Genomic DNA, 72,089 nt, shown 5'->3' with positions numbered 1-72,089 from the left:
ATTTCCGCAATTTTGCTGTTATCAGTTCCCTAAGGGGACTTGATTTGTTTGTTTATTTCAAAAGAATCCTATTTTTCTAGCATCCCTTACACCTCCAGCAACCTTTAGAATTTCTTATCTACCATTGCAGTTTTCCCTCTGCTGGTGACAGTAATCTTATTATAATCTATTCCAGCCTGCAGAGAATTCTAATGAAATCTCTTCAGTGTGCCTCAGCACACTTGTAATAAAGGCAGGGTGACTCACACACTGAAGTTTCCAAGCAGTGGTTGAGGAGGGAGAGAACTGGATAATTCAGAGAACTGGGAAGGTTATCATGACAACTATTTCAGTTTCAAACCTGTTGAGAAGGAATCAGACTGCTGTGGGTTGCTCACTATTTGTTGGATAACGTGAGATTCTATCCCTGCATTTGCGGAGTATTTTCATCCAAGAATTTCAAAACTTAATATGCGTGTTCAGCCACAGGGAACAGAAAGAAACACGCCAGAACTGAGAGGAAAATATACTGAGAAGATCTTTGTAACAGGCTGAAATCAAGGACTGTGATGTGGTGTTGTGTCAAGCCAGCAACAAATTTGTATTTCTTGATCTTACGCTGCTGACTAATTAGGCTTAATATGTCCAGTGTGCTTTGAATGAGGTATTAAGTGCACTGCAGAATATGTTTCAGCTCTAATAACCAGTAGGAATAATCCTGTTAAGGTGATTGGGCCAATTCCCTGGGTGGCATGCATAATGCTGGCAGTAATTCCAGTATGCTGAATTACATTTCCTTCATACACAGGCATGGCCTTATTTTTGTAAACCTAATGTGGAACAAAATGAGCAAGGCATCACCTAGAAGAAGATCCTGCTTGTTTCATATTACTATATTTTCATAATTGAAATAATATCTACTAAACTATATTAATAAATTAAATCAAGCTTAGTAATGTTCCTAAGGGGAATAACATTTAGCTAATATTCACCAGACACTTATTTAGCCAATTTGTTGGCTTATGTCCCTGTGTCTTCTAACATTCAGAGTATTAGTAATTTCTTTTGCTGTTTAAATTTGATTACCTTATTCTATTTTAAATTTCTGTAATAAAATAAAATACCCATAGCTCAAAACTATCAAGTTGCAGAAAATACTTTTTACTTTCTCAAGTCTTATCAATGCTGAATGAGGAGCATTTTCCTAACTAATTAGGTGCTTAGGAATATAAAAACAGGGATTATATTTTCTTAGAGAGAAATACAGCCACATCTATCTAGCTGTCTAATCTATCTTATTTTATATAAAGCTATATTTACAGATCTATAGAGATCTTCTGTAGCAGAACAAGCTGTTCTCCCCATGCCCCAAACCAGTGAGGACAGTATAGAAATCTACAATAGATGTGACACCAAGCAGGTTCTTGCTAAGTTAAAAAAATTTCGTCATTGAATGTTGGCAAGGAATGAGCTGATTTAACTTCAATAATACAGCTAATTTAACCTTCTTTTCCCATCTTCTGGTCCCACTACTGCATTGATGATACTGGTTCCATGCAAAAACCTTCCCAGTCATCTACTGGTCTCAATCACTGTCCTTTCACTGACCTACAGGTAACTTTAAAACCTCCCATTGACCCAGGATTGTCTCCAAATCATTTTACATTACTTCTGAAACAACAGGTTTGCATAAATTTAGATATGGGCAATAGAAATTTTGTTTTGCCGTGGTTGTGTAAATGAGAGGCAGCTTTTCATTTTTCTGGAGGGAAAAGTCAGCTTGGATGACCCTGAGAGCAAGTACATTCTCAGCATCCCAGCATGCTTGTAATGGTTAATCCCCGCTCATAGGACTTACAAAAATATAAATAAAGTGTAGGTATTTCCTCCTCCAGCACTTCTGTGGCAGTGTGTGTGGCATGAGCTTATAATTTCAAAAGCCTCTTAAGCCTATTGCCCATTGGGAATCTGTTAGTAACTTTAGGAGTAACCAGGGCACATTCTTGCCCCAAGTTACCATCAAATATTATTAAACTTGGAAGTTTTTCCAGCCAGCCCTTTTCTCCTCACACCACATCTGACTTCATCCCAGGTCAATCGAGTTATGAGATCAATGTCTTTGGTAGAGACTTCTAGCACCTTTCTTGTTTTCTCTTAGTTTACTCTTGTTTCTTTCTGTGGAGGTAATTTCTAATTTTTGTCATTACCCATCTATAAAAATGTCTCACGTTTTACATGTTTTACGATTGCACACTTGTAAAATGAAGACTGCATAATCACCATAAAAGACTAGAACCAACTTAACTGGAGATATTAATGTCGGTCTTAGGGGCCTGATTACAAGCTTGCTTAGATCTAAAGCTATTTAATTGCTTCACTTCTGCAAAACATCTTTATGTTCTAAATACGTTTTGTGCTGCTGTAGCTTATGTTTGCAGAACATCCCTCACTCTTTTGACAGTGACATGTGGGCAAAATTGGATCCATTTCCAGATCCAAATCTTGCTAATTTCTAAACTGAACTTCCTAATAGTTTTGCATTTAGATACGGAGTTTGAAGTTTCATCCTTAAACTACAAACTATTCAGAGTATGGGACAGTATTTTGTTAAACTGAGCTACTCCCAGTTTAACAAAATACTAAGAGCTGCCATTTACAAATAATTCAGGCTTAACCAGATGTTTGGCATGAAGGACATTACCAGGAGTCTGGATAGCAGGAACAAAGCAATTGTTCCTGATGGCACCACTTGCCTTTGTAGTAACTGGCAAACTTATGATAGTTTTAAAATAGAGAGATAACATTAGAATCACATTTTCAGCACAGAGAAGGGCCTCCAAAATATTCTTGGTAGCTCAGTGAGAGACCATGTCTTGCAGTTGTGCTCTGCACTCAACTATCCTCACAGATGACTGTATTTTGCCTTTTAAGTCTTGATTATGATGTGGTTAAGTCCAATACAAAGCAGGGACTTTACTGAACAAAAGTATTTTTGTATTTTTCATTCCAGTCAGAGGACCCTGTGTTGTCTCAAGAAAGGCTATAACTGCTGGTGACCAGCATTTGAAATGCAGTAACTAATTTTGGTACATTTCTTCAGTGTTTTGTTTTTTTTTTTTTTTTTTGTTTTTTTTTTTGTTTTTTTTTTTGTTTTTTTAACTCAGTGGAAAAAAATCCCATGTCACCATAAAGCTCCAGTCCCTGCAGTTCAGATCACAGAAACAGTCAATGTTCCCTGTTTTTGCAAATGGAAGGGATTGAATTTTGATTGTCCTCACAGCCTTGTCTCTTCTGCTCATGCCATCATAAATCTTCTCTTTAGAAGTATTTCATTATGTATTGTGACAGTTGTGCTTCTAGAAATGTTTTAAGTCATCTTTACAACCATTCTGCAAAGCAGACTGGAGATAAGTTTTTCCCCTTGTACCTTTTCTTCTACCTACAAGAAACTGGAAATGTTTTACTGCTATTGTTCATTTAGAGACCTCCTTGGGTACTGTCTTCTTTATTTAATAGACCCTTTCTTGTTCTCTGCTCTATTTTTAGTTTAGTTATTCCTATTTTTAGCTGTCCTTTATAAAACAAAGATCAGCCTCTTCATTTTTAATATTGAGGCTTAAATAGTCTGATTATAGTTAAAAATTACAATAGCTGGTTTTTGACTATATAGATTTTATTTCTGGTCCTGTCAGTATCTGTCATTTTCATGAGATTCTTTTAGACTATGGGAGGCTTCCTTGCAAATCTGAATCTGGGTCTGACTTTTCCCTTCACAGTGATGCACTCTTTGAAGCTAAAGGCACCACACAGGACTGCCTGAGGTTTAGTGCAGCACAGCTGGGTTTCCCTCCTTTCCTTGCTTGTTACTGTTTCAAATTAGGTAAGTTTAGTTGAACTTTATGCCAAGTGTCTGGTGGGTGAATGAGAAGAAGAGAAGTACTTTCTACACTGATCTGTTCCTTGAAATTTTTAAAATGCAACCTATCTAAGTCTTGAATAGCAGAACATACAAAATTCCTTCACAAAAAAAAGGGAAACACTTATACATCATATTTTCACTTTGGGTGGTATCTCCGGCAGTGTCTGTATCACAAACCATATGGATGGCATGTTTTTCCGCCTGTTGTAATAGATGTAACACTACAGCCTTACAAACATACCAGGTGCTTAGTGTGATTTTCTTCTCCATTTTGTTCAGATCATCTACTCTTTTGGTTGGTTTTTTTTAAATGATTTTCTTTTAGGAGATGATAATTGCAGCAATTTCGGAGCCTTTCATTCTATAGTTCATTACAAAGCTAGGTGTGGAATTATACATTATTTTACATTGACTGGTAATTGTTCTAAAATCCTCTATCAAAAAAAGAAGCAAAAGCAGTTGTTGACATGTTAGATGCTGTAGGCTCTGCTGTACAGAACATGTCAGATCTACGAGGAAAAATGGAATGGAAAATATAAAGTGCTACAATTGGTAGAAGAAGTTAAATTATAATACATAACATCAATTGAGATGTCTTTGAATATCACTGGTAATCATCCAACATTAACTGTTGTTTCTCAAACTCTACAGTGTATTTTATGAGGTATTTTTACCAATTCAAGCACACATGAATAACCTTTTGTGTTATTTCTTCCTCCAGACTTGTGCTGTTTAATCATTCACCCAACAGACAAGCACTATAAATCATTTCAGTCATTCAGCCCTGCCACCCTTTCTGCAGTAGCTTTCAAAGAATGAAGAAGTCACAGCAGGAGACTTCCTCAAGTGCACTTTAAATCATGTGTGGCAGGCACCAGTAAAGATACCCTCCTAAATGTAAACATGGTGTGCCTAGGCCAGCAAACAGACCATTATTTTAGACTGTGTAAGCATCACTGGGCCTCATGGTTTGCCCTTGAGTGCCAGAAGTTTCTATGTGTTTATCAAAGGTTATAAAGTATTGAAGAAATAGCATATGTTCACACAAAGTTTCTCCTAAAACATAAAATGCCCTCATGGTCCCAGTAAAAATTTTTGCTTACGGAAAGACTTTTCATTTGATCCTTATGTCTCCTTGCTTATCAAGGTCTTGATATTCTTAATTTTTAGCAATAAAATCTGGTGTTGGCCAAAGTGACTCTTTCAGAGTTCTTGGGCACCAAGCACTGGATTGTGCTGCCCCTGACTGTTTGGTCCCTTGAGTTGCACCAACGCTTCCAGGGCTGAATCAGGGCATTGTTCAAGGTTTAAAGGATGAGAAGAATAGGCATTCTCCCAAATATCAAACCATTATTGCATTCAATAATGGTTGAATTCATTCAATAATATTTTATGCCTTTTAAGTAAGATGGTGCTGTTCAAGACAGTTGTCTTACAGTGCATGTCTTTAAAACTATTCCATCAGCTTGTCCAACTACAACAACAATTCTGACTGAAAGATGAGGATCTAATTAAAGCAAGTTAAGTTTTTCCTGGCTTGTAAAGATTTAATCTTAAAGGCACTGAACCATCTGGTACCAGATGGCACCATTTCCTTCACTGTCCAACTCAGTAGGTGCAGGAAGGCATGAACCAGCCTCTGAGTGACTCTGCTCTGTGGCAACACCAGTTTGCTTTCTTCAAGCTGATCTTTCCAATACCTGAAGCTTTTGGGAGGAAAGGGGATTCAGACACTCCCTTAGAATCAGGCAAGTCCCATTTCTTCCACAGGCCCCAAACCTGACCCTTGACTGTCAGTGAAGGGACCAAGACAGACTCCTGCTGAGATTTCACTGTCAGCACTAGGGACCGTAGAGGCTGGTGATAGCAGTCTGTTTGGAGGGAGACAGTGGAGGGAGGGACCATTTCATGATGGTTGCTGCCCCTGGGTTTGCTGTCTGGCACACTCCTGAGCAGGAGGCAGTGGTGCTTTCACTACTCTGAGCTCCCCCAGTACCTGCTCACAAGAGTCGAGATGTGGTGGCCTCGCCCATCCCTCCTGACATCAGCACCAACGAAAAGCCAGGGCTTCTCCTCATCACAAGCAAAGGTTTGATGAAACATTCTGTGTTTCATGACTCCTGCTACATTTGCCTCAGCAGGAACCCCATCACCTCCAAAAAAGGGGCTTTTTCCTGGGTGAGGCACAGCTTTGAGCCTCCAGTTCCTGCTGAGCTTGCTTTTCAAGTGAGTCTCCAGTGCTGCTTCTCCTGCATTCAAAATCCTACTGAGAATTGCATAAGAAAATGCCTTTTCATGAGAAAAAACCTTTTTGTTCTTTTTTCAAGATCCAATCTCCATTGAAAGCATTCAATTATGTTTTTTTCTTAGGCAATTTATTTAACTACAACAAAAAAGATTTAATACTTGATGACTCGTTACAGGATTTAGGGATATATCCAGAGCTCATTCAGCTTCCACTCTTGAATGTCTTCAGTGCAAGGTGCATCAATCTTTTAGTCCTGGAGCTGCCTGTGCTCTTCAGAATTTATATTTTTTTGTTCATCTCTGCTCTTCAAAATTATTTCGATGGGAATAAAGATGAAAACTGAGTAGATAGCCAGAGTCACATACTATGGTCCAGGGATTCTCTTTGATGCAAGAAGCTTTCTCTCTGCAAGATCTTTTCTAGCAAAAGATGTGTGGATTGTGACCTTGATATCTGATCTCTACAAGAGGAATGAACTTCTTTTCTTATCCTATTTTTTGCAATATCTTTTGGCATTAGTTTTATATATTATGTTCCATTCACCTTAGATTTTCTCTTAGAAGGGAGACATTTTGAGATCTCCAGAAGTTTCATTTCAGTTTGAAAATGCACAAAATTTGTTTTTTAGAATGAAAACATGAAGTATTAATAGAACTCCAAATGAAGTCTCAGGAGATCACTCTCCTTTTGATAGTGAGATTCAAAGTCACCACCACATGCTCCCACAAGCACATCAGTTCATAAAAGCTGATTTCTTATTTCTATGGGGCCTGAGCTCCCAAGTGTGTGCATGAGCATTCTGAAAACAAGATTTCAGACTAGCAGATACAAAGGGGCAAGGAGGGATTATTACAATTTCAAGACAAGAGAAACAGGATGCAAGGGGAAAGAAGAATAGGGATGCTTTCAGTTTAAGTGAATGTAACTGATACATGCAGATTTTCTAGTGGGAGATGAACACATTGGGCCAGGTGCTGCCAGGAGCCCAGGAGGAAATGAGATGGAATCCCATTCCTGCTCTCCTTAGCACTGTGTACCTGTTCCACACCTGCATCCAGACAGGAGAGGGTAGTGAGGGGTGCTGCCATGGGTTAGGGCTTTGTGAGGGACATGTATCCAACAAGAATTGTAATATTGCTAAGTTAGTCCTCTGAGCCTCCCCAGGGTCCTTCCACAGGAACATCTCAGTGACTCAGACTCTGCTCTGTGTGCTGAGAAATCTGATCAAAGGCTTCATAAATCTTGTCACCAGGGATAGGACATAAGACACAGTGTTCCTGCTCTCCCATTCTGGAGCAAGAAAGACAAGAAATTAATTTCAAAAGTAGAGCTGAAGCTAGTAATTCTCCAGTGAGAGTTTACTCTTCTGTCCCTATTTACCCTGGACCTCCATTCCTAACATACATGGAAATAAGAGAGAAAACATGTCAAAAATGTGACCAATATTTTTAAATTAAATTACAGTTTCATTAAAAACATATTGGTTCACTGAGCTTTCCAGCCTTCATTCAAAACCTCTCAGACTCTTAATGACTCATGAGCAAGGATGTTTACATCTGCACTTCAAAGAGATGTCAGAGGAGCAGATCCAGTGTACAGAGCAGACTTCAACCCACACTGTGGCGCTCAGACATCACTCTGCTGCCCTGCAACACTTCACATACACAAGTGGAAAATGATAGGTAACTCCAATTTATTTTTTTCTAGTAGGCTAATGGTTAGAAAGGGACATAGATGAAAAGGAAAGAGAAAGACAGAGAATAGATAATGGAATCATAGAATCCTTACAGTTGGAAAAGACCTCCAACATCATGGGGTCCAACCTTTGACAGAACAGCACCATGTCAACAAAACCATAGTACCAAGTGCCTCATCCAGTCATTTCTGGAACTCCTCCAGGGACAGTGACTCCCCACCTCCCTGGCCAGCCCTTACCGATGGCTGACCACACTTTCAGTGAAAAATTCCTTTCTGATGTTCAACCTAAACCTCTTCTGGTGGTGCAGCTTGAGATTATGTCCTCTTGTCCTGTTACTTGTTGCCTGGGAGAAGGGACTGACTCCCACTTGGCTACACCCTCCTTTTAGACAGCTGTAGAGAATGTTAAGGGCTCTCCTTCTGCAGGCTAAACAACTCCAGTTCCCTCAGCTGTTCCTCATGGCTTATCCTCTAGAACCTTTGTTGGCCTCCAATGTCTTTCTTGAAGTGAGGGGCCAACAACTGGACACAGCATTTGAGGTGTGTCCTCACCAGTGAGAGTACAAAGGGACAGTCATGATGACTGATTATCATGACAGACACTGAAAGGGTAGGGTAAATAAGGGCTGATTTCTCCTTCCCCCCATTTGCTTTCCCACTGCCTGTGTGTTCCACAGGTGGCTTAGTGGAGGTGGACCTGTGTTTGCATCCTGATGAGGCAGGACCAATGACACACACACAGTTCTTTGACTGGAAATGTATCGCCAAAAAAACCATCTTGGCCAAGTACAAATGTTAGCTGAAAATGGCAGTGTCCTGCTGCCTGCTTCTGAAGTACTGGAGGTGTAAACAGCTCTGCTGTCTCACCCTGTGCTGTTTGCAGATGCCCTCTCACATGAAAACTCTTTGATTTCGGCTCAAGGCTCATTCCCAGACTTGTACAGCAGAGAGGCTCCAAAGGTCACCATCTGCCTTTAAAAAATGAACACATCTAATAAACTCCCAAAGCTACACAAGAGATGTCTCTTGACTTTATATTATTTGGTTGTATGTAATATTCTACTAATTAGCCAGATGCTTTCTCCAGGGTTTTGACAGTGCTTCTGCTGCAGTAAAAATCAGCACTGCTTCTTGGATCTGATTGCCTAATTCGGCACTGTCCTATGGAAAACTATCTCACACCATTAAACAGTTTAATTTACGGAAAGCCTTCCAAACAAATTCATTTACCAAGCAGTCAAGGTCATGGAATATACATATATTTTAAGGTTTTCAAATAAAAATACCCAAAAAAGGCCAGACAAACTGATGTACTAAGACCTAGGAGTGAATAAGGGATGATATATAGCATTTGAAAGTTGTAAAGATGGGTGAGGCTAGTAGAGAAAGAGATGGGAAGCTGTCACTGTCTTTCCCTGGGTCCTGGGCTGCTGTCATTTAGGTCCCAGCTGAGTTATGTAGCTCCAGACTACATTATTTGATTTTGTTCTTACCTGCTCAGGACCTTAGCCAAGGGCTGGTTTCCCCAATGTGTAATTCATTATGCCCACAGTACAACCTGCAGTCTTTTAATCTTCCTTGAGTTTTCCATATCTGTTGGTCATGATGTTTTGACTTCATCTACTCTTGTACAATTGAAATTTTACTGAAAGAGGAGCTCTTTGGACTACTATGAAAATCCACCAAATCCATCAAAAATATCTTATTCAAACATAAAAAGACCCAATTTAGGCTCAGTGACATCTGACACTGGACTTCTGTAATAACATTTGCAGCTTCAACTTCTGTCCTTGACTTCCTCTTCCTATTTTGTAATTTTTACTATCCTTTGCCCATTCCTCAAGTACATTTTCTCTTTGATCAACTTCTTAGTTTATTTCTGATCCTCCCTATTCCATGTGTGAAAACCTGTCTTTTTTTTGTTCTTTCTCTTAGGCCTTACACTTTCCCTTCCTCTACTTTTCATAATTTTCCTGGCATCTTCTTCTTTCCTCCTCTCCCTCCTTCCACTCCTGGGGCTCAGCTGTGGCCATTGGTGACTCTACACAATTTCCACAAGGGTCTCACAGTCATTCAGGGAAGGGAGGTGACCCTGTGCTCCCCCCAGCTCACCTGAGGGCACAAAACACTCATGTTCCCATCTCTCCATATCCCTTCTCCTTGGGGAAAGCTGAGCAGAGGCTGGACTAGATAGCCCTGGAGCCTCCTTCCAGCTTGAACAACTCCTGTTGAAGAAACCCTCACGGCTTTTTCCCTGGATTTAGAGCACAGCAGTAACTTGCTGAGTATGGGGCTGCAATTATTGCACATGAGCAACCAGAGCCCAAGCTGGTACTTAGACCTCTAGTGATTTGATTTCAGTGTTGCTCATTGGGACTGTTGAGTCTCTGGGGAGAGTATCTGTACTGGGAGGGCTGATTTAAAACTTTTCTTCCCTTGCAGTCAAGATCAAATACAACAGGGAACATTTATTTCCTGCCTAAGGGGCTTGGCATTGTCCTGCTAATAACAATATTACCTGAATAGATTTTAACTTCTTTTCTTGTTAATTTGAAATTTGTATTTGAAAGTTTCCCTTAATGCATTTAGACATCTCCCTGGATGATCAATTATCTTAATTCATATAAAGCTCTCATGCGTGAGCATTTCCTATGATAGCAATAAATGAAATTTAGTAATAAACTCTCATAAATTTATTAAGGTCCCACAGCCACAGATCACCATTGTCAGTTCACATAATGCTTCCCTAGTTACTTAAAAGCTGTATTATATGCCATTACACTTATGATACCACTTAATATTAGTCCACTTAACAACCTCTCAAACATTTGGAACTGAATTTACAGTCTCTCATCAGTGCCTCTCTGAGGTTTATTGCAACATTTCCTCTCTAAATGTTTTTGTGGTCTGAGAAAGGATTATTCTCATTGAAATGTCATAAACTCAACAACTCACTTATTACTCCCCTCTCTATTCTTTATGCCTTATAGTTTTTCCTACTGGCTCATTTATTCTGTATTCCACTCAAGCTAACCCCTCTCAATGCAGATGACAGCTTTAGGTCCTGGTTGTAAATCTTCAGTGCAAATAGCCCTAGATCCTGCACGTTACCTGCAGCAATGGCAAACAATAACTTCTGGGGATGTCATTGCCTTTGTAGCCTTCGCTGCTGTTATCTTGTAGAATAAGCTTCACATCTCTGCTTTCCCCTGATTATTCACAAAAACACACAGCAGTCTGAGTCTGTGTCATGCCAACATCTCTCCCTGACTAATGACCCCACATTCAGGTGGGTCAGGTAGGTGACAGACCCAGGCATGAGTTTCCAGCCTGAAATATACAACCAGTTCTCATCTAGTGCTGCTGGCTACGTAAAGTTCAAATAGGTTTTGCTATTAGAAAAGCCTCTGGAGCATGCAAACCACAGTGAACTGGAACTACTGGTTTATGTTGTCACCCTCAGACTTGGATCAGAGGGCTTTTGAATTTGCCAGGTGAGGCATGACATGGGTTTTACCTTTTTGTCACACTTTCTGCAGGCAGCTTCTACAGGAAATGTCTGATGAAGTTCCCCCTGTCTGAAGAGTTTCCTGGGCAAGTACAGAACTCCTCACATTTACAGTGACTTTTCTCTCTGTGATGAAGTATGTCAGGATCACGTGTCAAAGCAGCCGTCCATAAACACTACAGCATCCTGCTTTTGCAAGGACTTTTGTGGAAAACTGTCATGAACTATGAGTTTGCCAAGAATCTGAATGCAGATCCAGGATGTACTTGCCAGAGCCGAGAAAGGTGGACCAGGCTGGCTGCTGATCTTGTCTCTATTCTTCTGCTTTTCCTGCCAGCAGCTTTTTTCCCAGTTACACTGCACTGCCCTGGCTTCCTGTCCTTCACAGCCCTTGCTGCTGCATCAGCCCCATGGATGGACATGGCTCAGCCTCTCCCACACTGCTACCAAGATCTGCCTTTTCTTGTTGTACAGCTGACTTTGTCATGGAATAAGGCTTTTCTGACAAAATGCTCCAGCTTTTGTGGAAATACAGGAGCACACTGTACATGATGTATGGATTGGAAAACAGCTCCTGCCCGGCAGGCTGGCAGACAACACGAGCACTGCTGTGTGATCCATACTGTCCTGAGCTTTTTGCAGCTCTGCTCAGCAAGGGGCAGCCAGAAAGCTTCCAAAAGAACCAGGCTAAAGCTTTTCCCAGATAACACTGATAAGATCAAAACATGTCTCTATTCCTGTCTTTGTGTAGAGGTTTAATTAGGACTTTTTGGCAGGGGGTGGTTTTCCTCCCTCACTTGATGCTGCGGGCACCAAGACAGTATTTTCGTATTCCTTGGTGATAGGAAATGAAATTAAATAATGAAATGAAATTAAATGAAATGGTGCCTCAACAAGAGAAAACAAAAGGGAAAGGACACCTTTTTCAGCAGAAGAAAAGCAGCCTGGTGATTAATCTGCGCCACCAGTGGGGCAGCTGAGGCACAGACACAGACACGGTGTGGGTGCTGGTTCATGGCCACCCAGCAGCTCCTGCCAGGCTTCTCATCTGGGATTGGCCCTCCAGCCCCGAGGGGACTGCCTGCTACTGCAGGACAGCAATGGGGAATTGAAGGCATTTGCCTCTCTATTGCTTCCATAAAACATCTGGGTCTTTAGCTAAACAATTGTAATAAAGGAAAGTTTGTTTAGGACTTCTGGGAGGTTTGGGATATGCCTTGCTCTCCCAGCTCCTCTGGCAAAGAGGTCAAACGTTGCACTGAAGGTGGAATCTCAGCCAGCCCTCTGCAGCCTGCTGCAGAGAGTGCTCCTGCAGCCTCACCTGCTCCTGAGGAGATGCCTCCATTCCCACCTGGCTTGGGCCATTTCCACAAGCAGCAAGCTGGGCTGGAGCTTCTCCAGGGAAGCAAATGGCAGAAGGTGGGCAGAGACAGCACAATCTGGATCTCTAAACTGTGCTTTTGTTTTTCTTTTTTTTGGTGGGCAATCCGGATTGTCACACAGAAGGCTGTATCACCTGCAACCTATATATTGATAGAATTACACTGGATCAAAAGATAAACTTTTTCTGTATATTTGAGCTGTAGCATTAGTGATTTTGAAATTTCCCGAAATCCCCTTGCATGCTTTCTTCACATCAGTTTAAATTAGGTGGATAATGATATAATTGTTATCTCTTTGTTTTGTCTTTATGGATGCTACAGAAGGCATTATTTTCTCTTTTGCAAGTTTTTTTTTTTTTTTTTTTTTTTTTGTTTTGTTCTTGCTATTATTATGCTGGGGCTTCAAATAGCTGAGCCGTCTGCAAATTCATATCTCCTCAGAAGAAGCATTTGGCTCACCTGCTGATGGCAGAGAGCACAAGTTGGAACGCTTTCAAAAGAAAGATCTTATTTTACCAGCAGCAACTGTGCCTTTCATTCAAACTGGACCAGCAGATAGGAAGCCAAGGGACTGTTCAAGAAGCAATTCCAGGCAGATTACAATCTCAAATCAGCTTTGAAAGAACTATGATGAAAGGGAACTATATTATTTCTTTGAGTTTTTTGTCTTATTTTCCCCCTTTGTGTATTTTTTTTTCAAGAGAAAACAAGAGTGAAAGCAATTTTCATTCAGGAGGAAAGTAAAAAGTATAATGCCCAATATTTGAAATTTGTATATAATGATTCCTCAGTGATTTCCTTGGTTTAGGAATTTTTTGGGTTATTACTGTATGATATCTGAAATAGGTTTTTGTTTTATCTAGAGAGACTCTTTCATCCCTTTAATGAAATATATTTTATTTTCAAGAGAGATCATAATCTTGATTCTCTCACAACTTTAATTCTACTGAATGGAGGACTGTGCCCTGTGGCTGCACTTCTCAGAAGGGGAAAAGATCACAAACAGCAAAAGGCACAAAGCAGTAACACTGGGTAAAGAGTTCCTGTTCCCTCCCAGCTGGTGCTCTTGGAGAAGAAAGCAGATGTGCTGCGTGTGCTGCATTCTGTGCCTTTGTGTGTGTATAGGTGCCCTTCCCAGTTTACAGCATGCCACAACTTGGAGCAGCAGCAAACTGTACAAGGGTTTGAAAATCAAGGACTGAGGCAGTAACTGCCCTACACCTAAGGTCTAGGTCATATTATTGTCCACCAAGAGATCAACTCTCTAATTTGCTTTTGCGGTCTCTTACTGTAACACAAGTCCTGAAGAGGACTGTTATTACAATAAGAGATGGATTCTACAGAAGGGATTATTTCCATGTGCATGTGGTTCTCCACATTATGGTGCTGCCTGAGGCCCCAGAACCCATCCTGCTCGTGGCCTGCAGGAGGTTGTGGTGACTCCTGCACCATGGTGACCATCCTATCATGGTGGACACTGGAATCCATGCTCTAGTGCAGTGACTTTGCTGTGCAGAAGTAGTGCAGGACTCAGATGTACTGTCCTAGGGCCACAGACTGGGCACCCTGGTACTCACCTCAGGCTAGTTGCACTGCTGAAGGCGTGATGGACTTGTCCACTTTCTCCTCATCATCCCATGGAGCTCAGCATCTCTCACAGCTCTCCTGTTGCTGTATTTCCCATGATATGGATGCCTGAAATAATGCTACGGCAGCCCAGTGACGACTGTAATGGGAATACAGAACATCTATACGGTGTAAGTTGAAAGGCCCAGCCAGCATCTGACCTCCAGCTGTGGCAAGAAACAGATTCTTATGAGGGAGCATAAAGCAGGACAAATGCAAAGTAGTACCTTCCCAGCTACTGGTTTCTTTCAAGGGGCTTCCTGAGCCAAAGGTTGCATCCAGACTGTCACATTCCCTCACCACTGGTGGACATTCATGCTTAGGTGAATTTGTCTGATCCCTTTTTAAATTCACTTATAAGTTTAGCCTCTGCAACCTCCATGAGCACTTAGTTTCACAGTTTAATTGGATGTTAGGGGAAAAGGCATTTCTTTCTCATTGTTTTAATCCTGCAGCTGATAATTGGGGTGCCTTATAATTCTCATAGTGGGTGGAAGATTGAGTAATTGTTCTGTGTTTACTTCAGTTATCATTATAAACCTCTATTATCTCCCTTCTCAGCTGTCTCTTCTTTTCAGCTAAAGAGTCCAAGTCTAATTAGTCTGTCCTCATTTCTGCAAGGCTGAAACCAGCTCAAAATAATTGCCAAGCACGATCTCAGCACACTATCCAAATCATACCTACAATACTCTGGAGGTTATTGGGCTGCTTATAAAACCAATGCACATCTTTCCAAGGCCTGCTGTGAATGCAAAGGCCATGTCCAGGGTACTTGGAGCAAAAGGCTAACACAATAACTAGGTGACATTTTTGTTCATAGTGTCACTTTTGATCAGCTATAAGGTGTAATTGAATATACTGGTAAAGACCATGTGCTTTTATGTACACAGGAAACTTGCACCTGGCAACAGAAATACCTGAGAAGATGCCAAATAAACTGTGCTTCAATTCTGATTTCTACAGAAGGGGAAAAATTAGGACAGACCTTTAACTGGCAAGGTTCAACAGTGTGAGTTCTGTAGTGGTCTGTTGTTTTCTGGCGTGGTTAAATCCAGCTGCCATGAAATGGATTGGGTCATCAGGCACCAAGAGCTAAGATGTTTTGAAAGTACATAAATACAACTTAAAGGTGTCAAGATTATATAAAATCATATTAGTAAATGAACCACAGGTACAAGAATTAACACCTTAAGTACGCTTCATTTGAACTAGATGAATGTCAGAATCAAAAACTTATCTTTAGCCAAACCACAAGGAGGGGTGTTCTGTCCTTTGATTATATTCTTCTCCATGTTACAGAATGTACTCTTTGCAAACTAATCTTTAAGTGCACATCCATTACAGGATGTAAAAATGAGACAGACATAACTTCATCTGTAAGCACTTTGAAATCAATCTGATTTCACAAACCAAATTAAGAATGAGATTGTACAGAGTATAAAAGGACTCTGCAACCATGAAGTTCCAAATCTGCTGAAATAATCTGTATGAATTTCAAGTGAAGGGAATTTCTTTTAGATGTCACATGGCATGGCAATGCCATATATATGCCATATATGTTCAAAATAATCCCAGCAGTCATAGCAGCTCTTTGGTTAGTATCATGTACAAATTTCTGTGCACAACCTGACAGGAGTCTGAATTTCTGTTTAGAAGCCAGTTTTCTCTGGTAGTAATTGTCTCCCCCCTGCCATACACACAAATTGTATTTCCTCTTCCCATGTGGCTGTCAGAGATCCAGGGGTTTGGGTTCCTCCAGGCACTGGCAGGACAGGAGGCACTTTTGCCTCCTGGGCTCCTGGTCCCCCTCAGTGTAGATTGTTCCCTTCCAGTTTACACAAATTTTTGAAATACAAAATTTTGAAATCTAGAATACTATTCTAGAAATTTGGGAGTTTCTAGAACACTAGAAATACTGGAACTAGAGGACAAACAGATTTTAAAACATCTAAATCCTCTGTGAGATAAAACTGACCATCTCTTTCTCAATCAGCTCTAATTCTGAGGCATCAACCAAGCATCCTATCATGTGGAGAAATTCAGTAACCTGTATAAACCAGAGATTTAAGTTCTGTGAGGAGGCTCAGATTTTCAGATGACATTTAGACTTAGAGTGTGGCTGTTGTCTGGGCTGCTTAAAGGGAAATAGAGGGAAGCTCCTGAATAGATGTGAGGTCATTCTGCCTTGCCTTGTTTGTCCTTCATCACTCTGCACAAATCAAGTGCAGCTCCATCCACCTGAGTGTGAATTATCTCCCTGGTAGTCAGCAGCACTTGCAAAAAACTTGCTAGGGCCAGCATCTTTTAAACTGCTTGGTATTTTACACATTTTGAAGGTTATTTGTCCAGTGACTGCCACCTGCCTCCTCCTTATCCTTCTTCCAGGCTAATAAAAAAACATAGCTATTAATACATTCAAGAAACCTGGAATAGTGATTCCTAGATCTTTGAGATATCATGCTACCTGGTTATGGAAAATCAATTTTCAGACCCTTGAAATGGAAAGAAAACTCCCTGGTGCAGCAAAATCAAGTATCAAAATGTTCCTCCAGCAACAAACTAAAAATTAATTCAGACTTTGGGACAGAGGGACACATCACTGTTTTCTGCTTTGCTTTTCTAAAAGTGATGTAATGTCCTCATTTATGTTCAAGGAACTGTAGTAACCTTCTTGGTCTGGAATTAGAATATATTTTAAGGCATACATTTATGGAAATGTAAATCCTAATATCTCGTGGATGGTGGGCTCTTTCAGTTTCCTTTAGGATTCAGAAGGCAGGCACAGGGAGCACTGGTCCTTTTGAGTAACCCATAGCTGAACATAAAAGCTGCATCTTGCTGGTAGCTGAAAAGAAAAATCCTGAGTTTTCTGAAGCGTGGGGCTGCTCAAGGATGACACAGGGAAGCAGGTAGAAATGCATTGCTCCTGAGCTTTCATCTGGTCTCTCCTTATGAGTGCAAAATTAATTTGGAGGGCAATCTGGGGAGAATTGCACAAACACTGGACATGGGTGTAAATGATTACCTAGGCTGGGTGTCAGCAGATACTGACATGGCAGCAACTGCTTAACTCCTTCTTCCCTTTTTGCTTACCTGGGTATCAAGGAATGAATTGGGACACATCAGTGGCTCACCCCAAGCCCTGTGGAAGTGTCCTCTCTCATACATGTGCTGCTGTCTTAGAAAGGTGGTGACATCCCCCCTTGATCTTTATTTTGTTTTGGGTTTCATGTTTGGAGCATTGCAGATGTGTTGCACAGTATAACTGCATGGTGTGGTTCATGCTTTGACTACTGAGTAAAGCAATAAGGAAGGAAAGAACCAGAGCCCAGACAGAAGCAGGAAAAGCATCTGCCAGAGAGTACAGCCCCAATCTCCAGTGACTTGTTCTTGCATTGACGTCAGTCAGCACAAAGTGTATGTTCTTTTATGCACCCTTGTGATTCCTGGTTGTTTTTATTTTATGTGTGTACTGCATTGTTTTCCCAGCAGCAGTGTGCCCTGGGTAGGTCTGATCCTCTCTCAAGGAGCAGAACTAGAGACAGTGGGGCTGTGTCAGCACAGCAGAAGCCATGCTGGGGTGGTGGGATTGTCATCAGCAGCTGCTCTCAGTGCAGCAGGGCAGCTCTCAGGAATGCAAAACAAGGTGTATTTTGGTCAGTCTGTAGCTCTTTGAATTACAGATGATTCTGTAATCTTGGGAATCATCTCTCCTCTTTATTAAAAACCTAAAACTCAACTGTTCACCAAGTATACACAATGATGGAGAAATGGTGATGTGGAACACAGAGTGCTGGAACATATAGCTTTGATATCTGTTTTGTGTGTTAAAATCATGAACATCCATGGGCTGACAGGCAGGTTTTTCTTGCTGTGCTTAGTGCAGATCTAGTACAAGGAGAAGCATCTACTGATTGACTGATCTGGTAAGTAGTAGATTTTTCAAGCAATATCCCCAAAGAGTAAAAGAATAAAAGAATGTCAGTTTCATGTCTCATGCTAGAGACACAGTGCAGGGACAGTAGGTCCAGCAGACATTCTGTGCTCTGCTCCTTATTTCTAAGAGCTACACACCTAGTAGTGTAGCTTAGTAGTTTTAAATTCAAGCATAGAATTCACTTTCTATTTACATTATTTCAAACAAATGTCACAGGATAACTCAGCCACTGAACAGAATCAGATGTGTCTTACTAAGAAATGCCAAAAACCTGCCGTGTGCCACACCACATGTGTGACAGGGGAAACTGGGAAATCAGCCTCATATCCATTTTAAAGGCTCTGCTTAAAGGCCCCCAGTCCTGCTCCATGCCACCAGCACTGCACAGCAGAGCTCCTACCTGGAGCCTGTGACCCAGCTCTCCCAGCCACAGCTTTTCTGGCTCATGCAGATCACATTAATGTGCTTAAGGGAACTGAGGCATCCTTCCCTTGCAGCTGAACTGATGCTCCCATTCCTCACGGGATGCTGAAGGTCCTTCATGTGTGGCTGGGGCTCCTCTGCAGGCAGAGCACGCCCACACACAGCCCTGAACCCAGCAGGGCAGAATCTCTGAGGACTTCAGCCTTTCAGCAGCTGTGACCACTGCTCAGCACTGAGGGGGCACTGTGCAATGCCCAGCAGCCTCTCCTCCCCTGCCTTCCCACCTCAGCTCACCCTCCCTGTGACCAGCTCAGCAAAGACCCACCTTAGGAAGAAAACAGAATTGGATCACCAGTTTTACAAAGGATTTCCCTATGAAAATGGCTTTGTTTAGATAGAGCTGCTCCTTGTGCTCAAAATGTGTAAGCTGAAGAGCAGCAAGCTCTTCTCTGCAGCAAGCTCTGGCTGAGTATTTGCTTTTTTCCTTTGCAGATCCCCCTGGATCTCCTCCATTCCACCCTGCTCATTGTGCAATTAAGAACTGAAATGGGAATGTGATCGTTCAGCCCAGTACTGAGGCCCCCGTGGACAGGCACTTCATTTCTCTCCTATCTGCTCTAATGGCAGTCCCCACATTTATTCCCCCGGTGCTTTGCTGTGCTGCTCTGGTGAGAAAGTCATTACCCTTTCCAGGGAAAAATTCCATGGCATACCAAAGGCCTGGGAAGTTAAAAAGCTGTTACTTTTGAAACAAGGAAAAAAAAAAAAAAAAGAAAAAAGGAAGAAAAAAAAAGAGGAAGAAATGGAAAACCAGGTTTTGGAAGCTGCAGCAGTTTTCTCAAGGACAGCTGTAAATGGCATTTACTGCATACAAATAAGAGCCAGCAACGATGAAAAGAAAGCAACAAATAAACAAATCAATGACAATGCCAACAAAAAAGTGTTCAGCTGCCAAGAACATACTTTATCTCTCATTAGCATAATTATTGCTTAGAGTTTCAACTCCAAATGCCATAAACCATTAAAAAGTTATGTTATGCTTAAATATTTTGTCATTTTTTGGCAAGATGGCAGGCTTAGGGAGAGGAGGGTGTGAATGGCATCACTGCCTTGTTCCATGAAGTTATCTCACTCTTTTGAGGAATTGCCCTCTTGCACTGATAAGCCAATGGCAGCCAAACCTGACAGAAGCCAACGTGGCCCCAGTGCAGCAGAGAGAGTGGAGGGAGCTGCTGCCAAACTGCAGCAGCCTGTAGATTTTTAAGATGCTGAAAACAAAACCAAGGATTTTCACCAAAGAAAATTTCACACTAAACCTTTTACTCCTAGGGAAAGGTTGGGAGAGGCAAAAAGCTAAAGTCTGGTCAAGGAAAGTTGTTTAGATTAATTTTTCTGGATTTTGCTTCAGCTGCCTCTTTCCCCAAACCTTGCAGCATACATAGTCAGAGCCTAGGGACCCAGAGAGGCAGTGAGCAGAAGTTGGTGTCAGCTGGGCAGGAAGCAAAAGAGCAAGCAGTTGGGACTCCCTCAAGCCAGAAAAGGAGAGAGGATGGCATTTCCTAATCCTCCTCAAAGCAGTATTTTAAACTGTGTATGAAATTATCACATATCCCTCCAAATGTGGCCTTATGTTTAGGCAGTGAAAAATCTGCATGAAGACAATTTTTACCCAGACTGATCCATCCCATTAAACTTGGAAAACAGTTGCTGGCTTTTTAGGAAGCAATGACATTATTGAGTCTTTTATAAATGGATAAATTTGAACTGCATATTTCTGCCTGCACTTTCTCATCTCAAGGATGGTCCATATCATTTCCAAAAAAAAAAAAATTAAGGGAGCTTTGTTAGTAACCTCTCTGGGATTAAAGTCCTGAAGCTGACTGAGTCATGCATAATGGATCCAGCTCTGAGAAGTCCCATCAATTAAAACCAGGTGTGCTGCAGGAAAGTGCTCTGGCAGCAAATCACCATCAGAAGGACCTTTCAGAGTCAAGTCCACCCTCATTTTATTGCAGGGGCCTGCTGGGTCATTACCTTTGGAAATCAATTCTAAAGTCTGACAGATGCTTTCAGCTGGCAGAGCTGTGCACTGTGGCAGGCACCAAATAGCTGCAGTGGCTTTTGTGGGGTCTGTTGATAGCTGGTGGCTATAATTAGCAGAGCCCTTTATGCAACTGTTGTGTCCCTGAGAGAAATCAATGCTGCAGCATTGCTTTACCTTCCTGGCCTTACCTAGACTGCTCTAAATTGAAATTAAAAAAAAAAATGCTGCAAATGCAGCCATGAACTGCAGGCTTTGAACCATATTTTACAGAGCTTCTCTAATGTATTACAAAGTTTCAGCTGTAGCATTAGGCAATGCAGAATAAAGCTGTTTGCTCATACAGTTGCCTGGGGAGACCTCAGGGCTGGGAATCTTCAACAGGTTAGACAGATGCTTAGCAGGTATGAGACAGTATCATTTATGCAGTTGGTTGGTTTAGAAGCCTCCCAGAGGTCCCTGTTTTCCTTGTTTTGCAATGGTTCTGTACATGTGGGATGATCGGGTTACTTACAAATTGTTTTGCAGACTGGAGGACTAATAAAGCTTAATTGGGCTTCTGAGTGGATTCCCTTATATCAGATAACGTGGATGGTATTTACATTTCTTTCAGGAAAAGCAGAAAATTCTCCCTCCACGGAATTTTCTGTTGTTGTAAATCTTACAAGACCAGAATACCTCTGAGACCCCCAAAGCTTTGACTGAAATTGGCTGGTTAGTGCAGTAGTGATTAGACAAGTGCTGACACACCTACCTGCAAACAAGCAAGCACAGAGAGTGATTGTGAGAGCCCCATTACACCATGAAATCAGGCTGAAATGTGAAGCTGATGCAGCAGCCTTATGAGGCAATTTAACAAATGACCACTCTGTGGGGGAAACAGGAGGAGGTACATAAGGTTTTAATTACACTGATTATAGAGTGGGTTTTTAGTGCATTGCAGCCATAATTTTGTGCTAATCAGGCAATTCAAAGCCCTCAGAAGCTCTTCTTAAAATTTTCTCATTTATTTTGTGTCACTGGTAAAGGAACCTGAGTGTACCAGTACTAGTAGCTGTCACTAGTAAAACACCACGGACTACAATATGCACTAAGGGTTTATTAAGTGGGGCTAAGCAAAACAGAGATTAATGGCACGAATTTAATGTGGAATTTTATTTTTGTATGCTTCAATGGCACCTGCTCCTGAAGGCAGAATGAGAGCTGCAGGTGATGAACTCATGCATGAGTTTAGTGCTGATGATTTTTACTTACAGAAAGTAGAAGTCTTGGGGATATATTTGATCCCCTGTGTAACAGTGCAGGAGTATATCCACTCTAACATCTCTCAGAAAACCAAAGGGGGACATGCCAAGTAATGTTAGTCAGCTGTGTTTTTTCATAAAACTCTCAATAGTGACAAACAAGTGGGGAAAGTTGAGTGGGGAATTCATTTGAACCTCAGAGGTTGGTGCAGATGATCACTAAAAGAGCAGATCTGAAGAGAAAAGACGTGGAAGAGGGAGCACATCAAGAAAGAGCATCATCATTAGGGCAGAGAGTGATGCATTCCACACCCAGTGGAGGTAGGCCTTTTTTCCCCATATATTCTGCTGACAGAAGAGGGAATAAGTAAAGTCAAAGGAATAACACTGAGACCAGGTCAGAGGAGCTGATGAAACATGGTGTGGATCTATCTAAAGAAGTACAAGGTATTAAAACAAATCTGACCAAGATATTCAGGTTTATCTTTCTGCTGTGGTCCTTGCTTTTCCCAATTTGTGCACTGCTTGTTTTCTCAGTGTGCATTTTTACAGTTCCATGCAAATTTATTATCAGGGTTTCTGAACAAGAAATGCGTAGGTGACCAGCCAGTGCTCATGGCAGAATTGCGTGGGAATATTTTGCTCACCTTTCATTTGCCTGCAGTAGGTCTTCCCTTTGGACTAAATATCAAAATGCTGCCTGAAAAATACCAAATGGGATGCGCTGCTGTTTAAGACTGCAAACAGGCTCAGGAAAAAATTTGTCATAAAATTCCACATAAAATTTATGCTGTTAATCTCTGCTTTCCTTTGCCCCCTCTTAACAAGCCCTTAGTGCATACTACAGAGAGTTTTACCAGTGATGGCTGCTATGAAGGAATTAGATACACTGGCACACTCAGGTTCCTTTACCAGTGACACATTTATGGCTGCTGCAGGCTAGAGCTGTTAAAAATGTCATTTAAGCTTCTCCTGCCTTCCTCTGCACACATGCATTAAGAGGAATCATCCAGGGGAAGCCACTGGAATTTGATGAACCTAGCCTTATTCCAGATGATTAGATGGGCAGGGTGGAGGCCATTGGGAATGAGCCCTGGAAGCACAAGTTAAAATAGATTATTTGTTCATTTAGAGGCTTTGGGTCTTCTGCTGTCATGTCTTACCCACTGAGGGCTTTTGCTTTTGCTGGTCTCTGAGATAGAGTGTGATGAGGTTCTATGCTTATTTCCAGACTGAATTGGGAATTTCAGACCTCTACCCTTATTCCAGCTCAAAATGATGAGTGAAACATGCTGCCAGTGAGCTGTCATCCCTCTGTCCTCTTTGGGATGTTTAGGTGGAGCTGGAATGGTGGACACAATGTCTTGCTGGGAATGGCAGCATTCAGACAGCCCTGTCCCTGTCAGACTGCTCAGGAAGGGCAGGGCAGCAAAGAAAATACTTTGTTTTGTGGGGCTGGGTTTTTGTTTATTGGTTTTTTTTGTTGTTTTGTTTTTTTTTGGTTTTTTTTTTTTTTTTTTTTTTTTTTTTAATATGTCTGTTTTTAATTAGCAGCTTACAGGAAAAAAAAACCCAATATGCAAAATAGTTTTTCCCTTGCTTTCCTAAACTCCCTGGTGCCACCTGTTTGTAGCACACGGTGTACTAACGCTGGATACAGGACTCCAGCAGCCAGGGTAGGTAGCATTTTAATAATTCAGACATGGTCTGCTTGTCAGAGCTGTTTTCTCTCTTTTCACACCAGCACAGCAGCGCTTTCCGTATGTGACAACTGGAATGTTCCCTCCAGACTACCCCGTGCACAGTCACTCCACACTGCTTTCAGAGCCCAGGCAGCAGATCAAATGATCAAGGATGCAGAAATCTTCAGCAGAAGGCAAGGCTGGTACGCAAAGGAAAGATGAACCACTGATCTCTGGATATCTTCCTGTCTTGTCCTGCTGTTGGCTATTCTCACAATTTCAGCAGCCTTTTGAGGTATACCACCTCTACAGTTCGCTGCAGGTTCTTATTAACAAAGATTCTTGCCAGGGATCATTTCTGATTAAAGGATTAAAGCACAAGGATGAAATTGAGAGGGAATCAATTTTGATTTCCAAGTCTTTAGATGCATGAAAGATGTTTTCTTAGCTCTGGATTCAGAAAAAAACTCTGTCTGTGTTTATATGTGTCATATTTGCTTCATCCAGCTGCTGGAGAAAAGAGGCTTCACTCCCTTTGAAGTTTACCCTTCTGAGCTTAGTGCTGGTACAGTAACTGAAGTAGCAACTTTGCCCTTTGAAGATGCCTCATTTCTGTCTCAGTGTTTCCTTCATTTTTTCATTTGGAAGCTGATGGAGTTAAGGGAATACAGAGCCAGTGTGAACTCAATATCAGTAAGGCTCATAAGTCCTGGTAACAAGAACGCTGTAATAACCTGACTGAAGCAGTAGCGTTAACATCATTAGGTTTCATCATATCTATCCCTGACGAAAAACACTTGTTCTGGTCTCTCCATGGACTCTTGAGGTGTTGGAAATTACTCCCTCACCCTGACTACACAGGGGTGAGTCTTGTAAGTCAGCACTGCCTTTAGGCACATAAACCCAGATGAAGCAAATACCCTACAGCACCCCATCAAATTCATTCACACACCACAATTCCTCTAGCTCCTTCGAGATATGCATAACTGGAGCCATTTCATCATAAATTTTACATTTTTCATTTACTTTATCTGTGTTGTTAATTAGCAATTAATTTTACAGCATCATTCTGACTTCTTGATTATTCAAACTTCTTTATTTAATATACTATAGACAGATTAAAAAAAAAAAGTTAAAAAGTTCAGCCTCTCCCAGCCATTTTCATCATTAATTTCCTCCATTTCTCATTTTTAATTGCTGTGTTATCTCTCTAGCTCCATTCCCACTCCAGTACATTAGAGGGGAAAAAACCCATCCAGACCAACCTTCTGGTTTCTCCTAGCCTCTTTGGCTAACAGTAACTCATTCCAGGGTTTTAATTGCATTTTTAAGTAAGGCTGCTACAGCTATTGGCTTTGAGCCTTTCCTCATGCACAGTATTTTGTTAGCATGCAAAGCAGTGCACACTGCTCAACAGGGACAGCCTCTCACAGAGGCAGAGATAAAAAGTAGAGCACGTAATGCTGTCTGCTCTAAGAACCTGGGCAGGGAATATGGAGATGTTTGTTAGTTAATTTCTTGGCTGTCTCCCATGTTTGGGTTTGATTTAGTCACCTCATCACTGTCTTGGTTCTCTGCCTGTAAAATATCCTCTCTCTTACCAGCTAGTGGCACAACTATTCAAAAATACTTAGACTTCTGCCTCAATCATCCTGCCATTAGCCAGCAGGCTCTTTGGCACACACCCTCACCCAGGTACCAAACAGACCCTGCCTCAGCACCAACACTTCTGGCATTGCAGGGTGCCAGGATGGCTGCCTTCTCTCACGTGTGACAAACCCCTGCATCAGCTATTTTCCCATATCCAAAACCTTATTGACTGCACAGAGCCCAACAATGAGCAGAGTGATGTGACTGCCTGTCCCTACCTAAACCTTGCCCTTCCTCTGCGTGTTTGCCCATCCTTTGTGTGACCCAGGATGGGAGTGCATGCTCTCTGCTGTGGACAGAGAGAAAATCCATGCTGTCCCTGCTGAGTGCTGCAGTTGTGCCACCTTAAGCAGAGCAGTCACACACCATTAATGCCCAGCTAGTGTGGAGGACACTCACCCAGGCGTGGGTTCAGTGATCTGCTATAACTGTACTGTGCATGACTCATCTCTCTGACCTTGTGTTAACATAAAATCCAGACTGGTGCTAATAGGAGTTGTGTTTAAACAGTTGTAAGGGCACACCCTTGACACCACAGTCATTAAAAACAGCATTATTTCATTTCCAAGAGTACGCAGATTTTAGCTTCCATATCCTAGGCCAAATTCTGTGTATTTACTTTTTGTATCTCTGAGTGGTTTCTGTCCTTTTCTCTAGCAACCATAGTTTTGCTTCCTACCCTAAACCCTATTAGATTGATCATAAACTCTATACAGTGCCACAGAGAATGAAGCTGTTAGTGTACTTGTATATTGGAAAACATTCTGAGAAGAAAAGACAGCATATAATGTTCAAACATAAGAATGTATCTTATTAATAATTGATATATTCTTCCAACTGTTCTGAGTGTTCATAAAATGCTCTGAGTTTCTCTGATGCAATGTGAGCTGTGAGAACAGTCACTGCTTACACAGTGACAAACTGTAATCAGAAATGAACCTGAGGTGTCATAATTGCTCTGCCTCCAGATTCAGCAGATTTCACAAAGCATTAGAAAAGCATAACCAGCAATAAGACTGCAGGGCAATTAGCTCATTGAAAGCAGGGTGGACTTTTTGTAAAACAAGCTAACATACCTCATTTATTTCAGCTTCTTCAGGAAAATCTCTTCAGGCTTCCGATAACCACTGAGCCAGGAGCTGACTCAAGCACAACATTTAGGGAACTGGTATCAGATCAGCCCTTCCCATGATGAATGCCCTGGCCAGGTTCTGAGGAACAACTGATCAAGTTGGAGCTCACAGGTTCCCCTGGCCCAGTGAGGACAACCCCAAAAGAAATGCAAAATGGAGCAGCTGCACAGAATAATTATAGGAATAATTAATAAATAACTTTTTAAAAATTACTAGCATTTTAAAGTTAGTTTCTAGAGAGAAGCTGCTGACTCTAAAATGGCACCCAGAAAGGTTTATTCCTATGGATCCAGATGTCAAGAGATGTTTGTCCAACTAAAGTGTCACTTTAAGAAGCTTTTAATGTATAATTATTTATAGATCCCTGCTAGTGCTTCATTAATGTCATTAATTTCTTTATGAATCCTTGAGTTTCATTATATTCACATATACTAAATTTTTTCCAGCTGTCTCCACTTTTTCTTGATAGCCAAAACCTTGTTTTCTAAGTGCTTTTTATTTGTTTGCTTTTCATTACTTTTTCTTTTGAAAGAGAGTCTTAAAAGAAATGTTTGATACAATGATATTTACTAGAAAATTATAACCCTTGCAGACTTTTGAAGTACCCTGTGGAGTTTAAAGGAAAACTGCATCTTCTCTAGAATGTTAGAAGAAGCCTCAAGAGTATCACCAGAAGATGCCTGTAACAGTTCAGAGGTTTGATAGTAATATTCAGTAGAACCTTTTGAATGTGTTCATAGTTCTCCTGCAAATTTAATAAGCCCTCTTGAGACAATCTCAGCTCACTGTTTGTTGATGGATTTGCTGTTTGCCATTTCCTTGAAAGTTCATGGCCTGAAGGTTGAATTGTTATATGTCCAAGACCCTTCCCTTTGCTTTATTTGGGCTCTATCAATGGGCCATACATGGGCCATTGTGGGAGCATATAAGTAAAAAAGGAAATTAGCTACTATCTCTTTGTGTTTGGGAAGACACAAATGATGTGTTTGAGAAGATTTTCAAAGTCATCGGAACAAGGCACTTCTCAGATTTCATATGGTGTTGAGCTAGGCTGTTTCTGGAAGGGGAGTTTGCTTGCAATTTTTTAGCCTTTGAGTAATCTCTGTAAACCCTTCTTGGCTGCTTTATGTGCTTTGCATTTTCTTTGTTCATCTATTTTTAAATACCCAGACAGACACACTATTATAGTTCAATTTATTCACCAATATTGATTTTTTAGCCTGGCATGTGATTTGCTCCCATGACTGTTTGCAGTGACAGATCTTTGGAGCCAGGAGTTTTTGATAAAAGAAATTTCATTGTTTCACCAGCCACATGGTTGGTAAGCAAGGAGAGCCAGGCAGGCTGGGTCACCTGAGCTGGAAATCCTGGTTCTACTTACTCATATCACAACTTTGTGGAAGTCCATGCATATGTCCTAATTAGATTTGAAATGTCTAAAGTCAACGTTGTGTAGTACAAAGGCCACCAAAATGGGATATGTTACATACATAATGTAAGAATTGTTCCTGTTTTTCTTTTTATGCTAGAGTTTAAAGTTAATGGTTCAATTAGGTTAAAGTTTCAAGTACAGTCAGAATTCATGTGGGCCGAGGTGTGATTTTTTTACAGTTCATTTCTGGCTAACCAGGGGAACTATATATTCTGAAAACCAGAGGTCCCAAAGGGAAAATATTTCCACTGCATTATACTTCAATTGATTTAAACACAAATCCAGCAGTGGTTGAACACCTGAGAACAAGGTGTACTTGGTAGAAGAGAGGGTCAGTTCTGCTATTTCCAAAGAGGAAGGCATCCACATCAGAACTGCAGGTGTGACAAACCATCTACACTGGTCTTGTTTACTCTGCTCAATGCTGGCTGATGATCTGGCCTTGTGCACCTTCCTTCCCCATTCCCTCCCCTCCCTGTCACTGCTCAGAGACTGATTTGGGGACCCTATCTGAGCTGGTCAAAGGTTAGAAGTGGACTGCAAGACAAGGAGGAAAGGGTAGTGGAGGCAGCAGCTACTCACACACCACCAGGACACGTGGCAGAGCTGCGAGGTGGCAGGGGACACCACAAGGTCCTGGTGTGTCCCCTTCCTCTCTCCATCTCTCCACCCTATACTATCCTACAGTATCCTATATACTGTAGGTGTACCCAGAAGACACTAAAGCATAGCAATGTCTTGATAACTTGAACTAGCAATATGGTGTCAACAGTTTCTTTAGGAGTCACTTTTTACTCTTCAGTATAGTTTTCAGAAACAAGTCTCAATTTGGAAACAGCCACCACGGGTGGATGAATAAAATATCTAACCTCATAAGTGATGGCATTATTGCAGGCAATAAAAAACTCAACAAGAGCTGGTCAGTTGGCATTTTTTCTGCAAAAGGACAGCTATATAAATATCTTTCAAACTAATAACTGTTTATTTATACAGTAAGATTGCAGAATGAGAATCAATACTACAATTGTTGAAATTCCACTGCTCTTTATGTAGAGTAAATAGCACTTCATATACACAAGTATCATTTGTAAAATACAAAATAGAGACATTTACAGTAAAATTCTGTATTATCCTTAGATACAGATGAATAATTTTCCTCACAATCTTACAACACACAATACATAGAGAAAAGCAAATGAAAACAAATTATGCCACAGGAGTGAGACTGCATCAACTATTAGATTATCTTTTAGAGATGATATAAAGACATCATCTCCTGAAAGCATGCCACAGGGTCACGATTTTCAAAAGAGGAAGGCTATACTCTGGAACTATATACTTCATAAGGACTACGGTCTGCAGAAATGCTAAAACGCACTGAGAGGAGCGACATTTATATCTAATTATAGACAGATTTTCTAACTCAGCAGACAATATAATTTCCTCTATAGTTTAGTGAAGTTATTTTAAAAACAGCTTTCTTGATTATTCCATTTTCATAACCAGAACCATTACAATATAAAATGATGAGCTGGAAATGCAGTTTTCTGCTTTAACATGAAGCAAAAGAAATATATCTTAGGGAGTTCATTTGGGGGGCTGGAGGAGACATCTTTTCTTGCTGCAAAGCATCGCACCATTTTTCATCAATTTAATATCTAAAAGAAGTGCCTTGGGAGCAAAGTCATGAAAGTATATTGCACAATTGTATGTAAGATGCTGTGATATATATTTTTCATAAATGTTTAATGTTTCAGGATAGTTACATCCAGATTGTCTTTCAGTCTGAACTTCCCAGAAGACAGGGAGAATTTATATGATCCTGTGGTAATAGCTAATTTTGTTCTCCCAAAATAATGTCTATCTATCACAGAATATGAATGGAAATGTCTAAGCAGAAAGAAGCCTGTGGCTAAAAATTTTGGAGTGTCTATCTTCAAGTTTCAGAATTGGCATTTGGGGAATTAACCACAAGACTCTTGGCTTTCCTGAGCTGTTACAGGTTCTTTTGTGCAATGGTCCTTCAGGTCTGTTGTGCCCTTTGCCTGTGGAAAACCATACATGAGCAACATAAAGCCACATGAGGAGAAGGCAGCAAGCCAGCAGCCAGCTGGAAATGTCCAGCATTTCCACCACAGCCTGGACACCATGGGAAGTCACTCAGGCCAGCTCTGCCTGAGGTGCTCTGCTGGAAGGTAAGGACTGCACACCAACAGGATTCTTCATCCATTTAAACTGGAAACAACTGTGGTTCTTTAGTGGGGGTTATGTTTGTTGAATCATGAGCAGGGGAGGGTGTCAAGTAGAAAGGGTTGATGGTGAGTGGCATCAGAGCACAACTGCTTGCTCTGATGCCAGTCACCATCAGCCCTTTCTTCTTGGATGAGTTTTGGACACGGCTGCATGCATACAAGCACTCAGAAAATCCTGCAGGAATTACTGACCAATAAAGAGTGTGGAGCCAGGAAAGACCCTGCCAGGGAATGAAACTTTCTGGCAGAGGCCACGTGGGAAATCAGACATCCTTTCCACATGCTGTAGAAAAATCCGCCCTCCCTGTGCTTCGCACACAGATTTCATTTCCAGGCAGCAGGCAACTGATTCCATCATTGCTTTCTTCTCCATGCAGGGACTTCAGTCACTGAGGATTAGAGGTTTAGGAGGCAGGCAAGTCCTTCGTGGGATTGCAAAAAATGTACTGCTATCAACTGCACATGTCAACTCCTAATGATGTCAGTAGGGGTTTGCTGGCACTCCCTGACTATGTTATTAAATGCCTCTCCCAATCTCATGGGGACTGGCTTTCAGAAAGTGATCTTCTCTTTCTATTACTCCATTTTTCAGATAGAAAATCAGAAAACCAGAATTTCCTCACTTGCAAGCTGTCAGGAGATTTAAAACACTGAAACTTGCTTTATTTTCAGTGCTCAAAATTATTAAGTTGTTCAGTAATTATAGCACAGTAATATAATATGTTAGATAAATTTTGTGGCTAAAGAGATTTGATAATATCATGAAGATATAAATATTCAATAATATTGAGGTTCTTTGTAACCCTGGACCAAATTGCTATGGTTTTGGATAGCAGGAATAACCATCATCGTTTTCTTCATCAATATAATCCCATACAACCTCACCCATTGTGTGATTCTTGTAACTATTTTTGCTTGACATAGTATTTCACTTCTAGTTTCCCTAAGCATTGGAGGCAACTCCACAAGATCCTTTCACTGATCTTGGCTAGGGGAGATTTGTCCTTACTGAAATTCTGACAGGAGATCCTTTAGCCTCTAGCTGCTTGTTGCATATTCTCCTTGAGTTCTCATGCTTGTTTCCCCTGTGGAACAGGACTGAGAATCCTTTGAGGACTAAAGGGTCTACTCAGCTTAGTATCCCTACTAAATGCTTAGTATCAGTGAGGCTTAATGTTAAATATGTATCACCATGCACTATTCTCACAAAAATCTTACTCAAACATTCTTTTATTCCAGTCTGATTCTTCTGGTTTTGCTTCCTGGAATGTACTATGCTTTATACTCCATTATTGTAATCAAAGCTCAGATTAACTGAAGAAGAGTATACAGCCCAGAAGCTGCTTCTCTATAGACAATACTTTCCTTTTCAATTCAGTAATAGGTTTTAGATGTACTGAATTTCATCAGCAGATTTATCTTTGTTTACCAACAGTGTTTTGTGCTGGTGCAGGTAAATTGCACTCTATAAATAATGCTTTTCCAAAAAGAAACATTTAACGTGGTATGGTAGGCACACAGCATATGAAAGCCTTTGTATTTTATAGTCAAACTCCCCATGGTAAGAATTTAACTGCAGTGAAACAGAAGACATCAGTACAATGTGAAAACTATTAATTTGTCCCTTTGATTGGTGATATTAAAATTAACTCCAACAACCAATAATATTAGGGTTTCTCTTTCATCTTTCACTCTTTGCACACAGCCTAGAAAAAACTTCAATTTACTTAATGAACACAAAATAAAAGTAATTGTCATTGTGGCAATACATCTCATTACTATTAGTTATAACTTCATATAAATCATTAATATTTTGATTGGTTTCATGTTGATGAGGTGTATGATGAGGTGGCTGACTTGGAAACAGAGGATCATCCAAAGCATAAAACCTGGTAGCAAGATTGTTCCTAATTCTAATCTGTGTATCCACTGTCCCAAAATTAATTTAACACCAATTCAGTTTCATTGGAAAACCTATGCTGAGGGTCAATTCTGCAGCCTGGTTTAGGATTTGATCATTGGTTGTTTGCACAGAGGTAATGCTTAGGACTTAATTTATGAAAGGATAGCTTGAAAAATATACATAGTGTTAATTTTTTTTCATTTTTCTGTTTATGAAAATATAGTCCTAAATTTACTTTGTGGGATGTGTAGGAGAAGAGGACTTTAACTAGGAGCAAGAAGAGGCACAGGTAAGACTAATTTAAACAAAGAAGTGGGGGAGGTAGAGACAATCACAATGCAGCAGAAAAAGAAAACCCACAGTTGGCAATGTTCGAAAGGGCTGCGAATTTTGGGTCCCAACCTAACATATTTTCAACTTTTTTGTAGATCTGTCTCAAAATCAAGTGTGAGACATCAGAAGACAAATGGCACAGTGAGAAATGTGGGTTGTTTACCTTGGAAACTGGGATATTTCAGTCTTTTACTTTTTATTCCTGGCCAGGCTGAAGACATTTTGAAGGATCGCAGGCTGGATTCTGGGAAAGAGTTTCTAAGAGGAAGGAAGGAATGATCTTCTAGCATGTGTTTTAATTGTTTCCTATATATGTCCCATGAGTCAGACAGAATAGGATCAGGTCACTGACACTTTTTTTGCCATAACAACAAGAAAAACAGATTTTGGTGGTAGGGGTGATGGTGATGTGTTATTTTTAAACTGCTTCATGCATTTTCTAAAGTACAGGGGGAAAACCTGTCACATTTTTAACAGAGGTTCTTCTGGATAGACCTACATTTTCAGCCATTTCTTTAACAGCCTGCAGGCCAAATATCTTTTCTATTTCTGTATCTGGTAAATGTTATAAGAGTGTACAGTGGACTCTGATGGAAGTGGATAAAACAATACTACTATTGTGTTATATTTAAAATGAAGCAACCCAATAGTACAGAAGCTGACCTGTGATGTTCTTTCTATCTAATCATACCTTTCCAAGGTAAACTTACCTACACTTCCAAGAGTGTAGGATTTGGCCTTGTTGAAATGGTATTTTCTGTAAACTTTATAATATCTCACATGACTCGAGATTTGCAAAGGTATAGGGCTGAGTGACAAAACATTTCCTTTGTACTTCTGATCAATTTGTTAGGTTGATTGAAAGTCAGTGGGTGATAAGAAGATTCAGCCTCAATTTTGATTGATGAGTCAGATGACACAGTTGAGGAAAAGTAGGACACTAGCTTGTGCTCCCTCTAAGTGGATAAAAATAAAGGACTAAATTTTCAAAAGATTCAGGTCACTGAAATAGGCTTTGGTGTTCATTATAGCAGGTGCATGTGGCAATAGTACCCATGGGCTGTTCCAGGCATTGCTTCAGTGAGGCAATGAACAGCACATGTTAAAACTTAACACTGCTGAGGCAGAAGGGATGCCTGGAAAATGGACCTGACTAAATAGCATGGCTAGGTGGGAGTATCCCAAATTAGATGGTTTGCCTGTGTTTCCTCATTGGTGAGTAGTAATTCCTGCTGACTTCATTGTGGCAATGTGGGCCTTCAGCTACCAGGAATAAATGCCATGGCTGAGGGCATCTGGTACAGTGTGTTGGTTTGGGCTGCACTTGCAGAGAATTATTAGGCCTCTGAACTGTCAGGACCAACCATGGAAACACACAGATTTGCCCTGCAGGAAGAGAAGGATACCTGAAGATATAGAAGATGTAGAAGAGAGAAGAAGATACAGAAGAGAGAAGGATACCTGCTTCAGTGCTCCCCTTCACCATGTGCTGGCTGTAAAGCCTGTGCCCAGGGAAGAGGTTGCCTGGGTCCTCCATCCTGCTGGGACATTTTCAGGGCAGCATTGGAACTTATGCCATCCTACAGTTAAACATTAAGCTCCTTTAAACAGTAGGATCCAAACAGCACAGGAAATACACAAGGTCACACACAAGTGCTGTTTTCAGGTATGCCTGAGTATCTGGGTTAGAACATATTTTACATATTAGACACTGCAAAGATGGACCTCTCACTAGCATTGCTCTCTAGGAGCCTAGAGCCCTGAAAAGCCAAGCTGCAGTAGATCCTAGCTATCAGCTATGGATGCAGCAGGAAAGACATCCTTTCCCAGATTTTCAACCCTACTTCTTCCACAGCTGATTACTTATTAGGCAACATCTAGGCAGCATCTGAAACTCATCCTAAGAACCTGCCCTGTATGATCCACATGCAGGCAGCTACACCCAGCACCAGACCTCCCTACTTTAGCGAAGAATCTTGGCCTGGAGATGATGTGCACTATCCACTGGGTCTCCTACGGGCTGGAACCATTGCGCTGCAGGCATGAAGACATTCACTGCTACAAAGGATAACAGCCTCAGAAACATCTCCAGTTGCTGGAGCCCAGCTGCCCAAGGCAGAGCCAAAGAGCAGCCAGTGTCCAGACCAGGCTCCAGCACACTGGCCCCAGTACATCCAGTCCAAGCATGCACGTATTGTTCCATCCAAACTCATAGCCCAGGGCAAGGAGGCCTCAGAGAGCAGTGCTGTGCTGTGTACACGTGCTGTGGCCCAGGAGCACAGAGTCAAATGGAGCTGAAGCTGAAAGCTGTTTTGACAAGTTAATGTGACCTTTCTGTGAATGGGTAAGAGGGTGTGTGAGCTGTGAGAGAGAATGTCACCACTGCTGGGTCCAAGTTTTTGTCTGCCACTGTAACCCAAGTTCAACAGCCTGTTGCATAAAACTGATTTTACAGCAAGTACACAAAATCTACAGTGATGCAAACTGAATTAAAAGAGGTAGAAGGATGTACAATATAGCCCAACAGGACCACTTAACTGAGACTGGGACTGCACTCTAGTTAACCAGAATCAGAAACCATGGAAATAGAGCCCAACTACTCCAAAATGTAATTACAGACAGACCATTTAGTGTGTAGTCCATTCTAGGTCTGTATGTTTTGAAACTGGCCCAGAGAAAGCTGGTGGGCTTTGCTGACCCCATCATTTCCTGGATGCCCAAGAACTGGCACAACATGTTCAACAAAACCAAAACTGGTCTCAGAACTGATAAGGTCAGGATGGAGGCTTGGACACCCACAGTTGTCTGAGCCCACTTTAGCTACAGCATTCTTTTATTTCCTACCATGACCACCTTTAAGAGCAGACTGCCAATCTGGGGAAGAAGGACAAAAAATTCTACAGAGTAGCTGGAAGAGATATAAAATATTTTGTGACTTGAACCCTTATTTTTCAGTACAAAGTGTTAAGTATATCGACCATTTGTCTTTTCAACATATTAAACAAGATATTAAAAAGACCAATTCTGGTGGGTGACTGTTACAGGACTGAGAAGGGCAAGGTCACTTTATTGAAAACGTTGAATTTTATTTAAGGTAATTCACTAATAAGGTCATGTTGACATCCTGAATTCTCTGAGCTAGTACATTTCTTTAGTGTTAACACAATTCTACAAATAACAGGTAATTGCCTTCCTACAAAAATATGGCACAACTTGGAATTTAAAAGGAGTGAGGAGTTTGAAGAAGCATGCTATATATGTAATTATATTTATATAAGACCATATATGTGTATACATGGGTGTGTGTATTTATGTACATATATGCAACCCTCATCCCCATTGGACCTATACCTCTTAGAGAAACCAAGCTGCTTTCTGGATAATGTCACTGGTAAACCTGATGTAAATATATGTGACATTACTTTTTCCATTACATAAAGTGCTTATCTTGATAAAACAATTATCAATCAGTTATTCTACCTGGACACCAAGATCATTGGTTAGATATGAATACTTATTGCAAGTCTAAGGAAAATTATATTTACACTGAACAAGGATGACTCACTCAAGAAAGAAATTGTGCCTGACCAAGCATATAAACTTCCTTGATTCTAAACACTACTACTTCATGATGCAAAACTTCCCCTAAATATAGGTCTAAACTAGGCACATTAATTCCTTTGCTATCACACAGCAGTGGTGTTAACCTTTGTGAACAGTGTTGCAACATTAAGTAAACAGCATAAAATGTGGGTTTTTTGAGGAAATCACTAAATCTCAAGCCTTCTCCCTTCCCTCTCAAGTAGAATTTAGCCAGGCAGATTTTGTTGGAACTGGCATGAACATGCATACATAATTTGCTGACTCTTTTTCTTTCACAGCAATGTATCTATTGTCACCAGTATGCTGCTGATAAATTTTAAAGACCTAAATACATCTGTACTCTTTTATTCCATCTCCATCCTCCTGCCAAATTAAGAGAGGAATGCATCCCCTCTGCACAGATTACTTTTTTCCCCTGAAAAGTCAGGCTCTTTTGCTTCAACTTTTGTAAGTTTTACTTTATTTGACTCAAATCTATAAGATTCCATTTAGCCAAAACAGAACACCTTACCCATTGGAAACAGAACACATGGCAACCCATCTGACTACTTCTCAACTTAACTACATTTCTGTTAGTGTCTGTGAGGATGTGATTCTTATAAATTCACATCCTGTCTGCCCACAGGGCTATGGCATTCAATCACAGCCACTAGCCAACCTTGTACTAACTTCTGTAAAAGCTGGCAAATGGAGTATTTAGAGACAATTGATCAGGAAAATTTTCTTCTACAAAAGGAAATGTATTATGTTCCAGCCTTCACTTAACAGACAGACCAAATCATGAAGGATTCTACTTCTTATCAGTGTCATCAAAAAATATTCTAGGGGCAGAATCATTAATAGAAGTGAATTCAGAGAATCTCACATTTATGGCAATCTTTCTTCATGTATACATAATTTAGGACTGATCAGACTTCAAACTTGTCATATCCACTGAATTTATATCCATGCCAAATTTGAAGAAAGGTTGTGAAGGACAAATCAGTTCCCTGCTGCTATTCAATATTCAGCTGTCAGGGTAACACAGCTTTGATACTGCCTCATATTTTCCCCACTTAAGTTTCTATTGCCTCCCACACTGTCCTGGTTCATCCCACTGTTCCTCACCACCACCTCCTCTGTTCCCTGTACTGTGAGTTCCTGCTGTACCTATGCCAGAGCAGAACAGGTTTGGCAGGATAAGTATTGCCTGGTAACTAATTTTATTTACCCAGCTTCTGGGACTTAAGGTTCTACAACATAATGAGAGGAAGGGCTTTTTCTTCCAAGACCGATGGGAAAAGTTTTATGATCTGGCTAAGAGACTACTCTTTTGGAGAAAAAAAAAGGAAAATAAATAATCCTTTCAGTCAACTTGAAGTTTCTGTGCTTATGAGTAATTTTCACTTTTCTTTCTGGTGCTGAAAATATTTTATAGTCTTGATAGAAGTAGTAGCGCCAAACATGGGTGTTTCCCTTTCCCCTGACTCATTCCTGCTCACTGACTAGAGCTCAGTGATTACAGCAGCAGAGTCTCCATGTCAAATCTCCTCTTTGGCCTATGCCACCCCGCACAGACCAGGCTCTGTGTTGGGTGAGCCCTGCTGTGAGCTATTCTTGCTTTTCACTGAAGCTACTATTGTTATCCATTGTCATTTTCAGTCACTGGACAAAAGTCCAGTGATCCCCCTCTCTGGTTGCTGTCTGCCACCAGGCTGTCCTCTTCCTCTAGCCACCATCTCCTTATCTTCTGATGTCTCAATCCTTCAGCATTTCATTGGCAATATTTCTGTAATTAAAGATTATTCCAGTTAACCAAAAACCTCAGAGAAGAACAGACTGCCATTAACACAAAGCTTCTTTACTGCAATTCACTTCTCCCGACACAAAATGTCAGTGATTCATACAGCTCTGAAAGAGACTTACATACAAGAGAGGGTTTTCTCAGCCTCTGGACTATGCCACAGAAGCTGCTAGCCCAGTGATGTGATACGGGAGTTGTCCTACCTCCCCAGGCAGCAGAGTTGGAGACTACTCATTTTCTCTGTGGTTTTCTAGCACCCCAGGACACAGCTGTGGTTTCTGTCTCAGTTCTGTGGAGGATTAGAATGTCTGCCTTCTTTTCTGCCCCTGTAGACAGGCAGCTGGTATTTGCATTTTCTGTAGCTCAGAGGGAGTTATGTGCAATGGAGAGCACCAGTACCTACCAAGAGTGGGTTCTTCACTCTGCTTGCAGCTGGACTTCTCCAACAGTAAGGAGCCCAGTCACCACAGAGCATTGCTGGTAGACAAGCAATGCAATGATGTTTATTAACTGGATAATCCACTTATTACCTGGATAATCCACTTTATTAACTGGATTCATGTTTTACTAAGAGGGATGATCACCATAGAATGAAACTTCTGCTGGGGAAAGGCTGTTCTGTAACATCCTGCTCCCCAATTCCAGTGACTCCCTGCTGAAGCATGTTGTGACATCCTGTTATACAGGACATAACACGGAGTTCAGTACACTGAATCCTTGACTAGCCTAATCTTTGACTAGCAGAACAGTTAGGAACGAGTTAGGAGAGTATTGCAGGCTCTGTTCAGCAGAGAGTCCTCCTTTTCTCTTCAGCCCAACAAACCTCCAAGTGTGAGAGGCTTCTAAAAATGGAGAGTGACTGATTCATAAAAATGGAAAACTGAAGGAGGCTGGCTCAGCTTACCCAGCCACAGTTTCCTATAACTGAAGAGAGGCGTGTTCTTAGGCAAACATTTTCTAACCTTTAAACAAATATTTGGCTTGAAGGTTGGGGAAATTCTGTTTCAGAGCAAAGACATGACCACTGCCTGTCACGAATACCACACGTGTTCTCCCACCACATCACAGAGAGTCTGCAGTCTGCCTGCTCAGCCTGTCCCTGTGTACCTCCCACATCCCCCCCAGTGCTCTACTGACCAACCATTCAAGCAGCCGCTGTTTGCATGCAAGAGCACATTTACATTTTAATGAAACACGGGGGTGGGGGATGTGTTCAAGGCCCTGGAATGACCCAGCTGTGGCGGGCAGTGGGGAATAGACCAGGAACTGGATGAGCTGTTCTGTCAGGCCAGATTTATCCCATAGCTTCATGTAGCTGTTGTATAAAAGAAAATGTTGACATATAATTTTAAGTTTTTAGCCTGAATTTTTTTTTGCCTTTCATTTTTCTATTCTTTTCCCACAGTAGTCCTTAAAGCTTAGACGGGTATGTCACAGCTTAAGATAGGTTGCTGGATTTTATTTACTCTGTCCAAACTCCCTGGCTCAACCCTAGTAAATTTCTAATCTGCAAGTTACTCCTTTGTGTCTGTAAAAAATTGCCATTAGCTGAGAGGTGGAAGGGGCGTGGCAGAACTTTGTGACCAGGGAACCCTTTCTCCCTCCTTTACTAGAAGCTGTCTTTATTCACCCTAAGGGATAGTTTGGGAAGCTGTAATTTTTACTGCACCTTTTCATCTGGTGGGGAGCCTCATCTGGCAAGTTTACTGTGCTGGTTGGACTTTTGAGATGGATGAAGAAAGAAGCATTCACAGTGAAACTTGTGAAGATCTCTGGCTGGGGCTACACAGAGGGCTGGCTGCACAGCACATTTGTATTCACCGTGGATGCTGCTCTGAGCACTAGCCAGCCGCTCCACACAATTAAAAAGAAAGTGTCTCACAAGAGCAAAGACTCCTTTAGCTTGTTTGGGGAGCTGCTGGAGGTCACCTGGTTCAAACTGCACCCCCAAACAGGCCCCATTTCGAAGTTAGAGACCTGAGGGAGGACTTCAACACCTGACATCTGGGTTTCTCCTTGAACTCATCACATCCTGCGCTGAATGAAAGTCAGCCTCCCGCTTCACACTGCGTCACCTTATGCTGCGCTGAAATGTGAATGAATGAATGAATAAATAAGTAAATAATAACAACAAATAGTGGAAGGAATTGCTGTTTTGGGGGTTTCTCACCGCAGGGGGCGGGGAGCAGCGGGGCCAGGAAATCTCCAGAGACTTTTGCGCGGAAAGGGGAATAAAGCTCCGCCGCAGCGCGGGGCGGGGGGAGGCTCTCGGGTGGCTTCTGGGAGCGCCAGGGGGGGATTCCACGCGTTACTCGGAGACTGGGAACGGCAGCGAGAGAAAGCGCCGGCGTCCCAGGTCCCAGCACGAGGCGGCGGGGGCAGTCATCGGCAGCAGCAGGAGGAGGAGGAGGAGGAGGAGGAGGAGGAGGAGGAGGAGGAGGAGGAGGGGGGGGGGGGAGAGGCCCTTCCTCCCTCCCTCCCTCCCTGCCTGCGTCCCTCCCTCCGCCGCGGTACCTGCGCCGCGCGTCCACGTGAGCGCCACATCAGCGCCGCTCCGCGCCCTCCCAGCCAGCCCGCCGCTCGGGGGGCAGCCGCCGGCCGCACTGCCCCTTCCCTTCCCTGCTCCTTCAGCCCCCGCTCCCCTCAGCGGCGCGGCCCAGCCCGGGGCTCAGCCGGCCCCGGCTCGGAAAGATGCTGCAGTCGCTGGCGGGCAGCTCCTGCGTGCGGCTGGTGGAGCAGCACCGCTCCGCCTGGTGCTTCGCGCTGCTGGTGCTGGGCTACCTGCTCTACCTGGTGTTCGGCGCCGTGGTCTTCTCCTCGGTGGAGCTGCCCTACGAAGACCTGCTGCGCCAGGAGCTGGGCAAGCTGAAGCAGCGCTTCCTGGAGGAGCACGCCTGCCTCTCGGAGCAGCAGCTGGAGCAGTTCCTGGTGCGGGTGCTGGAGGCCAGCAACTACGGCGTCTCGGTGCTCAGCAACGCCTCGGGAAACTGGAACTGGGACTTCACGTCCTCCCTCTTCTTCGCCAGCACCGTCCTCTCCACCACGGGTAAGGCAAAGGCGCTTCGCCCGCTGCCGGAGGCCTTCCGGGGAGGCCCGGACCCCCGAGGGCCCCGCGGCGGCGGCGGGGCCGGTGTGGGGCAGCCGGGACCGGGGGCACGGAGCGACCGCCGGCCCCGCGGCCCTGGGCGTGAGGGGGGCTCTGGAGGGAGCCCACTTCCCAAACTCTCCCCTGTCACGGGCGTGTTTTGTCAGGGTGCATCACCCATCCCTGACCCCCGTGAATTCGGCGCCAGGAGCCGGGCTGCCCATTCCTCCACCCTGAAATCGTTGGCGCTCTCGAAAATCCGGCGAGATGCCCGGCTCTTTCTTTGAACTTTTAAATGCTTCTGGAGGTGACTCCTTTGCGTTCTCCTTTGGTGTTTTTTTTTTCTTGGCTGATTCTTTCCTGGGGGGGATACACACACAGGGATGGACAGGGATGGACTGCTAACCCGGTTATAATGAATTAAATTTCATTTTCCTGTTTTACTGTCAATTTCCATTTAATATTTGCATATAAGTGACTGAAAGATAATGCTTCCTTTCTTCCAGATAGCAGTTTGCATTGGTGTTTTGAAAAACTCGAGGAAACGTTCCTCTGACCATAGTTTCTACAGACACTTATTTTTGCAGTAGTTACATTTCACATACCATCACAGTGGACAGCCTTCTAAAGGATGAGTGCAGGGCATTTGTGCGGGGAAGCTGGGTTCTGGTGATTTGAATGCAGGTCACTGACACAAATAATAAGGGCTTGTCAAATAAGAAAAGCTTTAAAAAAATCACCCCAAAATTTGTCCAACCAGAGAGGGCTTTGTGTCTTGGCAGTACATTGATATTGCTATAAAAGATGCGCTGTTTCTTTATTATTTTTTTTTTCCTCCTTGCCCCCAAGTTAGCCCTCCTTCTGTTATGGGAAATTTAATCAGCTGATACTAATAATGACATTTAATAATTTGCTTACCTGTTCATAAGTTAGTGCTTCCTGACTGATCTCAAACAGGCAGCGCTTGTCCTATAAATAGTTGCCATTGAGCATACAGACTAGGGTTATAAGGAAGTTTGTGTTTTTAAAAAGTAAAACAGGGTTATGGGTGTCCCTCCAACACCTCTCCTTCCCACTTCTTAATTACTAGAGTTTGTAAGAAGAGAGAAAGTTACACACTTGAAGCAGTTAAATGCTTTCAGTGAATAAATTTCCAAGAATTAATCAACATATAGGAATACTGCTGATGAAAAAAGCATAGAACTGTGATAGTACTTCAGCACCTAAATTTTTTCTTTCAGTAAAGCTATAAAGCACTTAAAACTTAAGGAGCTGAATTGACCCGCTTTTTTCATTTCTAATCAGTTGTACTGTTAGGTACTATAAAATGTAAATTATTTTGTCCAAGAGCTATTTTTATATTCAAATTAGTTTTTCTGTAGTGTACTAACTCGCATTAAAATAATAATAAAAAAAAGGAATTAAAAAAGGTCCTACTTTTTTTTTTTTTTTTTTAATGACTCAGTCAAAAAATGTTCGCAGTTGGGACAGTGGGGCTGGGTCTGAGTTGGTGACGCCTTAACACTTGGTGCTGATGCACAGCTAAGGGTGGTTGGCTGAGTAGTACAGCTCAGGCAGGGATGTCTCTTTCCCACTGCCTGTCTGCTGAAGGGCAAGGCGTAAGCTGGCCCTGCATGTCTAGCTGGCTTGATCACAGAGGCCTTGCCAGGGAAGAAGACTCAAGGTACCATTGTCCAAATGGAAAACCTTTTAGAAAAGGCCACTTACATGGCATGTGTGCAGAAAACCCAGAGGTCTGACATGCATGAGTTGACTTTTGTTATTTCTGTGTGCCTCGTAAACTGAGGTCATGCAGTCATCACTGATGTAATAGACCAGGCATGAAGTGGTGGTACTTCCTTCTGTGTCTGATAGTCCTTTGCCTTGGGCCCTTTGTAACCAATTCCATCTGTTTCTTGTTTTATGCAGTGGCCTTCAGCTGCACTTAATCCCTATTTAATATAAATTAGAGTTGGTACAAGTAGATAAGTACAAATCCAGACCACTACAGTACCTCCAATGCTTGTTCAAACTCTCCCCAGAGCTACAGGTATTTCTGGTGAGGTGCATTTTTTCCCCCTCAATTGACTCTGCACCTGTGCAAGAAATCTTTCAAGTCTCTTGAAATGGTCATTCAAAGGGATGACAATCAGAAGAACCCGCCCGGCCACCTCAAACACTTGTTCAGAAGTGCTTGAACAATCAAAATATGCTGTATTGTTATAAAGTGTACACCTGAAATGCCCTCCCTTTGCCAAGTATAGTGAGGGCAAAAGCAGAAAAGAGAACCCTGCTACTGATGGCTCCAGCTGAGGGTTGTTTCTGTGTGTAATTGAAATTACAGGGAGCAGCTGGGTGTTCCTTATGTTCAGCTGACTGAATTTGTCTCTCATATGTAAATAAATGCACACCTACCCCTTGTACAGGGGACAAGGCTTCTTTCATAGCCTTTCAGTTTTCTATAAAAAGCATGTGGGGAAGTGTTTAAATTTGGGAACCCTCACTTTTCTTCTTGTTCCCTCCTGTCCTGATTATAGTCTTTGGCTTCTTACTCACCAGATAAAATCCACGAAGAAAATGATAAAGTCAGTTATGAATTAAAAAAAAAAATCTTAAATGTCATTGCAGAATAAGGCAAATTGCTACTTGAAAGCAATTAGTATTGCTGTGCACATGGGCTGTCACAGGACTGTCACAAGCTGCCTGAAGGACGGACAAGCAAAGGGCAGTGAAATGGACTGGTGGTGAAGCTTCAGCAGATTGTAGCAGTGACAGGTAGCAAGTTTCTCTTCTGACTTTATTCCTCCCTATGCAACTTAAGCAGTTGTGCAGAATGCCATATGAGCAGTGTGTAAGGTGAAGCACTTTGGTCATTAATAATTGACAGCTAAACACTAAGAATATACAGTTATGTACATTTAAGTAGTGTCTGCCTTGGAAATGCCCTGTAATTAATACCTGACACACATCTATAGTCTGCTTGTCTCAGTGCTAGATGCCATCAAATCATGCTGAAACAGTTCTTTCTGGTTGGCTTTGTTGTGGTGCCATCTGTACTAAAGTCTTTTATTTCTAACAATAAAAATGAAGCAATTTTTTTGCACTCACCCTTGCAGGTGGTTTTTTCACTCATCTTGGTGTGCTGTCAGTGTCTAACATCTTATCCCATATTGGTAGAATATGGGAATACTGCATTACACGAGTTGTAAGCAGAATGAAGCAACCAAAGAAATTGATACTGGTTGTGTTGACAGATATGAAAAGTACACTGACTTCTGCTTGTTGAAGGAAAATAGGTAGGGAAGGAAAGGAGCAGCCAATTTAGGAACTTGGGGCCTTTAGTTTTATGTTTGTTTCTGGTATGAGTCTTCTCAGTGCAAAAATATTCCGTGGCATTTTCTACAAACGGGCTGTAAGACTTATTCTGACTGTCCAGCTTTGAGTATTTTTACCTTCATTCACAAGCCTTGCCACCTACAGGCATGGCTGGAGGTTTCATATAACATCTAGACACCAAAGGGATGCTGAGGACCAGCTGCCTTGTATCCTTCTCTGCTGTGATAGAGTTGGCAAGATACCCTTGAGAAGGAGGTGAGGATAGCCTTGTCTTGATTTAGGGATTTGCAGAGGAAAGGTGAGAAGTTGCCTCTTCTATGATGGCAACACATTTTAAATTTTTTGATTGAGGTCAGCTGGCCTGTCATTTGAACCACAGGAGTTAAGGCAATAGGAGAGGGGAGGATTGTCTGTATTTCACCACTTCTGAAGCCTGTAACATGGTTGTCTGCAAAGTGCTTTGTGAAAGCAGCATTTTGTCCAGAATTCAGCCTGTACCAATCTCATTGTTGGTGCTGAGCATGGGTGTATTGTGCTGCATTCAGAGACTGTCACCCAAGATCCACAATGGGCTGAATTTGGGTTTTATTGTATTTTGAATGGAGTAAGGAGCAGTAGTAATTCAGTAGTTGCAGATAAATGCTTATAGAGGCTGCTACTTTGAAAGTGCTTGGTGGAAGGGCAAGTAAAGATACAATATGGCTTTCAGGAAAAGTTTTGCATTCAGGTTATTTAACTGCCAAGCTGTATGAGGAGTTAATGCATCTATAATTTGATTTATAAGGGTGTTCTCTGTTAGATCTGACTCTCATAAGCATTGCTACTTGCTTTGAGAAACTAAACTATGCCTTTATTTATGACAAGTAGCAGGCTGTGAGGTTGTGATGTACTGCAAAAGAAAGTGCATTCTGTATGAAGAGGCCAGGGAAAGAGGAGCCTGGCAGTCTGCATCATTTTCTCCATGTTCTTTTCACAAGTGCTTGATTTTCTTGCCTTTCTTCTCCCTCAGGGGAACAGGCCCCACATCCAGTGCATATTTAGTGTGCATTACAGATCTGAACAAATCCGTAGAAGATGAGTGAGGGCCATGAAAGTATGACAGTGGAGCATTACAAAGACATCATAAGATTTGTAGGCTCTTACAGTAGAGCCCTCAGGTGTAAGAAACTACTGAGATCTCTCAATCCTGTATAGAAAGATGTGAATATAACTTAAGGTAATAAATAATAAATAAGAGGACAGTTTACAGAGACTTTAGGGAAAACAAGGTTTTCTGTCCCATGCTTGAATTCAATGTAAAATGCATATGTTATTTTTGCTGCTGTCAGAATATGTGGGCTGTGTCCCTGGTGATGCCAGTATTATCTCATTAATTCACACCAAATAAATATGTTTCATAATTCATACCAAATGTCTGTCTAGAGACCTGACATAAGGTTCTCTGTTGCATCTTATCTGAAAATATAGAAACTTGGTGATGGATTAAATTCAGATCTGTCTCACTGGCAGTCACCCCTGACTCCAGCAGAACACTGAAGCTTCATTGTGCTGTTGCCCTGACTGCAGCACTCATAGATTATTTAAATTGTTGTGATGAATTGCAGCTATTCACCAGGGTGAGGATGCCAAACTTTGGGAACTTTGTTTTTCTTTTAAGAGTTGTTTGTTACTTGGAAATAACATCTACAGGAAAAGGTAATTTGCTGGGGATGATCTCGGAAGCAAAGGGAGGTTGTGCTGTACTCTGCAACAGAGTGGTTTTTATCCAGCAGACATTCTAAGAGCAAAGGTAGGTTGAGAAAGATGCCAGAGGAAAAGGATTACATTCTGCAAGCTAATATGGATCTGAAGCCAAGGGGTTGAAGCCTACAGGGTTTTCTGGGACAGGGTGTGGTCACAGCTGCTGGCCCCAAGGCTGTTGGCCTCCAGATCAATAGACTGTCCTGGAACCAGGCATCCTGCTTCTTGGATTAAGTGGTACAAGCACAAAGTCAAAGAGTCGTTCTGTCTGCCTCTGTGTCTGCTTTCTTCCTTCATTCTATACCCATGGAGCAGTTCCAGATTTGCTGCTGTCATATTTTAGTCTGGCCCCAGGGTCAAGATGCTGTCTCCTGGGATGTGGGAGATTGCAGTTGAGTTCAGCTGAATGTTATTCTCAGTACAAGGATTTGAACTAGGGTTTTCTAGAACTGCTTAGGAAGAGGAGACAAAAAGACCACCATCTAGGGAAGTTGTGAAAGTTGAGTATGTATGGAGTCATACTGAGAAAATAGCTTGGATGCTTCTGGGATCTCTGCCTTACAACACAAAATAATGGGAAAGTTCATTGAAATAGTGAAAAAGAAAAAATCACATTTACAATCAGAAAAGAGGGGACTTGACCAGTTAAAAAGCCCAAGCAAACTGAAAAAAAACCCCTGAAAACACAAAACCAAGCAAACCTACCAAAATACACATACCAAAAATGTGTGGTGCGAATATCTCCAAAACCTCTGTATTTTGTCAAAATCCATGTTAATAAACATTTTTTTGAGAAAGTATTAGGTTCTGGACTTCAGGACAGAAGGCACTCAGTTACCAGAGATAAGTAACAGAGATGAGCTACAGCCAGATTGGTCACGTTATCTCTTGTGTGCCTAGGACAAAGGTCTTGTTTACTTCTACTGCAGAAAGCAGCGGCAGAGAGGAAATCTGGGTCTCTCCCTGTCCCGTGTTCCAGGCAGGATGGTAGTTCCTGGTTTCTCATGGGGCTAGAGCAATCAGCTAAGCCAAAAATCCTGCTTATGCTTGCTGAAACAAAGGCTGTCGAGTCACTGTAAACCAATATTTGGCCTTCTTTACAGGCCAGTGAGTAGGAAAAACATCTCCTGGCAGCATCTGGGGAAGCCATGGATTACCAAGACTGTATTATTGTATTACCAGCACTGCTGGCTCTGATGGGTGGAATGTCTTCCTTACAAACTGTCCTCACTTCTGTATCCTCCAATTCCTCTTGCCTTGCTAAATTGCCAGTGGTAAGGAGCCCCACCAGCAGCTCTCAGCAGGTGAAGGACTGCAGCTGCTGCCTCTGTAGTCCTTCTGTGTTTGGCCTAGGGTCATTCCTCCTGTGCTGAAACACAAACAGTTGAAAGCAAGAGAGTCATCTCCTGCAAAATTGCCTTTCATTAAACATTTTCTATGTTTCAGCCTTTTTGTAAAGCTGGAATTCGTATTATTATTCTACCGACATCTCCAAATCAAGTCCTAAGTTAAGTAATGTATACTTTCAGAACAGGATTTCTAAAACTTAAAAACCAAATCCTGCAATTCCTGGCCATTACTTGGTAGGATTTTCACTTTTTTCTGAATATAATTTTTTAAAGGTCTTTTAAACCTATTGTTACTCCTGTTTTCATTACTTGTTGTTTGTTTTGGTTCTTCCCTTGTTTCACTTTGGCCCGCTGCATCATCATTTTAATAATCTGTGGAGTTTTTTAAATAGAGTAACATCATATGTATGGACTAAGGTCTATTTTGGTCACTGCTCCATGTTAATTATAAAGTAGCTTACAAGCTACTAAACCATATGAAGACCAGAGTATTTCTTGGCCTGTGAAGAAGTAGAAGTTTAGCATTTTAAGGAAAAATTAGGATTCCTATGAGAGTTCTGATGCCTTCAGAATTCAAGAAAAGTAATAAAAAATTTTCTTGGGAATTGGCTACCTAAATACCTACTGCCTCACTGGGTCTGACCTCAGCCGCTTGAGAGTTAGGATATTTGTACAAAATTCAGCTGATGACCTACAGAAGTTACTGATGGTGACCCAGAAGGTCTAGGAGAAAGGTACCAGCCATCTTTTTCATGGAAGAACCCTGCATATACCTTAAACAGATTGTTTCTTATGAGGTCAAAACAGCAGTGTGGTTCTGGTTAAGAGCAGCACTGAAAGGAATCAATGGAGCAAAGCTTTTCAAGTGGCTGTGCTTCACAAAAGTATCCAAGTGCCTCTTGGAAGAGCATATGGATTGGAAAGGAAAAGATACACATTCATCTCTGAAAACAGAATGTACCAGCGTCCTTGTAGGAAAAGCAGATATGAATCCAAGTGGTACACCAGCTGTCACCAGACTCCAAACATTTACTAACTGAGAATTACCATGGTCTGTACTACAGACTGATTCTGTGCCAGTCACTGCAGCAGCTTTGGAAGTTATCACATCATCTTTGAGGAACCAGGGAAATCCCAGCTGCAGATTGGGCTGGGAAGCAGGTTTTACCAGCGGAACAAGCTGGCCCAGTTGTCTTCCAAGTAGCCTTTGCTTGTGTGTGAGAAATTGAGTCTGTGCCCTCTGACAAAGTTGCATACTATCTAGTGCTAGGAATTTTACAGCAGAATTCCGTCTTTCTCCTGCAAATTGTGAGTCCAGACTGTTTTGATAACAGCAAGTGGAGGCTTTCTGCCTCTAACCACAAATTGAAAACTTCTGGCCTGACCAGAATCTCTGTATAGAATGTTTTCAAGCATAATTTAATATCTTTGCAAATGCAGCTTTTGCGAGCATTGGTGCTATGAGAATGGGGTTTTGTCATATATTTTGTTCCTCATGCATTTCATGTCTGACACACCGAGTATGTTTTCTGAATATGCTTAAAATAGCTCAAAATTAAATGAAAAGGCTAAAATGAATTTCATTTTGCTTGCAGTATGAGTGCCTCCTTCTGTGTCTTTCAATTATTTAAACACTGTTTAAATTGACTCAGCTGAATAACCTTAAATAATTTAACAGTAGCTTCTTCACAGGTTTCTTAAGACTAGACATGTAAGTGGGTTTAAGGTAAAAGAGAGACCAACCAGAATTAGATACTGAAATGATAATGTTAAGACACATCATTGTTGATGTTTGGGTTTTTTTTTTTTTTCCAATTAGCAGAATGAGAGATAAATCTAGTTATAGAGGCCCCATCTCTGGAAATGTTCAAGGCCAGGTTTGGATCGGGCCCTGAGCAACCTGCTCTAGTGAAAGGTGTCCTGCCCATGGCAGGGAGGGTTGGAGCAAGAGGATCTTTAAGGTCCCTTCCAACCCAGACCGTTCTATGATTCTATGAAATGCATACTAAAACTATAATTATTTCCAAGTATGAGAAGATTTCTCAGCATTAAGAGGCAAAAGTAATCCTTCCGAAATTCTCAAATGATGCAGCACTGACTGGAATGGGACTTAGGTATGATTTTATTTTATAGTCTGTATTGAATTTTCTCTTATGTGACACTTGGTCTTCTACTTTCTTTGATATTTTAAAACTATGGGGCACACTGTGAGCACCTATTTTGCTCAGTTGAGTGATTGGCAGCCTCAGACATTGCAACATGCAGTACTAGTGCCAAAGTCCAGAAGCAAGTTAGAGTAGGTATCCTCTTTTGTTTACAATATAGTTTGAAAAGGAGATGTTACTTCAGAGTTACCAAATGCAAACACAAGGCAAAAATCTTATTTGACCTCTTCCCTGACAGACTGAGACTCTACTATACGTGGCTTTAAAGTGGAAAAAACCTCATGTTCAGAAAGCAGCAACATATCCAGAGATCTGCTAAAAATTAAATAGGTTGGATGTTTAACTCTCAGGAACTTTATTATAGAAGTCCATACATCTTTCTCCACAGGAAGGGGAAAAGAGCCTTAAAAATTGATCCTTTTATTTAATATGGGAAGACCTTGGAATCTCTGCTTTTTATGTTATTCAAAGTAACTATTTTCCCAGCTGTATGCTGTACAAGAATTGCATAGACCTTTTCCTTTGAAGCCTACAGCCTAAAGGAAATGAGAAAACTCTAAAGCAAACCAAAGAACTTCCATCTCTTGTAGAGTTTCAGAAGCTCTAGGCTGTATGATTTACTAATGGACAATTAAATTTTAAACACTTCACAACAGGTCTTGTTGCTTATTTATATATGTTATATAGGTTGATGGTTGGACTTGGTGATCTTGGAGAGTTTTTCCAACTTTAACAGTTCTATGATGAGTGATTTCCATGGCTCTGTTTTGGTTAGTGTTGGGATGCTGACTGAGCAGTATAGCAAATGGACAGGGCTCAAAGAAGTATAATTGTGTTATTATTTGAAAATGCCAGCTACTGTAAACTCTAAGTGGTGCACAGAAATTAACGCAAAATTCTGTACATCATTTGAGTGATTAATATTTAGGAATGAATTTCTTTAATGTGAGGATTGTTTAATTTACCTCTGTGCATTTACACATCTCTTGAGAAGTCCAGGACTTCAGTCTGGCTCCTGGTCCACTGCTGCAACTCTGGTTGGGTATTCAAGGAACTGTGGACACTACAGGATGCAGCACTGTGTGAATCAACAATTCATGTTGATAAGGGAAAAAACTAAATCCAAGACTAATCTCAGGCCTTAGATTTAGACCTCAGTGTTATGTATTTACATTCTGCCTACCTATAGTGGAAAGATACATCTTTAATTTTCAGTTGTATCCTTTAGTGCAGCTCTGTGTAATCAGTGAAGCCACCTGAATGTTCAGGTCAGGTTTCCTAGCTGCCACCTGAGATTATTTTGTATTGTGCTTTGAGGAAAATGTTATTTATTTTAGGAGTTATTGTTAGCCTTGAATCTCAGTCAAAGCAAAAGATGGAAGCTCACTCGACATCTTAAACAGAAGTTTGAGCTCCTGGTTTTAGCCTTGCATTACTCCATGTCCTTAGATGTCATGAGGAAGATGGTGATCATCTTTCACATTTCTGCATAATGTTTTATCAGTGGATCTTGAAGCATGTGCATACCAGAAACTGCTTTTTGCTGATTAGTGCACTTCTGTTATGTTCTGTATCTTGAGAGATCACAGTGACATTGCTGTATGTATTTTGCTAAAGGATAAGCTAAGACAAAGGAAAAACAATCATGGAAGATCACATATGAGCCATTAGTATGGTTGAGAATAGGAACCTGTGTGTTTTGTCTTGCAGTTCTCCATTTCTGCTGCTAGGCTGTGTTCCCATACAGTAAGCTGATTTCCCATCCTGTGGGTGCACTTCAGCAGGCTTTTATTTTCTAGCATTTGATGTTCTTTCTTATTTTCCTTTAGTAATAGTTTTTCTGCTCAGTAATATTAGAGGAAATCACAGTTACTTGAACAGACTTTTACAGAATCCACATCAAAGTGTGCAATGCACATTTCTGTATATTTACTTCAGTGGAGAGTCCAGAAATGTTGCCTCTCCCTTCTAGGGAATTGTTCAGTTGTGTACTATGTGTAGAAAACACACTACACACCAGATAATGCTGCCCACATAACTGATCAAATGCCTGAGTAGCCTTTGTGAGAAGGTGGCAGTATTTTCTCTGCTTTAGCATGCTGGATGCCTCTTTTTACCTAGCAAAGGGTTTGCTCAGGGTGTTGTAAAACAAAATCGCTGAGCCTACCTAACAGCTTTGCCAGTGGTAGGAAGATGTGTTGGATCCCTGATTCTCATCCTAGGGTCCAGCCCTGTGCTAGGTCTGTGGCCAACAGGACCACAACAGTAGGCCAAGTCACTTTATCAGACTGGAAGGAGCATATTCCCTTCCTGCTGGATTAGTTTGCTTTGAGTTACTATATTTGAGCAAACTGCAACCAATGCAAGAGGGGGCAGAACCGACAGCAACCTTTTTCCTAGCAGTTACTCTGGGATTTGTTAGGCATTTCATGTAGCTATGTCATAGAAGCACAGAAAGAATCTAAAAAGCACAGCCAAATCAACAACAGGTATAAGAAAGGAGCTGGTAACCTAAGAAAGTGTTTCCTGTACTGATAATGTATCTGGCAATTGCTGGCTGTCCCTTGTAAAGGAGCATTGTTTCACACATGGAAATTAAAGGATTAAAATGTCAGCTAGCAAAGCTGAAAGAATTTTAACTGGACTCCTTTTAGTTAGCTCAGATGCCATCATTAAAATATTTCTCTCCAGTGTATTTCAGGTCTGCATATCTTCAGGGGAGCTTCATTTTTTCCTGCTGGGTAACTACTGTCATGTGGTAAATTGCATTGTCTTTGGAGTTAGTAAGGAAGTAATGCAGTCATACCATTGCATCCAGTTTACAAATTCTTATCATTGACAAGTACGGGAAACTGGATGCGTTCATGGGACCAGACACTCAAAGAAATCTGTCCCTTGTAAAGATGTGTTAACTATCAGTTTACTCATTGCTGCTCAGACTCTTCTGTGCTAGGCCTTTCTTTTGGAATTACCAATAATTTTACATTCCCCTCCCCTTTATGCTGAGGTCTAAGAGGTGCCATGTACAGCACCCTGGTTTCCTCACAGAGTCACAGGTTCTGTCAGTCCAGCCTTTTCCATGCTGGTCACTGTTTTTAAATGCAAGTGCCGGCAGGAGGGTGCTGAACATGAAACCTTCAGCACAGAGGAATGGCTAAGCATTTCTGATGTGTGTGCTACCTTACTGGAAAAGGATTTAAGGAAATGGGTCTCAAAATCTTTGGTCGGTGTTGATGGTCTTTGACTGACTTGTGAATCCAGAGTTGTGATTGGGCAACTGGAGTATTTTTTGATGAATTGTCATACTGGATTTAATGTTGCCTGCTTTCATTATATGCACACCTATCTTATTCTGGCCCTGAGAGTTTAGAATGTATTCCCACTAGGAAAGTCACCTTATAGTTGTAAGAATTTTTGGAATCATCAACTATCCCACCAAGAGGAATTTTTGTAGCAAAGTGAAGTGTGTCATTTTAAAACAAATTGCCATTAGTCTAAACAGACAACACTGATTTTGAAAACCACAGAGTATTTAAGTTGCTCTGTCTTTGTCTTTACATTGCTGGCTAAATGTCTTGTATATGTAGTTTACCTTTCTAAATGCCACATTCCTGTTTATTTCTAAATAACTTCTAGATAAGCAAAAACCTCTACATTTTATCTGCTTGTGAACATAAATCGTATGTGCAACCACAGTTCTTTTCCTTTCCCTTTGTTTAGTGGTAGGACGTACAGAGCTGTGATTGTCCCATTTGTCCTTATTCCAGTGTAACTAATCAAATTTGTGTTTCCCACAATTATTGTTTGCTATGTGGGATGTCTTAAACGTGTGAGTAATTGAATAGGACTAATGTATCTATAAAATCTGTTTATGGTTCAGTTAACTAGTTCTCACAACAGTTGAGGAATTTCCCCATTGAGTTTTGCAAATTTGTGTTCTATTTTGAGCTTGAAATGGTGAATATATTCAACTTGACTGTATTCAGATGTGAGAGTATCATCAAGCATCCTATTTAGGACTGTAATTTAGAGTTTTGAATAAGTCATGTCATCTGTAAAAGTATCTCACTTTGGTCCTTATGTAAGTATTGTCTCATAATTTATTATTCCAGATGGAACATGCTTGCATGAAAGTGGAGTGTGATGCACTTCAGTTCTGTGTGGTTTTAGTTGCTTTAGTGATTTTTTCCTATTTGTGTTAAATTGTTTTGCTTCTATTTGGCATTATGTGTTGTTAAAATCTTTATGTTTCTGAGAAATAGCTATTGAAACAGAAGATACCCACATTCAAGTACATTATGGTGACTGACTTATATATGAAATATTAAAATAACTTACAAAAACAGGCAAGAACTATGTGTCTTTCTCTGCCAAACAAGGGAGTTGATGCTTGCAAATTCCCTGAGTTCCAGATGTCAAATCAATAACAAGATTAGAAGTAAATATTCCTATTCCCCTGCTGCATCTAGTAGATAACAGTTTCTTCTACGTGAGGTTGCATTTTAATGCAAAGATGCTGCTTACAGATTTGAATTTAACTCCACAGCATGAAACGTCCTAATTTTTTAATGTTGTGTGATAATTCCTTACTGCCCACAATACAAGTTTCCTTCACTGTTTTCATGCTCTGTAATTTCTGATGGTGCAATAAAGCAATCTTTGTTTCAGAGTGGAGGTGGAGAGCCTACTAATTTGCAGCTGGTTGTTTCTTTTTATTTCCAGATGGTAGGAAGAAAAATTGTGGCTCATTTCAATGCGAGAAATTAAGTTTGCAAGACTAGGTATTCTTCAGTAACTGGAAATGTGATTAAAACGCTGCAGTAAGTGCCACTGCAACACATTCAAAGCTTTTGACACATCCCAGGGTGCATTTGGGATGGTAACAGGTGTGAATTATAAATTTTTAGAAATCTCTTCTCTAGTGAACTGTACCAGGTTTCAAGCAGAGCACTACAGTGCACAGGTGCTGGGTTCAGCAGTAGCACCTGGCACATCCCTGTGGTACACCATGCATACACAAGATCTTTCAAGTGGTAGAAAGCTGAAGTAATTGATAGAACTTGAAAACCTGTTACATTAAAATTAGAGGGGCTGTGGAAAGACAAAATTGCAGCATGGAATGAATCTGTGCTTCCAGACCTTTTCTGTAAAAAGAAAGATCCATCTTTTCTCAGTCTGTTCAGAAAGTGTGTGTCCTCTGAGACTCACTGCCATTTAGATGCTAAATGTGTCTTAGCTGTTAAAAGGAATTTCTCCATAGGTGCAGACTTCTGGAATTACAGACAAAATCTAGATGTGTAAGATCTGTTGTGTGAGATATACCACTTCTATGCTGCAGTCAAGGTGAAATCCTCATTGTGTTGTTTTTCTGAATCAACCTGAGAAATGAGAAGATCAATATTGTGGACAAGCTGCTGGCTAAGTCTGATCATTAATGACATTTTATCTCTGCCAAAACATTGTCCATGTTAAGTTCTTTTTGTCCTACTTTGAATATTTCAGGATGTGAACCTCAGGAAGAACTGTAAAAAGGCTTGTACTTTGCCCTGGTTTCAGCTGGGATCGAGTTCATTTTCTCCTTAGTAGCTGGTACAGTGCTCTGTTCTGTATTGACTATGAGAGGAAGGTTGATAACACACTGAAATTTCAGTTGTTGCTCAGTAGTGCTTGCCCCAGGTCAAGGACTTTTCAGTTTCCTGTGATCTGCCAGGGAGCAGGTGCACAAGGAGCTGTGAGGGCTCATGGCCAGGGCACCTGACCTAAACTGTCCAAAGGGATATTCCATACATAGAACATCATGCCCAGTGTATGAACTGGGGGAAGTTGGCTGGTAGAGACCAGTTGCTGCATGGGCATGGCATGGACATCAGCCAGCAGGTGATGAGCAATTGAGTGGGCTTCTTTTGTCTGTCTTGGCTTTTATTCCTTTCATTCTCCTTTTCATTATAATTATTGTCGTTATTGTATTTCCACTGTGTTTCAATTGCTAACATTTATTATCTCAACCCCTAAGTTTTACTTTTTGTTCCTAATTCTCTGCCCCACCATGAGGGAGGAGTGAGCAAACAGCTGTATGGTACTTAGCTGCCTGCCACCTCAGGTTAAACCACAACAACCCCTTTCAATACCTTGAAGTTGGTATTGAAGGTGTTAGGAAGGTTTTTAAAGAACTTGTTTCTTTGACTGCTTGTTAATCTTGATGATCAGTGGCTTTGAAAATGCATTAATAAGGGAATGCTGCTGCACACACATATCTGAACATTCCAGTGCAAAAATCTCATCTCGTTTTCTAATGTTTCAGAGGACTACAAGTTAAAGTTTCCTAATAAAACTCACTCACATTTCTCTTTTAGCAAATTTAAGTTTCTGAGACTTAGGTAGTTTGTTCTATTAGGATACCTCACTAATAAAGTGGTCTGTTGGAGCCCCTACTTTGATACAGATTTTTGACCATCTGTTGCCTAGCGGGCAAGTAAACCAATAAAAGAATAATTGGAATTTTCCTGGCTGGATTCTCAGAGTAGCCCTCAGGAAGTCTCACCTTGCTTTTGACCTGTTGGTTGAGTTTTATTCAACAGACTTTTGTAATTTTTACTTCTTTCTCCATTGGAAAATGAATCTGAGGTAACAGAAAAGAATTGTTGAAACAAGATAAGAGTTTGTTAATTTATGCTAAATCTTGGCTAGAGGGAGATCTAAAGATGTGATGTTTGTGTTTTGGATAGGTATTTCTAGAAATGTGCCATTATTAAGAGTTCTCTGAGGGAAAAATAGCCCAACACCAGATGGATCCTTGTTGGATTGCAACTAAACCCTTATAGGATCTTAAATCCAGGATGACACTTAGAGGAACCAATTTCCAGTATAAAGATTTTGAGCTTTAAAAAAAGGAAAAGTGCTCTTAGCTTAAAAAAAAAAAAAAAAGAAAAGAAAAGAAGAAACACAAACCCAAATGGCAAACCTGGAAATTCATGCATACCTCTTGACTATCATCTGTGATAGAAATAAAGCCTGAATGCTTTGGCACAGAGGTTTAGCAGACCTCTGCCTGCTGAAGCCGCTCATATTTAGTCTTTGCTCCTGCCCTGCAGCTCACTGTGAAGCACACAGAGGACAGGAAATCTTTAATGACACATCCAAAAAACATGACTGAAGTTGTCAGGGCTCTGTGGGAGCATGGGTCCAGCCCACACAGACTGCATGACAGGCTAGAAGTTTAGCATATCCCAACAAAAAGGAGTTTCTCAACAGGCAGTCTGATGGAAGCCATGTAGCTGACAGGCAGGGTTTGAAAATATCTTCTCTTGCAGGGAAAGTGGGAAAGCTTTGCCTGCTGTCGGAGTGCCTGGAGAGCACAAGTCTTCCTGCAGGGAACATGTTTTTTATACAGGCATATTTACTAGCCCTGGAATGGCAAATGTGCCTCACCTGGAGCCCTGTCTCACACATGGTAGACATCTTTCTGGTGGCAAGGAATGTGTGTTTTCATGTGGGCTCTGCTGGAAGGGTGTAACAGTTCCCTTGGGTTGGTAATACCTGTTTTGGTTATACATAATCTATCCAGGCAAGATGAGCAAAACCCAGTGTCGGGTGGTGCAGGAAAGAGTGCTATCATTTTCCAGTTAAAGTTACTGTCTGTTGAGCTGTGTTTCCCTCTGATACTTTTGTTGAGAAGAGATAATACTGTACCAAACACTCATAATAATAATCTCAGATGTGGGGGGGAGATACTGATTTCTGTCCTTAATCTTATGTCTCCATTTGGTTCCTGTGCAGTGGAACCATCTGCTGTTAAGCTGCTCTAGTAACAAGTCCTTCCTTGCACACACCCCCCCACATCTTAACTGCTGATATGGGAATTGCTTCATCATTAGCATCACTGCTGTAGAGTTGTGATGTTTTTCACTTACTTGCTGTGGGCAAATACTGTCTAAAACAGCAGTGAGTGTAAATGGACAAAATAGTACAGCTTGGTGCCATTTGCAATTCCCATCAGACTGTAGGTGTGCCTTTCCTTGCATAGTGGTGTGAGAGAGACAAAGGATGGTCTCTCTGATGACAGAAAATGAGAGTTGGAAAATACTAGCAATTTGTTTGGTTTGGCTCAGAGTTGTGTTTAGTGTCCCTTTAATTAACAGAGTGTTCTTGTGCTTTATCAGGTGACCTGGGGTTCAGGTAGCCTCACAGATGTGTAATACTGTTGTTGTTCATCTTACTGAGCTATGATGGAAATTCAGAAACAATAACTGAAAGTCTTTCCTCCAGAAATCTGGAGCCCATCAGGGAAGTATGGGGAGCTGTGAAATTAAGCCAGTCTGGCATACCTCTGCTGTGGGTTACCATTGGAGGACCTGATGTTAGGGAAGCACTGAATTCAGCTTCAAATTCTGAAGAGAGCTGAAGTCTGCCTATTTCTTGGCCCTCTGCTTGGGTTCAGATCAAGAGTGCACTACAGATGATTTTGACTTCCTGCTTTGGTTCAGGCTTGTGGAACAGTTTTGGAGTGTGTAGACTGGACTTCTTTCTAATTAAACAACATGAAGCAGTAAAGAGTACCTGAGCTATTATTGGGCTTACAGTATTTGTGAACAGAGTAGAGCAAATCTGAAATAAACCCTGGCTTCCCTAAATATAATCTTGAATTTAGGTACATGCTACCAAGTGTTCTGCACTATGGATCAATACTTATTGTGCTACAATACTAATGTTAACAAGATGACTGTGCAAATTTTTTTGTTCCTTTTTTCTTTTTTCCTATGTCTATACTTTGCATTCCAGTGGTCAAAATAATTGATTTTGTGCAGGAATTGGCAGATATCTGACCTCTTAAGTAATATGATGAAATACTACTTTTTTTCATGACATTCAGAGATAATATCTAAGCTCCTGTTGCAACCAAACTATTTTCATGTTCTAAAGTTTTGCTCACAAGCCCAATACAAAAACATTTTCTTTATCATGACATCTTACAGTTTCTCCTGCTGCCTTGCTGGTATGTGAAGAGTATCAAGATGATAATGTTTTGAATAATAAATTACCATCTATAAATATGTAGTGTCCAGGAATCCTCCTGCACTGACTGCAGATTTTCTCTTGCTGATTGAAATGACAGCATGTATCTCTCTAGAAAAATGTAAATGATCTTACAATAGCAAAAAAGATACAGGACTTCTTGTTGTAAATAAATGGTTCAGTAATTTTTCTCTAGTTAAGAAAATTATTGATACATAATGTATGGCCTTATTCTGATCCTACTTGTTTGACTCATTTGAAAAGACTTAAAGCACTTTCAGTTTTCATTGCATAATTAATGGGGGCAGGTGAGCCAGCAGCATGCCCAGATGGCAGAGAGGGCTGATGTTATCCTGGGCTGCACCTGGAGTGCTGCCAGCAGGGAGGGAGATGATCCTCCCCCTCTACTCAGCACTGGTGAGGCCACTCCTGAAGGGCTGGCTCCCGTTCTGCACCCCCCAGTGCAAACAAACCCAGGGAGCTGCTGGAGAGTCCATCCAGGAGCTACTAAGGGATGAAGGGACTGGAGCATCTCTCCTGTGAGGGTTGGGAGTGACTGGGAGTGCTGAGCCTGGAGAAGAAAGGTTTTGTGGGGAGCTCACCAGTGTATATGAATACCTGAGAGAGGAAGTTAGGGACTAATATTGCAGGTGGCATATGGATGCTGCTGTGTTGCACACTGCCCCTGTCAGATCATTCTTTTCCACCTTTCCATTCATGTTCACTGGCTGGCTAGTATTTTTTTACTTAAGTTCAACATTTTGAGGACAAGGAGGTATTTTCATTCTGCTTTGGTAGCACAATAAGTATTAAATAACTGAATTATTACAGGATACAAAAATACTTTCACATTTGTTTTAGTTCAGTTTTAAATACTTACATGTTAAATTCTATGGGCTTACTACATCTATCTAAAAATCATATATACACAAATTATTTGCTAAATTTTTAATGGATTTTTATATGGGTAATTATTTTCCACCACAAGTGCCACTCTGTTCAAAGGTCCAAGTCAATGAGAGCCTTTGTTGTCTCTTCAAGTAGGACTCCCCAGGAAGTCAGAGGTGGGATGGGCTTATTGCAGGAAGGCTTTTCAGACGACTGAGAGCATACTCAGTAGGAAATTGGAAGTATTACTAGTCTTGCTTCCAGAGTAGTAGTATTTTGGATTTTTTGTATTATTATTAATTCATCCAAAGTAGTAATATTTTGGATTTTTTTATTATTATTACTGATCACCATGATTTCTGAATGAGGATATGTGGCATGTCCATACACAGTAAATCCATTTTCACACCACTTATTTAGGCCAGCGCAGAATGTATAAGAACAGGAAGTGAACATCAGTGGTTTGCTAGCACTGGTACAAATCCACAGGCAGTTTAAACAATACTAAACATAAGACTGTAGAGTAACCTGTTCTTCTTCATATTAATATGAATAAAGTGTGAAAGTATCCCTTGTCCTCATACAAACATTCTCCCCAGTTTGATTCATTAGCATCCCCCTTTCCCAGCATCTGTGGATGTCGTTTCTTTGGGTAATATTGCTTCTTGTGCAGGAGCAGACAAGGCAGATTTTGGATGCTTTGCAAGATAAAAATGTTCTGACATACAGCTGTTCTGGTAGACACTGGTTTTGAAACTGGTTTGGACCATAGAAGCAAATATATCCATGCCTTGTTTCTTTGGTTCAGATGTTTCTGACAATCAGTCAAATTGCTCATATGAGTATATATTTAGTATTTAGTATTTATTACTAAACTTACTGTGTTAAAAGCCATTTCAGCTTTTCTTGGTGCAGCAGGTGACATTTGTGAGTTGGTTATATGAACACAGTCCTTTCCACAGTCCAAACCTAGCTGCAGGACATTGATTCTGAAGAATTAGCAGTCTTTGGCTCTGATGACTAGTGGCAGCAGAGAGCAGAAGGAATCAAAACCACATAGGAGATGCATGTAAATCAGCTGGAATCTCTTTAGAGTTTGGTTGCTTGGTTTGTACTTTTGGAAGAAGCCCCTTCATTCTAGAAATTGGCAAAACAAAACAATTCTATTCTGACAAGTGGTTGGGGTGAGATACTGCTGTGAAGATGTGTAATCTTCATGATTACATTAATTTAAATACTGTTTTACTACTTTTATTCTAGCGAAGTTGAGGGGTATATTATTATTCAAGAGGGCTGGATCAGCACCATACTAAATCACCTCAGCTTGAAGTCTAAATCACTTTTAAAATCATGCTTACTGGTGTGGTGTGAGAATGAACCTAATGACTGTTTTCTTTAGTGGCCAAACTGGTTTAAGAGGTTTTTGCCACACCCTTCATCACATCTGTAATTGTGCCAGTGCAAGTCTTTGAGAGCTGCATAGTAAGCTTTTATTAGTGAAATGGACTAGGTTTCAAAATCTTCTCCTTCTCCTTCTCCTTCTCCGTCCTGTCCTATTCTTCCCCTCCCTGATTATTTCATCAGTTTTGGTTTACAGCACTTCTTCCTCTTCCCTCCTCTAAGGCACACAAAGTCAGTTTCATTAACTCAACCGAGGAGATAGCAAAATGTAATTTCCAAATGGATTTCCTCTGCTTAGAAATGCCTGTCACAGTGGAATTTTTCCTTCTCATTTCTGCAATGTAGGGTGGCATATTTCAGCCTGGCTAGAAATCCAGGTTCCCTGGTTTGTTTAGCAAAACAGTGTTAGGGAACTTTTCCAGAGTGTTTCCAGTTTGGTGGCCCAATAAGTTTAACAATGAAATACATCTTTCTTCATAAAACTAGGTCTGAAACTATTATTTTCTATAGCAAGGAAGAGCATAGCAGCAACCAGGGTGATCTCTCTTACTGCACAGATCTACCGTCACCTGACATTTCCTTTTCATCTTGGAAGATAATTGACCAGTTATAAAGAAGGATGTATTTCACTGTTAAACACAATGGAAAATGTCAAAGGCTTATAAAATGAAAGTCTAGAAATTATGTAAATATTATCAATGACCATCTTCATCATACTCCAGTGACTCATGTTATGCTTGGGATGAATTAAAGATTTTTGCATAACTTAAAAATACATAGTACGTGATGCACTTAATTTATTGGGACATTTTGAGATTATGAGGTGATTTAAAGGTCTGACTTCTCTTCAAGGACACTGACTCAGACCAGCAAAGGGATGAGCACACTTGCTGTGTTACGCTGCGTGGTGTGATTCTGCCATCTGAATGGGTGTGTTGGGGAGGACACTGGATGTGCTGAACATAACCCTCTCCATGCCCTGACAATCTCAGGTGCTGCGCAGGGCTGGTAGTGTTGCAGCAGGTCACCTGGGGCCAGAGGGAGCTGTGGCTTGACAAAACCTGTCATAGAATGAATAGTACCTCTAAACTATGAATAGGCCGTGGAAGAGAGAGGCAGTGCTGCAACCTGGTACACACCTGCCAGGCTTCATGCCCACAGCCTGGGAGAGGCTGGCTGAGGAAGATTTCTGTGGGCTGTAGCAGTTCTGTTTGTCTGTTACTTGCCTCACTTGATGTAAGATCCATCTCCACCATTCAACTATCCACCCTTTGGGGCATCATCTGGGCATTGGTGTGGAAGTCTAGGCTGGGTTATTACAACACAGAACCATGGCACCTCTGCAGTCTGGCACTAAATGCTCAGTTCAGGTCCTGAAAAACCTGTAAGGCAGCCACTGCCTCTGAACACACAGAAGAGCTCGTTAATGAGCTACAGGAGAGACTGAACTATAAAGAGACAAAGCAGTGATGATACACAACTGCTTAGATTGGTCAAAGCAGTGCCTGAGAAGGATGGAAGGGAAAAACACCCCCTGCCAACAAGTGCCAAGCTAACAGAGGACAGAAGAGTGTGAAATGCTCAAAGCCAGTGCAAGGTTTGATACAGGCTGTAATGCATTGGAGACGTTGGAAGCTACCTAGAGACTCTGGAGAACAAAGTCCAATGGTGTGTATAAAAATGAAGGGAGAAAATGTATCTTACCTGGAATATAATGGCCAATTCTGTGTATTTACCTACAGAGTGATCTAACAGGAGCAATTAGTCACAGCTAAGACAGAAGACAAAATAACTGAAAGAGGAGCTTGCGCAAGAGGGATACAACATACTGAGAAGTGTAGAAAAGTCATGACTGAGCCTTTTTAGAATGATGTAAGAGCAGAATTCTAACTTGAAGTACAGCAAGAGGAAAATTTTTTTATTGAATACATCATTGACATGTATAACTCAGCACCAAAGTAAATGTAAAAAAATATAAGTATTTTAAATTATTTCTAAAAAGAAACACTTTTGTATGTATGTTTTCAATTTTGTGACAACCTTCAGAATTACATCAGAACTGCTAAAGACATTTTCTATATTTATATAAGCGTATAATAGTAGAAATCCTCCAAGCCATAAGAGATTTTTAAGGAAAAAAATCCCCACATGTGAACAGAAGTGAAACTTAACTGTCAGCATCTTGTGGAGTTTTGCTCTTTGTGTAATCAATCCAGTATAGTCCATCTCAACACATTGAGCTAGATAGATCATTGCTACTTATTTGGCACATTTTGTTGGTCTTGGATGAATTCTTTTTTTTTTTTTTTTTTGAGTGATATCCTTTATCTCTAATGTCACTGTGAGTAGCAGTGCTTGGCCAAGTTTTCTGAGGGTTTGATTTTTCAAGGGTCAGTGCTTTTAAATGGGTGATTGTTATCTGATATTTTCATTATACGGTATGAAAATAATAGCATTCAATAAATCTTGTTTTTTTCATAATCAGTAATACAGTTATCAGACAGGCTGCATTGATGATTTAATTCTGGTCAACCATAGCAAGTGCCCTGGATAGAATTAAAAAATACCTTTGTAAGTAGTGCCCTTTTCTCATAGCAAAAATAATACCTTAGGATTGCAACTGTAATACTCCTGATCATGGTGGTTTCCACTGAAAAAGGAGAATGGGCACACACCTCCCTGAAGGGGACACAGTCTGAAGTACAAACAGGTACAGGAGCAGAGATGGGAAGCAATGGAGCACAAGTGTCTGAAACCAGACAATGGAGTATCTTGGGCCTTGGATCTGTAATTTCCTCTCTTTTAAAGTGTAGCTGTGTTGGTTTGGGGTGTTTTAATGACTTTTGTACAGTGATAACTAAGATTATAGGCAACTTTCTTGACACTCAAGATTGTCAAGAAAAGTTACATAAAAGCATTTGCAGACTGGGGAAAAAATAGAAATCCTTTTCTTCTCCACTTGTCATAGCCTGAGATATGTAAAGGTAGCAAACAGAGTAGGAGAAGTGGTTAGTTTTTGAAGGACTGGTTTGTTCATTCCCCTAGGGAGTGTCACAGGTGGTGTTCCTTGTACAAGCGTGTTGGGCTTGTGCTGTTTGACTTATTTCTAAATGCCTGGAAGAGGGAAACAACTAAGTTTACTAAATACACAACATTAATTAAGGCAGGAAGGATGGTGGAAGAGCCCGATGGTAACTGGGCAGTAATGTGTCACATGAAAATGAGTGTGGATAAAATCATGCTCAGTCATAGTTTCAAACATTAAGTGATGGGATATGCCCTGATGGATGTAAGATCCAAGACTTCTGATAGTCAGAGCCAAGAAAAAGTCTCAGCTTGGCAGTAGTCAGAAATGCCAGTCAAACCTCCAGCATTATTAGGCACAGAGTAGAATACTTGCCTACAATTTCATAAATCTGATTGAACTGCTCTGTGCAGTTCTGATCCTCTTACCTCAAAGCAGATAAACAGAAGGTGAGCAGGAAAAAAGCCATTAATTAATACAATTTACCAGGGCTCAAAAGACTGAGCTTGGGTAAATTATTCATAATATCATTAAAATTCAAGTACAACTGAAATTTCCTGTTGGGTTAGCTAACACAGAGAAATTACACCTCATGTGTTTCTTCTACAAGACTTTGAACATGGTAGTGATAAGACATTTTGCCTGTCTCTCATTGTCTGGAGGTGTCTTTGTACATCTTAAGAAAAGGAAATGTTATTTTTAATTTACTCCTCTGGAAAAATTAAAAAGTAATGATTCTATTATTAAATCCATCAAAGTAGAGAAGAAATCTCTTTTGTTCGTATAAAACTTGAAGGGATTTGCAGTGCAGCCAGTTTCACAGGAGAGCAGGTAGAGAGTTCCCAGGAGGCCTCATGGAATGTCTGCCTGGTCTAGTGCTGCACTGGGCAGACTGGGGTGGTGCAGAGTGCACTTCAGAAATCAGAAGCAGCATAACCCTGAATTCACTGTGTGTTCTGCCTGGGCTGCTCAAGATAGCTAGTTGCAGTAGCTCTGGAAAATGCCTTGCTGTACAGCAGTAATATAAGCCAAATGAGCTGGCTGATCTGGGGCTGCAGAATTGGGAGGGCCTGTCTGCACTTGCTTGGTTTGATATCAGTGTGAAGGGTGCCCAGACTAAATTCCAAGAGATTTCCTTTTCCTAGCTGCAATGAAAACAAAATACTTCTTTTTCTTTTTTCTTTTCTTGGTTGGCAAACAGAAGAAAGCATTCCTGGTTTATGTTGGATTTGCTGTTCCCTTCTGTGATGATGACTCACATTTAGAACCAAATTCTGTCTGTCAGAGTGTACTTTGGCAGCATGGCCACTTGCACTGGGTACAATTGCACAGGTTTGTGACATAGGGATTGCTTGCACTAGCAGGGGATCTATTCTTGTACTCTCAATGCAACACTATTCATCCTCCTGGTGTCTAAATGGTGAGGCAGAAATCTAGCCACAGTGGGTAAATCCTTGGAGTTTTGCTGTGAAAAATGTTTGTTCTGCTTTTAGATACCTTTTAATAGATTATAATCTGTGGAGGCATGGAATTAGATAGCTCTGAATGTCAATTATAGTACTTCTATGTAATTTAATTGATTTTCACAAAAGGTGTTGGAATGTGTTACTACTGTAGGTGTAGGAGGATTTTTCTGAAGTGTGTATTGTTCCAGTTTACAAGGTGGGTAGAAAAGTTACATCACTTTGTAAAACTAAATAAAAAGTTGAGCAGGAAAACCCAGAATCAAATACAAATTTCCTGGCATAAGCTTCCACTCCTGACTAGGCCTTACTTCCTTCTCTGAAATAAGCATGTATACAATGATGATCACAATTTTGAAATACAAAAATATTTGCGTTTACTTGCTCGTGGCTACTACTGAGTTTTGTTTGCCTGCTTAAAACAGACCATTGAACAGCATTTGTCAAGAGTAGCAGAATCCAGAATTACTGATAGTGCATCTTATTCTTCTCACTCAATACAGCCCGTATCAGGCTGGCAGCTGAGCTCCTATCTTTCACTCAGCTCATGCCTGCTGTGCTTTGTTGCAGGTTATGGACACACAGTGCCTTTATCTGATGGGGGAAAGGCCTTCTGCATCATCTACTCGGTCATCGGGATCCCGTTCACGCTGCTGTTCCTGACGGCCGTGGTGCAGCGCATCATCGTGTACGTCACCCGGCGCCCCGTGCTCTACTTCCACATCCGCTGGGGCTTCTCCAAGCAGGTCGTTGCGATCATCCATGCTATGGTCCTCGGCTTCATCACTGTCTCCTGCTTCTTCTTAATCCCAGCAGCAATATTTTCTGTCCTGGAAGATGACTGGAATTTTTTGGAGTCATTTTATTTTTGTTTCATTTCCCTGAGCACCATTGGTCTCGGTGACTATGTGCCAGGAGAAGGCTACAATCAAAAATTCCGGGAGCTGTATAAAATTGGAATTACATGTAAGTGTCAAACTAACCAGCTAAGTAAAAAGCATTTTATATTAAAAATAAAAAAAATCAACATCAAACTGACAATCAGACTTCTCCTCTCCATTCTGTGAATAGTGATGCTTTGTCCGCTAGCAAACTGGGCAATAATTTAGGTAGCTCTGTAAAGAGGAAACTGTTAAGTAAGGTCAGTTTTTATAGTTAAGGAAGAAAAAGCTAAAACAGGAATTCAGTTTTTCTAATAATAGATATTTACTCTCTTATTAATAGTAGAAAAAAAAAACCCTCATGTAATTGTTACTAAAATAGTTAAGAGCATCTTGGGCTAACATTTCAGTGCATCACAGAGCCAAGACGATCCAGTAACCTAAGGCCATCCCATAAGGTTAGATGACAGGTGGACAGAAATTAGTCAAGAAGCCATGGAAAACGGGGAGGAATTTCAAAGCTTCTGACTCCAGTTGTAACAGAAGGTAGCTGAAGCTGGCACTGGTACATACCAGCTGGCAAAACGCACAAGTAGACTGAGATGGTAGAAAAGAAAGATTGTGAATGCTAAATTTAAATTGTTTCATTATATTTGACACAGAAGAAATCATAATGATCAGTGATTTTAAGAAAGTGAAGATTTTAAGAAGAAAATTACCTTTATTTTGGTATTCTGAGTAAACGTATGCTGAGGGCAATATTTTCCAGCGACAGTGTTTTGAAACATGGTAGTTTCTCATACAGCTTCAACCTGAGCAGTCTTTGGGTCATCAGAGACATCAGTTAAAAGATCTAAACACCCAAAGCAGGCCTTTCCTGTCAGATTCTTTTCTTAGGCTGGTCTGCATTAAACTATGCTTCTGTGCATGATCCAGCAGTCATGATGTAGGCAAAGAATCTGTTAACTTGGTTTTGTGTTTTACCTGAAGAGAGGTTTTTTCATTCTTTGAAGCAGGGCCTTGAACTAGCCAACAGAACATTTTGTTTTATTATCCTGCCAGCCCTGTTGCTGTTGCAGATTTCCTCCTCTCCCTGTTATGTTTATCTTATGAATGGTATTTTTAAATTATTAACCTGCTGATCTGCAGAGTTGATTTGGGGATGCTAAGTGGTGAAGTGAATGGAAAGTCACACATGGCAAAGGCCTTGTTACAGGCTTGCTGTTCTGAAAACTCAAAATCTGAAGAAAACATTACGGCTCAGATTAAAGCTTTTTCAAGCTGTACAACAATTAGGAAGTAAATTGCAGGAAATATTAAAGAAAATACTAAAAGGAAAAGGAAAAAGTAGCTTTTAGGCAAAGTTATGACCTTAGAATATCTAATTTCAATAGATTTTAAGTTTGTAACTTTTAAATTATTATTTTTCCTTTCATGTGAGCAATTCAAGGAACCAATGTTTTCTCCTGAACCTAAATTTTGTATAAGATATTTTGGACTTCTTCATCAGAAAATGCTTAATGAGTACTACAGGCTTTTCAAGAATTTTTAGAAGAGCACAAGTCCTGTTCTAAATCAAGTGACAATCAGCTGGACTGAGTCTCAGAGATAATTACAAATTCTTAGTGCAGATTTATAGATGCTTTTCAATTGATATAGCTTTGTCATTCTTCCTTGTGTTAATGCATAGCTTCCATTTGATGTTATGACATAAAGTTTAAAATCAATTAATAAATTTTAGCTGTAGTGCTGATTTAGATGAGTATTCAGTATTAAAAAATTGATTAATGGTTCTTCTGAAAGGAAAAGGAGAGTGTTCCTGCCAGTGAATAATCTGTAACTACAGGTGAGATATTTATGCCTTTAGGGAACAGAACAGTGACCATATGGAAATTATAATCATTAATCTGTGTTGATTTTTCAGCACACTTGTGTTGAAAAATGTCCAGTGTGCAGCCCTTGGACGAGTGCATTCTGCTAATAGTTATACACTTAGCTTCTGCTTCATTTACTTTATTGAAATGATAAAATAAATAAGTAGTCATGCTCCTCATTGAACTGTAATGATCAGAAGTAGGGATCTAATGAATTACTGAGGTTAATAAATATCCTTTTAATACCTTCCTTTAAACTATACACATTTATGGAGAATAAAAAAAAAAGAGCTCAGTGTACTGCTGGTCATAGAAATCTCCATTTCCAAAAGTCTCTGTCTATGAGAGCTGACTATTACCTCTAAAGCTCAGTCAATCAGTACATGGCTAAAGTCATCTGTAATACATTTTAGATAAGACTTCCAGGTTTTGGGTAATCTGTGTACCTCAGTAAAACATTGCAAATGCACCCAAAAGATGGAGTAGCTGTGTCAGGTTTTTCAAATTCCAGGAGTAATTTTACAGTAATTTTTCATTTTGGTTTTATTGGGTTTGTACACATTCCTAGTTGCTTTGTTTTTCCAGGTATTTCAGGGTGTTGTATGTCTAATAATTTTAGAGGAAAATAATTACAAAGTTTTCATGAGGTAGTAAGGGATTTTTCCTGCTAAACTGATACGAATAACCAATAACCATAATTAGCTCCCATATTTTTACTTCTGCTTGTAATATATAGGAATATTGTGGTAAAAGTTTATTTCCCATCTTTTGATCAAAATCTTTTGAAGGCCACCTAATCATTAAAGTCCTAAGTAAGTAAGGGAGTGTGCATGTTGTAAATTTTTATTATTACAGTTTTTTTAATGCCTTTACATACACTTTTTTCGCACACAGTTGTAAGGGATTTGAAGCCACTAGTATTACTCTTTCTGTTTATGTCAGGTCTTCTAGTTGTAGAATTAGTAAAGGAAAAAAACCAAGGATATCACAGTTCAAAGCTCTGAAATTATGCCATAAAGAAAATTAACATAATGGTCAGAGATGACAGGGGTGAGAAAAGTCACAAGTTCGAAACTGGTCCAGCCCTACCTGGTTTGCTAATATAATTAATTTTTAAAATTTTTTTTTTTTTTTTGCACTCAGGTTATCTGTTGATGGGCCTTATCGCAATGTTGGTGGTTCTTGAGACTTTCTGTGAACTCCATGAACTCAAAAAGTTTAGAAAGTTGTTTTATGTGAAGAAGGACAAAGAAGAGGACCAAGTGCATATAATGGAACATGACCAGCTCTCCTTCTCTTCCATCTCAGACCAAGCAGCCTCCATGAAGGACGATCAGAAGGCAAACGAGCCTTTTGTGAATTCCCAGTCCCCAACTTCCAATGACAGCTCTCTAAACAATTAATACACGGGTATCCATACCAGTGTTTTGGTGCATTTATGCTACTTACCATAAGAAATAGAAAGCCTCATATTTTTTTCTCAAATTATAAAAGCTGGAAGACTGTGCTACTTTAACAAGGATTTATCACTTCTGTCATAGAAAAGACTTCTGGGGAAAAATGTGGGAGCCACCCTGGGAAGAGGGAATAAATGTAAGATGTGGCTGGGAACATAAGGCCATTTTGGTTGAGGGATAAGGATTTAGGTGTACCACATTCAGAGATGCCAGAGAGAAAGGCTTGCACAAGCAACTTTGTTGAACATCTTTAGGAGACTAGGCCTTCACTGACATCCAGCTCATTGAGTTAAATGCCCCGTCTTGCAACTGGTTGAGAGCAGATTTTGGGATGTGCACTTACAATAGTCACAGTTTTAATCCAATAGCTAGGACCTTAATCTGGAAAACATTTTCAGAGCAATATCTCTAGATCTGGGGAAGGGGGGAATATCTAGGTCATCCCTCTAATACCCAGTAACTTGTAGGTGTAAACAATTATTCTAGGAAGGTAAAAATAATACTGCACTCTCTCATTTGCCCATGCCATTTACATCTTAATTTCCTACTTCTTTAAAAGGGCCTCCAATCACCAGAAAAATGTTGTCCTGAAGAAAGTGTGCCTTGGGTCTTCCGTGCTGCTTGTTTTTTGTATGAAATACTTTTCTGAGAGATACCAAAAGCAACTCAAAGCTCTGGATGAGGTGACATGGTAGGGAAGGAAGACAGATGCATTTCAGTCTTCTGAAATGGGCAGGAGTGGGTATTTAGCTGCATGGAATGGAATGAAAACAAGTCAACGGATGCCACGCGTGACTGGCACAGTCATGTGCTTGTGGCATTCTGCTAAGAGATGGCTGAAACCTGCTGAGCAGAAGGACTCGGTGCTGTTCCTCCCACAGTCCAGCCCAGCGTGTGCTCTGCGGAGCTGGTGGGTGCACGGAGGAACAGAAACAGCATCACCTTGAACAGAGCTCCTGTTTCTTCTTTTGCTTTTCTTACTGGTACTCGCAACTCTTTGGAGGAGAAGGGAATGTTTCAGGGCAAAACAATTTTTCAGTTTTTCGTATGGCAAGAAAAAAGGAAAAATGTCACATTTGGTTCGGATGGAACCGAATTTTTTTCCCCTTGGGAAAAGTCACTAAAAAGTCAAGATCTTGCTCAACTTCTGAAGCTGGAACCTCTTTGACTGTAACAGCAGAGGTGTTTTAGTCCAGCTACCAGTCACTGTGCTGAATGCAGGGATCTCAGAGTGAATTTCAGTGAGCATGAGACAAGATTTAAGTGGTTGTAGTACTTTCTCTTCTGGCCTTAAGAATCTTATGATAGGGGAATCCTGATAATGCTTTGCAGTGAACAAAAGATCTGGAGCACAAATAGCCATAATAGGACAGCCTCCCACATAGGAACAGTGTAGAGGAGAGCCTTTTACCTGCAGTGCAAGCATGCCAGATTGCCTGTAATTTGGCTTTTAGTGTTTAGAGCTGAATAATAATTTACTGTAAAGAAAACAAATGCAGCGTGTCTAGATTTAGCGCACGTGGGAAAAATACTTGAAAGTAAATAACCCAAAATATACTGTGTTTGAGCTTAATTATAGCTAGCATCAAACAATTTTTTATATCTTTACTGGAAAAAGTTACTTTGTGGTTAAATGAGCTGAAAGTCTTCAATTGAAATTTATATTTGTAGAAAATCAGAGCTAAAGGTTATGGTTGTTTTGAGTTTTATAGATTAGGTGAGAGCATATTGTGTTTGCATGTTCCCAGGAAAGTGGCTATTTTTATACTGCTTAGGTTAACAGAGTTCTATTTATAATGAATGTTAACCAATATATATGTACATATATACATAAATATATTTATATACTGTACATATATCATAAATCACCAGAGTCTAACAGACTTAGGAAAAGCATTTTAGATAATTTTTCCCCTAGTCTCCTCTTTATACAGTCAATATTTGAAAACTATGGCATTAAAATGACACTGACATAAAATTATGAGTACTGTACTATAACAAACATTTATACTATTTTTTTTCCGTGGGACTTTATTGATTGTTTTCAGTTCCTTAAAATTCAAAATTTCTTTTAATTTCCGTGTAATATTAAGCTCTAAAGGATATGCACAGATGTTAAATGATATACAAAGTTACTTTTGCAGCGTGTACACAAATGCAAAATGTAGACACGTGAAATGAAAGCACAGAATTCAAAGCAGAAGCGATAAACTAAGCAGTATACTGTGATTGTAGGTTAATATTTGTTATTTTAAAATTAAATAAAAAGTCCGGCTTTTGCCTGCCTGCACTATGAAGTGGGAGTATTTTCTTTAGTGGCATGTGTGCCTTGAAGAAATCCTGTCTGTGTTTGTGCATCCTTTAGTTAGCCTTCTTCAGCTCAGGGAGGCTCTGTAAAGTGTTGTACCTAACCTTGATATTAATTGTGGCTTAGGATTGTTATTCCTTGAAAAAAAGAAAAAAAAAAAGAAGAGCAATCCGAGGTATGTTTGGTTTTGTTTCAGAGGCTGACTGATTATAGCAAATAAAAAAAGTGACATAGCATTTATCCTGTCCTTATGAACCAACTGCTCCAATTTGAGAAATCTGAAAAACTGGTGAAAATAATGGCCCTCATTTCATACAGCTTTTACATCT

At 40.8% G+C, this 72,089-nt stretch overlaps 1 protein-coding gene across 1 annotated transcript; it reads left to right on the top strand.

Annotated features, from left to right (window-relative positions):
* Positions 1 to 40,329: 40,329 nt before the first annotated feature.
* KCNK1 (potassium two pore domain channel subfamily K member 1) lies at positions 40,330 to 71,749 on the top strand. Its single transcript, XM_063151625.1, has 3 exons — positions 40,330 to 40,822; positions 65,811 to 66,206; positions 69,139 to 71,749. Exons 1-3 carry the CDS (start codon positions 40,468 to 40,470, stop codon positions 69,396 to 69,398), a joined length of 1,011 nt encoding a protein of 336 aa, XP_063007695.1. The 5' UTR covers positions 40,330 to 40,467; the 3' UTR covers positions 69,399 to 71,749.
* Positions 71,750 to 72,089: the final 340 nt, after the last annotated feature.

Source organism: Melospiza melodia, chromosome 3, assembly GCF_035770615.1.
Source record: "Melospiza melodia melodia isolate bMelMel2 chromosome 3, bMelMel2.pri, whole genome shotgun sequence".
Classification (NCBI taxonomy): Eukaryota; Metazoa; Chordata; class Aves; order Passeriformes; family Passerellidae; genus Melospiza; species Melospiza melodia.
This window is presented reverse-complemented; position numbering and strand designations above follow the sequence as displayed.

Coding starts and splice junctions, on each gene's coding strand:
- KCNK1 (XM_063151625.1), top strand. CDS start 40,468: ATGCTGCAGTCGCTGGCGGGCAGCTCCTGCGTGCGGCTGGTGGAGCAG. Junction 40,823..65,810: donor CACCGTCCTCTCCACCACGG/GTAAGGCAAAGG, acceptor GCTTTGTTGCAG/GTTATGGACACACAGTGCCT. Junction 66,207..69,138: donor GTATAAAATTGGAATTACAT/GTAAGTGTCAAA, acceptor TTTTGCACTCAG/GTTATCTGTTGATGGGCCTT.